This window comes from Triticum aestivum, chromosome 3D (genome assembly GCF_018294505.1).
Source record: "Triticum aestivum cultivar Chinese Spring chromosome 3D, IWGSC CS RefSeq v2.1, whole genome shotgun sequence".
Classification (NCBI taxonomy): domain Eukaryota; kingdom Viridiplantae; phylum Streptophyta; class Magnoliopsida; order Poales; family Poaceae; genus Triticum; species Triticum aestivum.
In genome coordinates, this window is record NC_057802.1 from 121,834,161 (window position 1) to 121,906,249 (window position 72,089).

A 72,089-nucleotide genomic window follows, 5' to 3' on the forward strand; every position below is an offset into this window, starting at 1 on the left:
TAGATACTAAGGATAAGTTCGACCGCTGTCATGTGATCCATTCCCGGATCACTATTGTACCCCTTGACTAACTCATGGCAAGGCACACTTCAGGTGCGGTACACAGCATAGCATACTGTAGAGCCTACGTCTAAAGCATAGGGGACGACCTTTGTCCTTTCTCTCTCTTCTGCCGTGGTCAGGTCTTGAGTCTTACTCAATACTCACACCTTGTTACACAGCTAAGAACTCCTTCTTTGCTGATCTATTTTGAACTCCTTCAAAATCTTGTCACGGTATGTATTCATTTGAAAGTACTATTAAGCGTTTTTGATCTATCCTTATAGATCTTGATGCTCAATGTTCAAGTAGCTTAATCCAGGTTTTCCATTGAAAAACACTTTTCAAATAACCCTGGATGCTTTCCAGAAATTCTACATCATTTCTGATCAACAATATGTTAATAACATATACTCATCAAAAATTCTATAGTGCTCCCACTCACTTCTTTGGAAATACAAGTTTCTCATAAACTTTGTATAAACCCAAAATCTTTGATCATCTCATCAAAGCGTACATTCCAACTCCGAGATGCTTACTCCAGTCCTTAGAAGGATTGCTGGAGCTTTGCATACTTGTTAGCATCTTTCAGGATTGACAAAACCTTCTGGTTGTATCACATACAACCTTTCCTCAAGAAAATCGTCGAGGAAACAATGGTTTCTGACATCCTATCTGCAAGATTTCATAAATAATGCAGTAACTGCTAATATAATTCCAACAGACTCTTAGCATCGCTACGAGTGAGAAAATCTCATCGTAGTCAACTCCTTGAACTTGTCGGAAAACATCTTAACGACAAGTCAAGCTTTCTTAATGGTGACACTTACCATCATTGTCCGTCTTCCTTTTAAAATCCATCTGCACCCAACAGCCATACGACCATCAAGTAGTTCTTCCAAAGTCTATACTTTGTTTTTATACATGGATCCTCTCTCGGATTTTATGGCCTCGAGCCATTCGTCGGAATCCGGGCCCACCATCGCTTCTCCATAGCTCGTAGGTTCATTATTGTCTTGCAACATGACTTCCAAGACAGGATTACGTACCACTCTGAAGTAGTACGCATCCTTGCCGTCCTACGAGGTTTGGTAGTGACTTGATTTGAAGTTTCATGATCACTATCATAAGCTTCCACTTCAATTGGTGTAGGTGCCACAGGAACAACTTCCTGTGCCCTCCTACACACTAGTTGAAGTCATGGTTCAATAACCTCATCAAGTCTCCACCATCCTCCCACTCAATTCTTTCGAGAGAAACTTTTCCTCGAGAAAGGACCTGTTTCTAGAAACAATCACTTTGCTTCCGGATCTGAAATAGGAGGTATACCCAACTGTTTTGGGTATTCTATGAAGATGCATTTATCCGCTTTGGGTTCGAGCTTATCAGCCTGAAACTTTTCCACATAAGCGTCGCAGCCCCAAACTTTTAAGAAACGACAGCTTAGGTTTCTCTAAACCATAGTTCATACGGAGTCGTCTCAACGGAATTTCGTGGTGCCCTATTTAAAGTGAATGCGGTTGTCTCTAATGCCTAACCCATAAACGATAGTGGTAATTCGATAAGAGACATCATGGTATGCACCATATCCAATAGGGTGCAGTTATGATGTTCGGACACACCATCACACTATGGTGTTCCAGGCGGTATTAGTCGTGAAACAATTTCCACAATTTCTTAATTGTGTGCCAAACTCGTAACTCGGATATTCATCTCTATGATCATATCACAGACATTTTGTCCTCTTGTCACGACGATCTTCAACTTCACTCTGAAATTACTTGAACCTTTCAATAATTCAGACTTGTGTTTCATCAAGTAAATATACTCAGCATCTACTCAAATCATCCGTGAAGCAAGAACATAACGATATCCACTGCATGCCTCAGCACTCATTGGACTGCACACATCAAAATGTATTACTTCCAAAAAGTTGCTTACTTGTTCCATCTTACTGAAAACGAGGCCTTTCAGTCATCTTGCCCATGTGGTATGATTTGCATGTCTCAAGTGATTCAAAATCAAGTGAGTCCAAACGATCCATCTGTATGGACTTTCTTCATGCATATATACTAATAGGCATGGTTCACATGTCTCAATCTTTTCAAAAACGAGTGAGTCCAAAGATCCATCAACATGGAGCTTCTTCATGCGTTTTATACCAATATGACTCAAGTGGCAGCGCCACAAGTATGTAGTACTATCATTACTATCTTATATCTTTTGGCATCAACATGTGTATCACTACGATCGAGATTCAATAAACCATTCATTTTAGGTGCAAGACCATTGAAGGTATTACTCAAATAAACAGAGTAACCATTATTCTCCTTAAATGAATAACCGTATTGCGATAAACATAATTCAATCATGTCTATGCTCAACGCAAACACCAAATAACAATTATTTAGGTTTAACACCAATCTCGATGGTAGAGGGAGCATGCGATGCTTGATCACATCAACCTTGGAAACACTTCCAATACATATCGTCATGTCACCTTTAGCTAGTCTCCGTTTATTCCGTAGCCTTTTATTTCGAGTTACCAACACTTAGCAACCGAACCGGTATTTAATACCCTGGTGCTACTAGGAGTACTAGTAAAGTACACATTAATATAATGTATATCCAATATACTTCTGTCGACCTTGCCTGCCTTCTCATCTACCAAGTATCTAGGGTAGTTCCGCTTCAGTGACCGTTCCCCTCATTACAGAAGCACTTAGTCTCGGGTTTGGGTTCAACCTTGGGTTTCTTCACTAGAGCAGCAACTGATTTGCCGTTTCATGAAGTATCCCTTCTTTCCCTTGCCCTTCTTGAAACTAGTGGTTTTACTAACCATCAACAATTGATGCTCCTACTTGATTTCTACTTTCGCGGTGTCAAACATCGCGAGTTGCTCAAGGATCATCATGTCTATCCCTGATATGTTATAGTTCATCACGAAGCTCTAGTAGCTTGGTGGCAGTGACTATGGAGAACCATCACTATCTCATCTGGAAGATTAACTCCCACTCGATTCAAGCGATTGTAGTACTCAGTCAATCTGAGCACATGCTCAACGGTTGAGCTTTTCTCCCTTAGTTTGCAGGCTTAAGAAACTTGTCAGAGGTCTCATACCTCTTGACGTGGGCACTAGCCTAAAATCCCAATTTCAGTCTTGGAACATCTCATATGTTCCGCGACGTTTCAAAAATGTCTTTGGCGCCTCAATTCTAAACCGTTAGCATTACGCACTGAACTATCACGTAGTCATCAAAGCGTGTATGTCAGATGTTTCGCAACATCTACAGACGACGCTCGAGGTTCAGCACACCGAGCGGTGCATTAAGGACATAAGCCTTCTGTGCAGCAATGAGGACAATCCTCAGTATACGGACCCAGTCCGCATAATTGCTACTGTCAACTTTCAACTAAATTTTCTCTAGGAACATATCTTAAACAGTAGAACTAAAGCGTAAGCTATGACATAATTTGCAAAGACCTTTTGACTATGTTCATGACAATTAAGTTCATCTGATTATTTAATGAACTCCCACTTAGATAGACATCCCTCTAGTCATCTAAGTGATACATGATCCGAGTCAACTAGGCCGTGTCCGATCATCACGTGAGACGGACTAGTCATAAACGGTGAACATCTCCATGTTGATCGTATCTACTATACGACTCATGTTTGACCTTTCGGTCTCTTGTGTTCCGAGGCCATGTCTGTACATGCTAGGCTCGTCAAGTCAACCTAAGTGTTTCGCATGTGTAAATCTGGCTTACACCCGTTGTATGCGAACGTTAGAATCTATCACACCCGATCATCACGTGGTGCTTCGAAACAACGAACCTTCGCAACGGTGCACAGTTAGGGGGAACACATCTCTTGAAATTTTAGTGAGGGATCATCTTATTTATGCTACCGTCGTTCTAAGCAAATAAGATGTAAACATGACAAACATCACATGCAAATCATAAAGTGACATGATATGGCCAATATCATCTTGCGCCTTTTGATCTCCATCTTCGAGGCGCGGCATGATCACCTTCGTCACCGGCATGACACCATGATCTCCATCATCGTGTCTTCATGAAGTTGTCTCGCCAACTATTACTTCTACTACTATGGCTAACAGTTAGCAATAAAGTAAAGTAATTACATGGCGTTTTTCATTGACACGCAGGTCATACAATAAATTAAGACAACTCCTATGGCTCCTGCCGGTTGTCATACTCATCGACATGCAAGTCGTGATTCCTATTACAAGAACATGATCAATCTCATACATCACATATATATAATTCATCACATCCTTTTGGCCATATCACATCACATAGCATACCCTGCAAAAACAAGTTAGACGTCCTCTAATTGTTGTTGCATGTTTTACGTGGCTGCTATGGGTTTCTAGCAAGAACGTTTCTTACCTACGCAAAAGCCACAACGGTGATATGCCAATTGCTATTTACCCTTCATAAGGACCCTCTTCATCGAATCCGATCCGACTAAAGTGGGAGAGACAGACACCCGGTAGCCACCTTATGCATCAAGTGCATGTCAGTCGGTGGAACCTGTCTCACGTAAGAGTACGTGCAAGGTCGGTCCGGGCCGCTTCATCCCACAATGCCGCCTAATCAAGATAAGACTAGTAACGGTAAGCAAATTGAACAAATCATCGCCCACAACTACTTTGTGTTCTACTCGTGCATAGAATCTACGCATAGACCTAGCTCATGATGCCACTGTTGGGGAACGTAGCAATAATTCAAAATTTTCTACGCATCACCAAGATCAATCTATGGAGTTTACTAGCAACGAGAGGGGAGGAGTGCATCTACATACCCTTGTAGATCGCGAGCGGAAGCGTTCAAGAGAACAGGGTTGATGGAGCCGTACTCATCGTGATCCAAATCACCGATAATCCAAGCGCCGAACGGACGGCACCGCCGCGTTCAACACACGTACGGAGCAGTGACGTCTCCCACGCCTTGATCCAGCAAGGAGGAGGGAGAGGTTGAGGAAGAAGGCTCCAACAGCAGCACAACGGCGTGGTCGTGGTGGAGTGACAGTTCTCCGGCAGGGCTTCGCCAAGCTCACGCGGAAGAGGAGAGGTGTTGGGGAGGGGAGGGGCTGCGCCTTGGATGTTGTATTGCAGCCCTCCCCTCACCCCTCTATTTATAGGGAGAAGGAGGAAGGGGACCGGCCCCTCTAGATGGGATCTAGAGGGGGGCGGCGTCCAAGGGGGAGGTGGCTTGCCCCCCAAGCAAGGGGGGGCCCCCTTTAGGGTTCCCCCAAACCCTAGGCGCATGGGCCCTAGGGGTTTGGCGCCCCAGCCCACTTAGGGGCTGGTTTCCCTTCCACCTACAGCCCATAAGGCCCTCCGGGGCAGGTGGACCCTCCCGGTGGACCCCCGGAACCCCTTCGGTGGTCCCGGTACAATACCGGCATACCCCCGAACACTTCCGGTGACCGTATGGTGACTTCCCATATATAAATCTTTACCTCCGGACCATTCCGGAACTCCTCGTGACGTCCGGGATCTCATCCGGGACTCCGAACAAACATTCGGTAATCACATACAAACCTTCCTTATAACCCTAGCGTCATCGAACCTTAAGTGTGTAGACCCTACGGGTTCGGGAATCATGCAGACATGACCGAGACACCTCTCTAGCCAATAACCAACAGCGGGATCTGGATACCCATGTTGGCTCCCACATGTTCCACGATGATCTCATCGGATGAACCACGATGTCGGGGATTCAATCAATCCCGTATACAATTCCCTTTATCAATCGGTACGTTACTTGCCCGAGATTCGATCGTCGGTATCCCAATACCTCGTTCAATCTCGTTGCCGGCAAGTCACTTTACTCGTTCCGTAATGCATGATCCCGTGACTAACTACTTAGTCACATTGAGCTCATTATGATGATGCATTACCGAGTGGGCCCAGAGATACCTCTCCGTCATACGGAGTGACAAATCCCAGTCTCGATTTGTGCCAACCCAACAGACACTTTCGGAGATACCTGTAGTGCACCTTTATAGCCACCCAGTTACGTTGTGACGTTTGGTACACCCAAAGCATTCCTACGGTATCCGGGAGTTGCACAATCTCATGGTCTAAGGAAATGATACTTGACATTAGAAAAGCTCTTAGCAAATGAACTACACGATCTTGTGCTATGCGTAGGATTGGGTCTTGTCCATCACATCATTCTCCTAATGATGTGATCCCGTTATCAATGACATCCAATGTCCATGGTCAGGAAACCATAACCATCTATTGATAAACGAGCTAGTCAACTAGAGGCTTACTAGGGACATGTTGTGGTCTATGTATTCACACATGTATTACGGTTTCCAGTTAATACAATTATAGCATGAACAATAGACAATTATCATGAACAAGGAAATACAATAATAACCATTTTATTATTGCCTCTAGGGCATATTTCCAACAGGTTGTAGATGCCATTAACACTTGTAACATGTACATATGTCCGGTCAGGTGTTCCTACTACAACATGATTAGAACGCGCGGTAGGTGTTCCGGGTACGAGTTGCGGCCATGTTGTGCTTGATTGTGTTCCCGGGGGTTTGAGACCCCAAATTTTCTGTTTGTGGTTGTAGATGCTATTTTCACTTGTACCAGGGTTACATATGCCCAGTCATGTGTTTCTGGTACAACATGATTAGAACACGACAGTAGGTGTCCCGGGCACCAGTTGCGGCCGTGATGTGTCCTAGTGCGTCAGCGAGCGTTTTGAGCCCCAAATTTGCTTTCTATGGCTGTAGATGCTATTAGCACTTGTATCAGATACATATGCACGTCCAGATGTTCCTATTACAACATGATTACAACGTGCTAGTAGGTGTTCCGGGAACGAGTTGCGGTCGTGCTGTGCCCGGGCTCATCCACGGGCGTTTGAGGGCCCGAATTTGCTGTGTGTGGTTGTTGATGCTATTAACACTTGTATCAAGTACATATGCTCGGTCAGGTGTTCCTTGCACAAGATGATTAGAACGCGCGCAGTAGGTGTTCTAGGTATGAGTTGCGGACGCACTGTGCCTGTACGCGTCCGCTGGCATTTGAGGGTCCTAATTTCCTGTCTGTGGCTGTAGATGCCATTAGCACTTGTATCAGGTACATATGCCTTGTGGGGTGTTTCCTGGTATAACACGGTTAGAATATGCTAGTAGTTGTTCCGGGTACGAGTTGCGGCCGTGATGTGCCCGGGAGCGTTCAACGGGCGTTTGAGGGCCGGAATTTGCTGTATGCGGATGTTGATGTTATTGGCAGTTGTACCAAGTACATATGTGCGGTCAGGTGTTCCTGATACAACATGATTAGAACGTGCTAGCAGGTGTTCCGGGTACAAGTTACGGCCGTGCGGTGCATGTGCGAGCGTTTGAGGGCCCAAATTTGTTGTCTATGGCTGTTGATGCTGTTAGCACTTGTACCGGGCACATATGCCCGGTCAGGTGTCCTTGTACAACATGATTAGAGCACGCGAAGTATGTGTTCCGGTACCAAGTTGCGGCCGTGCTGTGCCTAGACGCGTTCGCGGGCGTTAGAGGGCCCGAAATTAATGTATGTGGCTGTTGATGCTATTAGCACTTGTATCAGGTACATATGTCCGGTCTGGTGTTCCTGGTACAACATGATTAGAACGCACAAAGTAGGTGTTCTGGGACCAAGTTGCGGCCGTGCTGTGCCCGGGGACGTCCGTGGGCGTTAGAGGGTCCAAATTTGATGTGTGTGGCGGTAGATGCTATTAGCACTTGTACCAGGTACATATATATGTCCAGTCATGTGTTCCTGATACAACATGATTAGAACACGCCAGTAGGTGTTCCGGGTACAAGTAGCGGTCGTGGTGTGTCCGGGCGCGTTCGCGGGCGTTGGAGTGCACAAATTTGTTGTCCGTGGCTTAGATGCTATACGCACTTGTACCAGGTACATATGCGTGGTGAGGTGTTTCTGGTAAATAATGATTAGAACGCGCCAGTAGGTGTTACTGGTACGAATTGCGGCCGTGCTATCCCCGGGTGCGTCCGCGGGTGTTTGAGACCCCATAATTTCCTATCTGTGGTGTAGATGCTATGAGCACTTGTATATTTGTACCAGGTACATATGGCCGGGCATGTGTTCTTAGTACAAGTGCTAATAGAGCGCGTCAGTAGGTGTTCCGGGTACAATTTGCCGCCATGATGTGCCCGCACGTCCACGGGCATTTGAGGGCCCGAATTTGGTGTCTGTGGTTGTAGATGTTGTCAGCACTTGTACCAGGTACATATGCCCGAGGTAGGTGTCCCTGATACAACATGATTACAATGCGCCAGTAGGTGTTCCACGTACGAGTTGAGGCCGTGCTGTGCCCGGGCGCGCCCGCAGGTGTTTGAGGGTCTGAATTTGCTGTTTGTGGCTATAAATGCTATTAGCACTTGGACCAGATACAAATGTCTGGTCTGGCTTTCCTGGTATGACATAATTAGAGCGCGCAACCATATTTGGACTTGATACATTTAACCGTCACAATCATACTTGGAGTTGGTATATTCACTGGACACAAACATAATTGGACCTGCTACATTCAACTAACATAACCATACTTCGACCCGATATATTCAGATAACGCTACCTTACCTGGACCTAGTCCATTCATCCAACACAAAGATATTTGGACCTGGTACATTCACCCAACACAACCATACTTGGACCTGGTACATTTAGCGGACACAACTATACTTGTATCTGGTACATTAAGCGGACACAACAAACTTGGACCTGGTACATTAAGCGGACACAATCATACTTATACCTGATACATTAAGCGGACACAACATACTTGGGCTTGATACATTCAGCCGACATAATCGTACAACACCCAAAAAAAGATTCCTACAAAGCAAAATAGATAATTTCCCGCACCTAACAAAATCAAGCAAAATGAAAATGGTTTCTTCATGTGGGCATTGCACGACTTAATGCAGGAGTTTCTTATATGTGTCTGCGTTGAACACAGACAACTCTCATTGTGTTGTCCCATAGATGAATAACACAAGCTTGTTTGCTTCCTTGAAACCATGACAAGATGCAAAATCGCCCCAGCCGCAATCAAACATTGTTGCCCTTCATCGTTTGTTTTTATTGTGCTTCTTTTTTTTAATCTTGCAGTGATCCTGCAACCAATTCCACGTCCAAAACTGTTCTTTGTACAATACTAGAAATTTAGGAAAGGAGTTGTTCTTGGTACAATATAAAAAGAGAAGTTGTTCTTGATATTGTACTAAAAAGGAAGTTGCTCTTGGTACAAGATCATATTGGGTCGTGATGATGGTGATGCTGTTCTTGGTACAGTATTGAAAAGGATGTTCTTGGTGCTTTTCGTTGCTATTTGTAAGATTACAAAAAAATCCAAAAATGTATCTGTAATAAGATTATCATGGACATTGGAAGTTTCAAGTGTCCTTGGGTGATTGGGCAGTAGTTATAGTACTGCTGAATCGGAACGAAGGTGAGGAAACCATGACTTATCTACCCTTAGAGCAACTCCAACCGACCGATCCAAACGGACGTGGATTTTATTTGTTTTTTGTCCGTTTGGATCACCCGTCCGTGTTCACTTTTTTAATTGGGCGACCGGTGCGCCCAACGGGGTTCGGACGCATTTTTTGACATATCCGCCCCAGCGTTCCATCAAACAACTGGTGGGAGTCCTTCCATGAACTGTCCCATGCTCCACACGTCGCCCCCACCCCACCCCCTTCCACCCTCCCCTGCGTGGGCGCCGGCCGGCAAGCATGCGGCTAGCAGCTAGCTAGCACGAAGCTGGCTAGCATAGCACGAGCGGCGAGCGGCCAGGCGCGCAACTCCAATGGGCGCACGCGGTGCGGTAGCACGAGTGCGGCTTGGCAGATGACAAGAAGAGCTGGGCGGCGCGGGTGCGGCGGTGTAGCAGAGCGCAGCTCGGCAGGGGCGGGACGCGGCATGGCGCGGAGCGGGGCGACGCGAGACCATGTCGTGCGCTGTGAGGCGAGGGCGAGGCCAGGAGCGCGTGAGAGCTACGACGATGCGCGCAAGAGCGCCGCAAGCCCGCTCGCGCTGGTAGAGGACGGGCATGACCGGGCGTGCGAGCGCCGCGAGCGGCGAGGTGGCCAGGCACCGGAGAGCTACGGCGGTGCACGAGGTTCAACGGTGCGGCGACAGCGACCTGCGGCAGCGGCGAGGTTCGGCAGTGCGGAGGCAGCGACCAACGAATAAAATACACAACATAGATCGGCAGGTGACAGGCGGGCCAGGCCCGGACACACACGCACGAGGGGACACAAAAAGCGTCCGCTCACGCACGAGGGGACACAAAAAGCGTCAGCTTTATATCCACATCGGATTCAAATGTGTCCTAAATTTAAGAAGAAAATGGGTTTAAGCGGAAAAAAATGAAAATGGGTCCATGCGTTAGAGCTAATTTTTTTTAAATAATACAATTTTTTTAAATTACAGAAATAATACGCAGAAAAAAGAATTTGCAAGAATAATACACCGTCGGCCCACTGCAGGCCGACTGAGCCCAGTCGGCCCACAGCAGGCCGATCGGCTATCAGGAGGCCGACTGCAGGCCGGGCAGCCACGCGGCGGCCGTTGGTTGGTCGTGCCACGTCGCGAGGGGGGAGGCAGCGGCCTGTCGGCGTGGTGCGCCCCTGTCGGCGTCCCGCCCGCCGATCGGCCGCCTGGTGGCCGACAGGGTGCGGCCGACCTGACGCGCGCTGGCCAGCCCGCCCTTATCCTCTCCTTCTCTCTTTCCTGCATTATTTCTTCTCCCTGCCCGCCCATATCCTCTCCTTCCTCCATTATTCTTCTCCCGTGGCTCATTCTGCTGTGTTCTTCCTCCTCTCTCTACAGAAAAATGGCACACATTTGTACACCTAAATGAGCTACATTTTCGCGATTTTGGCACCGTGAATGGGTTCAACTCATTTAGGGCAGCGAAAAGAGGTGTCGATCTACTGACGGGGTAGCTCGTGGTGGTCGTGGTGAGCATTTTGGTGGAGGTGGTGGTGGTGAAGTTGGGGCAGTGTTCGTCGTTGGGGCAGTTGGGGTGGTGAGGTGGTGGTGGTGGTGGAGGTGGTGGAGGTGCTGGAGGTGGTGGAGGTGGTGGTGGTGGAGGTCGTTCGTCGTTCGTCGTTCGTCGTTCGTCGTTCTTCGTTCGTGGTTCTTCGTTCTTCGTTCTTCGTTCGCACGCACGCTTCAAGGGTATATTTCAGCCCTCATTTTATTTTTCGTAGGTGCTCCGGGATTATACGTAAATATTGTTATTTGCCGCGGTAGTATACGTAAATATTTGTGTGCGATTATTGTTTTTTGGCCCGGTAGTATACGGAAATATTGTTATTTGCCCCGGTAGTATACGTAAATATTATTCGTTCGCACGCACGCTTCGTTCGATGTGAAAATAAATTTGTGTGCGATTATTCGTAATATAGTTGTAGGTGTGTGAATTGTATTAGTTGTTAGTGGGATAATAAGTTGTTGCTTAATACTTGACACGTACACAGGTGCGGGATAAGAAGTTGGAAACATGAATAAAAAGTTAGAAAGAAGAGACAAGTGTTTTTTTGAAGAGTTGGGGTCGGCATGTGCATAGCAAAACGAATAATATTACATGTTAAAAAACGATGTTAAAAAATAGAGTTGGAAACATAATAAAAATTTAAAAAACGATGTTAAAAAATAAAGTTTGAAGAGTTGGGGTCGGCATGTGCATAGCAAAACGAATAATATTACATGTTAAAAAATGATGTTAAAAAACGAATAAGAAGTTTTTTTTGAAGAGTTGGAAACATAATAAAAATTTAATAAGCAAGCAAAAAATAGATAAAGTAGAACTACATGTTAAAAAACGTTTCAGTCCGTACCCGATGCGAATATGAAGCGGATTACCCGCTAACCTTTATTATGTGTATTTTCTAAAGTTTAACCCATAACAAGCAATGCCACACTTTTTTTTTAAAGGCCCACGCTGTAGTTTAACAAAAAAACTTCTTAGCAAGGAAGAATTTTACATGATCGTAGAAATAAGACGCATGCCTTTTTCTAAATTATTTTAACATAGATTAAAATAAAAAATACATCAACATGGCCATATAATTCAAATAAACTGAATTATCATATTTGTCGGTTATATTATTATTATTATTTGAGGCCTATTTATTATTAGTAAACATGGGCCTATTTATTATATTATTTACTATGGTCCTGGTAATATATATATAGACATGTCTAATACTTGTATTTATATGTTGAAAAAAATAGGTGAGTCGAGATGTCCGATGTAGTGAAGTTGAGATTTTACTATGGTCCTGGTACTGTCCAAACAAATGAGTTGGGAGCAGATCTGAGTGAATTTACTCACATAGAGGTTGCAATCAGCGCACCACAAACATGGTCTGTTAGTCAGTTGAAAGAATGGATTGCGGCAAGTTTAGGTCTTGATACTGAAACACACACCGTCGGTGTTCATGCATTGTGGACACGGTCAAGTTCAAAAATTTACTTTTATTTGAGGCCAATAGAGGGAGACTCCGATTGGGTGCGGTGGTTACAAGGTTGTGAACGAAGGGGATGCAATCCTGTTGCTTTAGTGCTTCCCGTCGTGAAGGAGGTCACTGCACATGAAGGGGAGGGTGGCTACGAAGGACAGAGCAGTCATGTAGAAGGAGGAAATGCTTATGGTTACGACCAAGGACAGAGCAGTCAGGTAGAAGGAGGAAATGCTTATGGTTATGAACCAGGGCAGAGTAGTCAGGTAGAAGGAGCAAATGCCGATGGTGATTACAATGGCGAGGTGGACGCTGACGAGGTAGATGGGCACATGCAGAACCAGATGGAAGAAGAAGACACCGATGTTGAAAGGGGTCATGCCGATGATTCTGACGAGTCAGATGAAGAAGAAAATGCAGAGGAGGTCCCGAATCCTGCATGGTGGAATCATGACTTATCATCTGCAATGACCGTGAATGATGGACATGATTCAGCCTGGCAATATCACCAGAACAATATTGCGACGGGTGCTATGTATCCGAACAAGCAAGCCCTGAAGGATGCAATAATTAATTGGGCAATGTCCACGCAAAGGGTTTTCAAAGCTGAGGTGTCCAGTCAGAAATTCCTCACAATGGTATGCAAGAATGCAGATTGTCCCGCAAGGGTGCACGGCTTTCTCCCTAAGTATGGCACAAGTTGGGTGATAAGTGACTTAGTTAATCACACTTGTCTTATTCCCTGCATCCCTCAAGATCATGCCAACCTTTCATCCACGCTTATTGCTCGACTGTTTTACGATGAGATAGTGCAAGGCAAAGCTATGGAAGTGAAGGCAGTGCAGACAAAAGTGTTCGCCAGGTTGAAGTACAGAATTTCTTATGGCAAGGCTTGGAGGGCTAAGCATGCAGCGCTTGAGAGGAGATTTGGTTCTTATTTTGATGCATATGACTCTGTTGTCCACCTCCTCCACACCCTGCAGCAGCGGAATCCAGGCACCTATATCGATATCCAAGACATGTTCATGCCAGAGTTCCCAACTGTGAGGGTTTTGCATCGTCTCTTCTTCTCTTTCGGTGTATGCATCGAAGCTTTCAGGCATTGCCGACCGGTGATATGTGTTGACGGTACTTTTCTCACAGGCAAGTACAAGGGTCAGATACTGACAGCCATAGGTCAAGACGGCCAAAATCAAGTCGTCCCACTGGCATTTGCTTTTGTGGAGAGTGAGAACATTGAAAGTTGGACATGGTTCTTCAGGCAGTTGAAAATATCAGTTGTCAAGGAGAAGCCGAATGTGTGCATCCTTCATGACAGGCATGCAGGTATACTCAGTGCGATAAGGACACTGACAAACCCAGGCCCTGAGGAACAAGTTCCATGGCAGGACTTGCAGAGCCGTTGGTGCATGCGCCATCTCGGGGCTAATTTCTTCTCGCAGTTTAGAAATAAGAACCTGATGAATCTGTTCAAAAAACTCTGCAAGCAGAACCAGTTATGGAAGTACAATTTGATACGCGACAGACTTAATGTGTGCACGCAGAGACACGTGAGGGACAGGAAAGCTGCAAGAGATGCAGCGGTGAGGGCACATGTTGAAGCAGTAGCTGCACAGTTGGCAACAGGAACAGCGGCCGTGGAGGAGGAGGCTGTTGGGCTATGTGACCTGCCAGGCTTTGACCCACCTGGTACTAGGAGAAGGCTCGGGAGGTCGATTAAAACCTTCGAGCAGTGGATAGAGCATGAGCCTCTGGAGAGGTGGTCTTTGCTACATGACACACATGGAGCAAGGTACGGTGTCATGACAACGAACCTCGCGGAAACATACAACTTTGTCCTCAGAGGAAACCGGGCATTGCCACTTACAGCCATCGTTGAGGGTATTTTCTATGGCACCGTCAAGTATTTCAGAGACAGACGTCAAATAGCAGAGCAGCATATCTTGAACAACCCAAATACACGGTACTGTGAAAGAGTCACGAAGTACATGGACAACAAGATGCAAAAAGCTAGGTCACACACTGTAGTCGCCATCGGTAATCAAGAAAGAAGGTTTGAGGTCCGCTTAGCCAACAACAAATTCGGATGTGCAAATGAGTTGAGGACGCATGAGGTGAAAATTGGCAATGAAGCCTGGCCAACGTGTGAGTGCACATGCAATAAACCGAAATTGCTTCACCTACCTTGCTCACATGTACTTGCTGCTTGCGGGCAGCTTGGAATGGACGCAATATCGTTTGTGTCTCCATATTTTCTGAAAGAGGCTGTCCTCAATACCTGGACAGGTGAGCTGATGGGTTTTCGATCAATGGGTAATTTCAACAGCGTCAACCCCGCCGATAGGCGTTACATTCCAAACCCAGAGCATATGCGTACAAGTAGAGGCAGACGGCAGTGTCAGCGCATCCGAAATGATATGGATGAATCTGAAGCAGGAGGTCCGACTAGGCAATGCATTCTATGCAATGAATTTGGCCATAGGGACACTAATTGTCCCACTTTCGTCACTGGGCGTGGACGAGGCAACCGGGGAAGAAGAGGAGGTAGAGGTAGTAGAGGAGTAAGGGCGAGAGGAAGAAGCTAAGCTAGCACTAGTTTGTTCTGAATTTATATTAAGTGTGCTGTGGCACTATGTTCTGAAATTTGTATTAAGTGTGGCACTATGTTCTGAATTTTTATTAAGTGTGACACTATGTTCTGAATTTTTATTAAGAGTGCCACTATGTTATGAATTTTTATTAAGTGTGCCACTATGTTATGAATTTTTATTAAGTGTGCCACTATGTTCTGAATTTTTATTAAGTGTGGCACTATGTTATGAATTTTTATTAAGTGTGGCACTATGTTATGAATTTTTATTAAGTGTGCCACTATGTTATGAATTTTTATTAAGTCTGGCACTATGTTATGAATTTTTATTAAGTGTGGCACTATGTTCTGAATTTTTATTAAGTCTGGCACTATGTTATGAATTTTTATTAAGTGTGGCACTATGTTATGAATTTTTATTAAGTGTGCCACTATGTTATGAATTTTTATTAAGTCTGACACTATGTTATGAATTTTTATTAAGTGTGGCACTTTGTTCTGAATTTTGTAAGTGCAGGAATGTCGGGATTGTGGTTGCTGAATGGGGACATTGATAAGGGTCATCGTGGTGCGATATGGTATCAGCGCAAGCTTGAGCCTCTCGTCACTCGCACTCCTAAGGAAAACTGGAAGATACACTCAGGATGGCTTCAGCGGTACGTGCTTTATTAATTTGCACACTGCCATGCATATTAATGGTTGAAATGGGAGACAGTAACTGAAAAGTTCTCTGATGAAGGTTGAAATGGGCCGGCCTTTTACCTTTCGCGCGTCTGGTTGAGTCTATCCCGGGTGAGAAACGCGTCGCCATCGATGGGTCTTTGCTGAGCTGCTTAGTGGACCGTTGGAGGCCAGAGACCCACACGTTTCACTTCAGATGGGGAGAGATGGCTCCTACTCTGGAGGATGTGTCACTTTTGCTCGGACTACCGTTGGCAGGTCATGCCGTAGGACCGTTGGACGCACCGGCTGGTTGGGAGCGAGCTCTTACAGAACGTTTTCACGGTGTTTTTCCGGATGCTCCCGATCCGGTATGGGAGCATCACGGACCTAAGTATGAGTGGTTGCTAAATTTCCGGGTAATTTCCCCTACCTATTCTCTTCAAGTTATCGCGCATAAAGTTGTACAGAAAATAATTGCGGCTTACTAAAACTTTCTCTTCGCTTAATGCAGATCCAGAACTTCCGGGCGCCCTTGACTGCGGAACAGATCACTCGGAGCCTCGAGGCCTACTTACTGTGGCTTTTCGGCAAGGTGATGTTCACGGAGAACCATGTCACCACTATTAGCGCCCTCTACATCCCTATGGCACTCGAGATAGCGAGCGCTCAGACGGCGGATCAGATCAGACAGAGGAGTTGGGGTTCGGCGGTGTTAGCGGCTACATACCGAGGTATGTGCAACGGTTGCCAGCTTACATCGAGAAAGCCAGCCCTTCTTGGATGCCCTCTATTCCTACAGCTGTGGTCGTGGGAGAGGTTCTCTATAGGGCGACCAGATGTACGGGTTCATGAGCCTATAGACGCCATGTTTGATGTTGAGGGCATCGACATGCCTACTTTCGGTCTGTGTTGGACTCGTCGCAAGGTATGCACCGTGTTGTAGTTTAATGCAACTTTTTCTGCACAAGAGATCGATCGATGCGAGCGGCTACTAACTTTTATTCTCTGCAGAGACGCTTTGCTAGTGATCAGACCAGGAAGGCGTACACAGCATTGAACGAGCAGTTCGATGCGTACACCGGGGTCATCTGGCAGCCCTACACGGAAGCAGCCATACAAGCGAGATACCCTGCTGGTATGTCTGTGCTATGCACAAGGGACCGAGATTACTGGATGACAAAATCGAAGATCATCTTCGATGTCTTCGTCGAGGAGATGGCACAACAGAGGGTTATGAGGCAATTTGGTCTTCTGCAGTTGGAGCTACCTCCCCCTATAGAGAACCCGGTGCCAGCACACATCCACAGGTATTAACCAGTTTTTCAATGTTGCATTTTCTTTCATAGTACTCCATTCGAAGCTTTAGGTAATTGTTGAACACACACCACAATTTTAGGACGACAAGGAAGGGCATGAACAGGACAACTGCTGACTGGCTAGTTAGACTAGAGCCGTATGTTATAGAATGGGAGACAGCAAACACAAATCTATGGCACGAGAATCACAATTTCGATCTCGATCAATTCAATCTCTATTTGCGGCGCTACATGACCGGAACACGGTTACGCATTGTTGAGTACTCCCACCCAGAGGAGTTACCGGATCCTACTCCGTCGGATATGTACCCGAGCTATGATACTTCGGGCTCTAGGCAGTACGCGGTAAGATATTTTTTCTTTACGTAATGTTGTCACATACTTTGACGTGCAAGAGACAGACATTATTAATCGTCATGGAAATTTGCAGGCTACCTTGACACGCGAACTGTACGACGACGTGACCACCTTTGGACGATCACTATCGTCTGGACCTCTTCTTCAACATCGTCCAGTGGTACAGCCCTTCTTGGAAAGAATTCAGAATAAGATACGGACTGTGTACGAGGCTATCACGTGCACCCGGAGAACCGATGTTGTTCAGCACGAGCAGGAGCAGCCGCGTCACTCCATGCAACGACATCAACCACGTCCACGCCTAGCACAGCAGCCGACAACCAGGCCACCCCGTCCTGACCAACCTGGCAGTTCTACGTGGCACCCGCAGCACTATGGTCCCACGTCGAGCTTCGTGTTTTCTCCACAGCCACAGCAACACGGTCCCTCGTCGAGCTTCGTGTTTTCTCCACAGCCACAGCAGCAGGGTCCCTCGTCCAGTTTCGTGTTTCAGCCAGAGCAGACGTCACACCCAGCAGGTATGTGTCTTCATATTTATTGTTTTCAATATTAATTGACGCGACCTCATTCTTCATGATGAACCGTTCCATCGCGTAGGGGCCTATGGATATCAGGCGTCTATGTCGGCATCACATGATACGTGGGGGAGTGATCAACATCCCGAGGACAACATACAGGCTCAGATGTCGCAGCACACCCAGTGGATGAACATGTTTTCGACTCCTCCACCAGGCCCCACACAGGATACACAGCATGACCAGGGAGAGTCTGAGATTCCTCCTCGTCACGTTAGGGCACCCGACAGGTTGGGATGGTCCCCGATTCCAGATCCGCCTCCCCGCCAGGCCAGACGTCGTCACTGACGCTTCTATGTATCTGTATCAGTAGAGACATTACCATCTATTTCTGTGTAAGACTTATGTCTATTCTATGTATGAGACAAATGACTATGTACTTATGTACGAGACATATGCCTACTCTATTTTAGTACTCTGTTATCGGAACTACAAGATCATATGTAGATAGAACATAATATTCATACAACGAGACATTGCAAGCAAATAGATAGAACTACATCTAAATTAAATGGTACGTAACTGAACTCACAACATACAGCATAAAAACTACATGAAGTCATCATCGTCATATGTTCGCGCCAACTTTTTCCCGCCATCCCATTCCGCCCCGTTTCCCGCCACCCGTTTCCCTCCACCCGTTTCCCCCACCCGTTTCCCGCCAACCCTTTCCCGCCATATCGCAGCCGTTCTTTCCCGCCATTTTCTCCTCTCTACCTATAAAACCCCCTTCAGACGGAGCTGCATAAGCATTGCAGTGTGCTGGTGGTAAATTGGAGCACTGTGGTGGAGGTGAAGCTGTTGTTCGTCGTTCTTCGTTCGAGCCGGAGCACCGGCAGTTTGGTGGCCGCCGTTCGTCCTTCATCCTTCGCACGCACGCTTCAAGGGTATATTTAAGCCCACATTTTATTTTTCGTACGTGCTCCGGTAGTTTTTGTTAATATATTTAGATGTCAACTAATTAATCTGTCAATATTTGTAGTTGCTACGGCAAATATTCGTAATATAATTGTAGGAGGGTGAATTGTATTAGTTGCTCCGTTAATATTCTGTAATATATAGCTTCGTAATATATAGACATGTCTAATATTTGTTAGTGGGGATATTAAGGGGTAGGGTACGTACTCAATGCGATTTGTGTGTTGCAGATGGCTGAGAGTACTCAGTGGGTGCTTAGCCCTATTGTTCATGTCCAAGGCTTGTCTCCAAGTGTTGTGCAAGTTAGTGAAGTGGACCTCACTTTTGATTGGTTGAAGACTAAATTCATGTTGAAGCAAGGGTTGAAGGAAGACGATTTTGTGTACTACGTCAGCAGGAAGCATTCAGATGGCCCTGGGGAAAGAAAATTGATTGACATAACTGATGATGGCAAGATTCAAGAAATGCTGAGCGAATGGGAATGGAAAAGGGTTGTTCAGTTGCATTGCTACAGGAAACCGAGTTATATGTGATGCATTTGTCATTCGAGATCCGCCTCCCCGGCAGGCCAGACGTCGTCATTGCCGCTCCTATGTATCAGTAGAGACATTACCATCTATTTCTGTGTGAGAACTTATGTCTATTCTATGTATGAGACAAATGACTATGTACTTATGTACGAGACATATGCCTACTCTACAAGATCATATTTAGATAGAACATAATATTCATACAACGAGACATTACAAACAACTAGATAGAACTACATCCAAATTAAATGGCACGTAACTGAACTCACAACATACAGCATAAAAACTACATGAAGTCATCATCGTCATCCTCGATCGATGCAGAACTCTTGCCCTTCGACGATGAAGAACGCTTGCCCTTCGACGATGCAGAAACCTTGCCCTTCGATGATGAAGAACTCTTGCCCTTCGACGATGCAGAAACCTTGCCCTTCGATGATGAAGAACTCTTGCCCTTCGACGATGCAGAACCCGAAAGCGGCGGCATGAAGATATCATCTTCGTCCTCGCTCTCCTCAGTCCATAAACATGGATTATTTGCTGCAATCCTTCTGAAAGTTTCACTCTTCGGCACCACTACCTTCTTCCACCTGTCATGCAACCTAAGAAGTTCTTTACGTACCTCCTCATAGGTCCTTTCAGGCCACCCAGAACTACGTAATTGGTGAGCCAACTCATTCATTATGGTGTCACTACCGGTGAGTTCGTCCCATGGAACTATCCTATTATCCATCCTGAAATCGGTAGCTAGCCTCAGAAGAGTCCTGCTCATCCCAGGGTGAAAACTACGATCGAAAGGATAATGGGACATCTCAACTACACTACACTGCAATGCTTATCCAGCTCCGTCTGAAGGGGGTTTTATAGATAGAGACGAGAAAATGGCGGGAAAGAACGACTGCGGTATGGCGGGAAAGGTTGGCGGGAAATGGGAGGAGGGAAACGGGTGGCGGGAAATTGTTTGGCGGGAAATGGGTGGCGGGAAATGGGTGGCGGGAAATGGGTGGCGGGAAATGGATGGCGGGAAAAGCGCAGTTTGGAAATGTCGATAACTTTCAAAACAAATGTTCATCACAATGGAAAAAGGTTCCCGCCTTTCAAAAAATGCATGCAATTTTTTTGGAAAATATGATAAGAAATGGTTCGTGCCACTAAATGAATGTACGTCACCTTTGCTGGAAATATTCTCGTGTTTCCAAAAAATATCCATGACATTCTACAAAATGGTACTCCCTTCATCCCATAATATAAGATGATATTACAATCAATATACTCACATATCACGTGGGTTAACAAATGTTTAGATGGATCATGACATTTTAAGAAAATATTCGCGTGTTTCTAAAAAAAGTTTGTGAAAATTTCAGAAAAGCATTTTAAAAAAATGTTGTGTGGTTTAAAAAAATGGTATTTCCATTAAAAATGTATTTGAAGAAATGTTACCATGTATTCATAACGTGTTAAAATATATACTTTTAAAAAATATTCGCGTGTATTATTAAAAATAGGCATGCACCAGTCGGCCCACAGCAGGCCAACTGAGCATAGTCGGCCCACTACAGGCCTATCGGTGTACTGCAGGCCGACTGGGCCCTGTCGGCAACTGCAGGCCGACTGGGCTTGAATCTGCTGGCCGACAGCCCAATCGGCCAGCAGCAAACTGATGGGCCTCCAATCGGCCTGCTGCGGGCCGACTGGGCTCTGTCGACCTGCAGTAGGCCGATGGTGTATTATTTTTAAAAAATCTTTTTTTGCTTATTATTTCTGTAATTTAAAAAAAAGTATTATTTAAAAAAAATTAACTGCGTTAGATAGTCGTTTTTTGTCCGAAATGGGTAGCGGGTTGGAGTTGCTTTAGGCAAGATGAAGGAGTGGCACGATACATCGCACGCATGCTATGAGCTGTGTGCCTCTGCCTAGTCTTTTCAACCGACTGCGTCCTGACGGAGGCGCCTGCCTACCCTGTGCCCTACCTGTCCCCTAGGTACACCTAGTATTACTGCATGCACGCATGGACCATGCTACTTCAGCGTTGGTCTGGTCAAACTAAGTACACCGCATGCACGCATGGACCATGCTACTTCGGCGTCCCTCTCCTTCCGTCCCTCTTTCTCCTAGTAGCATACAACTTCACCTCTTTTGGTCGTTCCGTTTCTATTATGCTTCTTTTTTGGGCGCGGCTTTTTTCTCCTAGGTGCATATGCACCCATTGTCGAAAACACATATTTTGAAAAGTTGAAAAATTTGGAATAAAAATCCCGCGTGTATATCCGGACATTTTATGTCCGTTCACAAGGTTTTGGTGAAAAACGACATTTTTTGTGGCTTGTGTAAAAAAATAAAGAAATGCCTCGTGAATAGTTAGAATGAAGCATCAGAAATTGTCTTTTTTACACAAGCCACAAAAAACGTCTTTTTTCACCGAAACCTTGTGAACGGACATAAAATGTCCGGATATACACGCGGGATTTTTGTTCCGAATTTTTTAACTTTTTGAAATGTGTATTTCGACAATGGGTGCATATGCACGTAGGAGCAAAAGGGAATATCCCTTCTTTTCTCTAAATCTTGCAGTGAACCGATGTCACACCAATTTCTAAGCCAAGCTGCATCTATCCAGTACGCTGATCTAAACGGTGGTCAAGTGCTCAGGTCCGTGGAGTTCAACATATACTATCTGATAATGGCCTTGGTGGCGATCAGATGGATCCATGTATTTGGCGTTCAAGATGGTGTTGGATACTCGATTTCGGCACCGTGCTGGTTCAACGACAGTAGATTGATTCTTTGTGGTTTTTCATGTGCGGGTTCTAGCCCATTGGAGCAAGCCGACCAAGATGACGACACACCGTACACGCACAGGGATGGTAGATTAATCCTTTGAGGTTTTCCATGTGGTAGCAGTTCTGTCAACGTCTTTCAGGTTTTGACATCTCACCAAAGCTTCAGCCTTCACACTACATTGACGTGAACATACGTCTTCTTCCATTGCTTCATAGTATGTCAAATTACAGTAGTGGTTTTATTTTCCAGACAATAATTGCAGTATATGCTAAAATTATTCATCTCAGACCTCACCCAAGCAAAAGTTATCAAATCTTTCAAAGACATGAAGTAGCTTCAGAGTACCGCTGTGTAAAGAATCTAGCTACTCACACGTGGCGAAATGTGACATCTTTCATACTAGGACTTTACTTTTCCTTAATTAAACTAATTCATACTCTGTTACTAGGATGTCACTGAAGAAAAAATTTAATTCCTATTCTTCTTCCCAGATTCTTCACTTTGAGCGCCAACTAGTATATACTTTTTTTTCGAGAATACGCCAATAGCGTATCATAACTTTATAGAAGGGAGAAAACAATTTACAAGATTCGTACGATCGATGCAAATATCAATCACCAGAGCACCAACACACACCTACAAGAACAATCAAACGTGACCTCTCACAAAACGGTCTAAACCACCAACACCCACACATGCACTATGCCAATCGTATATGTCGTGTAGGATGGCTCGAGCTAGTTCTCTGAAGATAAGCACGCACCCGACACTTTCGCTCCTGTGGTAGGCATGTCGTTTGACTGTTGCCAAGAAGCGTACGAGCAATATAATTTGTTTGCTTGGGAAAATTGTTTGATATTCGACATGGAAAATCGAGATGGGGGAAGGACGGTACCAGCTAATGCACGAAATCGTGTGTCAATGCCAGGTTAGTTCTAGAGCCCACTGAATTAAGTTACCGTATATGTGTGTTTATTGTTGTGTCATTTACTACTTGTGCCAGCCCATTTGCATTGTCATGTCAATTGCAAATTTATGTCCGTTTAGCTGATGCACGAAATGCTTATGAGTGATGACATTTGGTCTGTCAACATCTAAAAACAAATCTGATTGCAGGGTAAGCCAGACAAGGAAAATTCACATACTGAATGCAAAACAGAATGCAAGGCCATGACGCGACTGCTTCGTACAGAGGATCATGGGTGGTATGCTAGCACATTCAGTAACGAGCATAATCAACATTTCTCAGCTAGTCGTCAGGAGACGAGTGAGTGTCATTCACATACTGAAATCAACCCGGTTCTTATGAATTTCATCAAGAATCTCAGATTTTTTATCTCGATTTTTAGCGATTGTGAACATATGTACTTTGAACATCCATGATTTTTTCAGAAAGTTTAAACATGTTTAAATTTGAATATTGTAAGTTGGTATCATGGTAGCATGTAAAGACTGGTATCACCTGGTATTTTCCTTAATCACTGGAATCACATCAACAACTTGTTCTCTTTTTTTGAAAAAGAAACCATTGTCTTTCTCTTAACCATGATTTCCTATAGAAATCATATGCAAATGAAACAGTTGACCAAAAGTTTAAGAAAACTCTAACTTGTACAGGATCTATCTAACTCAGTTCTAAAAGTTTAGCAGCCAACAAAATATATTTAGCAGTAAAAAATTGGAGTAGTACAGCTCTAACTTGTACACAAATGATGCTGTGCGTACTATACACAATCTATCTAATTCAGTTCTAACAGTTTTGAAGCAAAAAGTCAAGATGGGGATCCGGCAAATGATCTGTCAATTCCTTTTCCTTTTTTGCGGGTATCTGTTAATTCCTTAATGTGTCAATCCTGTGTAACTACTACAGGAATCACCGTCCAAATCATGCAATATTCTGAGCGTCGCTGTGTTGGCCTGTTAGGGATCATCGGAGATTGAGATGGATTTTGCGGAGAGGCGGAGAGGAAGAAGAAACAGGCAATGGCAAGACAAGAGAAGAAGTGAAGGACTAGTTCATCTGCTCGTGTGAAGAGTGGCACTGTGGCCTTTTTTCTGTTGGGAGGAGATGATGCGTTAGAGAATAGGATATGGACATAAAAGTCAAAAAGTTTCTGCTTCTCCATGCTTCCTTGGGAATCGAAGGATCTTCTGTACTTAGATACATGATATATCTGTCTTGTATAGGCTTATTTTGTGCATGATATATATCAATGGACCGGGCCATGCATACACATATAAGATCACTCCACAGAATATCTAGTAGTAGTGTGAGAAAAGTTCTGAGCATAGGGGAGCCATGGCCCATCTTGCCCGCTGCCAGCTCCATAACTGCACCGCCCTTGTCCTGTCCTTTCAACGATGGCCCGCCTGGCCTCCTAGCGGGTTTCTTTTGGGAGGAGCTATGCCAGGTTGCACGTTGCCCATTCTCACACTAGTCAACTCCTCCGCCGGCGGCGTTGTCTGCTAGAAAGAACCACACCGGCCGCTACTCTCTCCGGTGACCAAGAAAGCTCACAATGGTGACAAATGAAAAGAAGGGATGCAGGCTGTGCGCAAGGGGATATCATGTCATGCCACTGTGCGCATGCATCGTTCTCCCTCTGCTGTCACTTCAACGAACACCACCCGTGGACAGCAATATCTTTTCCAGCCCGATTTCTGCCATGCCTCTCTCCTCATGGCAAATTTGACAATTTTGACCTCGAAACGAAATCAATTCACAGAATGAACTGCCCGTGAAACTATTTCACTCCCCTGACCTTTTTGTGCAGCGCCCGCCACGCCGGCGCCACACCCAACGGTGCAGCGCCTAGCTCTGGGGCGTTGCACTCCAGTCCACCGTGGCAGCCCTGGGCCCCGGACCCAGCAGTGCAGCGCCTACAAGGTAGGCGCCACACATGTAATGTGCAGCGCCTAGCCCTTAGGCGTTGCACTGTGACTTAGATGCCAGCCGCCCGCTCCCCCTCCCCCCACCCCACCCATTCGTTCCAGGAGTTACAGAACAGCGCCTAGCAGCTTCCTCCTCTCCCCCTCTCAATCCCCTCTCCCAAATCCTTCAGATCCGACGATTTGGTCCGTGCATTTCTTCACCAATCCATCCTAGAAGGTACTCTCCTCCGATCCCCTTCTTTCTATCCATACAAAATATGGTATTTCAAAGATTTGGGGAATCCTTGTTTGATTTGATTAGATATGAATCTTGCATGTATTAGAAATTTGCATGTATTACAACCCTTGTTTGTTTGATTTGTGGAACCCTAGTGTATTTTATTTTATTGAAAAGATATGTTTGGATATATAGATTGACATGTTATTTCTATGGAAAAGTTATTTGTATGAAGTAGGCCTAGTTTAGTTTTGGATACATATGCTTTGAATTATACTCGTATTGAGAAAAATGCTTTGGATACATATGCTTTGAATCTTGCATGTAGTAGGCCTACTTTAGTTTTTTTGAATTGAAAAGATAATCGTGTTGACAAGAATGCTTTGTTGAAATTGTTAGGATGGTTTGGCTTCTCGATGATCATTGGGACAAACAACACCGGTCGTACGCTATGTCGGTGGAGCAGCGGGTAATACTGAAAGTGGCCGGTGTTATGAATTTCGTATTTTTTTCAAACACAAATGCCCCATATGTAATGTTATTATTTGTTTGTTTGTAGGAGCTTGCACCTCTGAAGCTTCGGTCTCACGGGATCAGCCTTGGATGGATGTGCTATGATGAGCGGTACACACCGTATGTAAGGGAGGCAGGACTTCTCCCTTTCATTCAGTTGGTCCGCCGGTCGACGCCACCCAACAATGCTGCAGCACTCACCGCGCTTATTGATCATTGGAGGCCGGAGACACACACTTTCCATCTTCGGACCGGGGAGATGACCGTGACGCTGCAGGATATTGCTATGATCACCGGTCTTCCTATCGATGGCAATCCTTTATGTATGAACACCGATTCTGATGGGTGGCACGCGCAGATGCATGCCCTTATCGGTATGGTTCCTCCGGAGCCTCGGGAACCAGAAGCAGAAGATAAGAAGAAGGAAAGAGTCGCAGCGGGCGCTACTTTCACGTGGATATCATCGAACTTCAGTCATTGCCCTGAGGATGCTAATGAGGACATGGTGAAGACATATGCTCGTGTCTACATGTGGTACGTGATATCCAGGACAATGTTTGCTGATGGCACAGGCAAGAATGCTCCATGGATGTGGCTGAAGGCGTTGACCGTCTTCGATAGCAAATGGAGTTGGGGTTCGGCGACACTGGCTTACTTGTATCGACAGGTATGAAGTTGTTTCCTTTTCACTTCATTGATACATTATCAATGCGCTCTTGCGGCAAATTTGACCATGTTCTCTTTTATGTGCAGTTGGACGAAGCCTGTTGTAGGCACACTGGAGGTATTGGTGGTTGTCTGCTCGCACTTTCCATATGGAGCTGGGAGCGTTTGCCGGTTGGACGACCGAAGACCGTGAAGTACGAGGATTGGGACGATAAAGACGACCCACTACGGCTCCCCACTTGGGCTTACAAGTGGGATGTGTTAAATGAGACGACGGATGATCCCTCGGTAATGTACAAGTTGTACAAGAGCGAGCTGGACGCGATCACGCCTGAGCAGGTGAACCGACATTGCATAAGTGATTATCATGCTTGTATCGTAACTCGATATCAATTTTGCATTCAATCCCATTTTGCAGGTGGAATGGGAGCCGTATGGAAAAGGAGAGAGTTTTGGTAACCCTATGGAGTTCAGGCTGAATCCGATGTGCACTAGGGATAGGGATCTCTGGCATATGCGGTGCCCACTGATATGCAACTGGGCGGTTGAGCTTCACCTGCCACATCGGGTGTTCCGCCAGTTTGGTTTGTTCCAGCCACACCCGCCGGAGTGGGAGGACACGGACAAGTTGCTACACGCGTAAGATATAATTAACCTTGAGCACTTAGTAGCTTCTCGACGGTTTTGATGATGCTAATATTCTGTTTCTAACTTGCAGGTTGGATAGGAAAAAGCAGCGGAAGATCAAGGATTGGGCCAAGCATCACAGCAAGTATGTCGTGCAGTTCACTCTTAGTGTGGAGCAAGCAAGGGCTGGAAAACGAGCCCAGCTTCGTGAGCACTGCCCGATCGTGTTCAACAACTATCTCACATGGTTTCTTGCAAGTACCCGCGTGGAGGTATGCCAGCCGGCGTATGCTGAGGAGATTCTGGAAGAACCCACCGTTTTTGATGAGGTAGCCCAGCACCAGTACAACGCATTAGTCAGGAAAGGCAACTCAGTGATCCCTTCAGCTCCAATGATGAACTTTGTGGTTAGCCCTTTTTGCTTTTCCATTCGCACTATTCACATCTTCGCTTGCCTAACACTTTGATACCGTTTCTGTTCATAGCGTGCCCAGATCAAGAAAGCAGCTGATGAGACCGAGACTATTCTGGAAACAACCCCGGCTGGCAAAAGCGGTGGGGAAGGTGCACTTCGAGCATTCATTAAGGTTCACATCTCCTTCAAACTAGCACTTAACATTTGTTGCTACCTTCTATGTCTCATTCAATTGTACATGTTGCAGCGCCAGGGCCAAAAGTTAAGGCTGCTATCAAACCTTTTCGGTTGTCGTGACCCCGAGTATGTATCACCAGAACGGTCTAGGTCGGCGACACCATCAGATCCCGCTTCGGGGCAGGGCCATGGTGAACCTTTCGAGGATGAGGACGTGGGTGTGGTCACCCAAGAGGTATGTCACGACGATATATATCCATTTGTTGATGCATTGCTAACTATATCCTCACACACGGTCTTTCCATATCTTCTGTTGATGCATAGGTTGCTGATGATATGACCGTGGGGAGGTACCAGGCTCGGTCTGCATACGAGTTGAAGCCTATGACGGGAATCAACAAGTACACACCTGAAGACTTCACCCAAAGAGGCCAAAGAGGCAAAAGGACGGTCGGCACCTCGCGGATGGCGGCTTTGGATGACTATTTGGATGACGTGGACGAACCGGAGCCGGAGCCGGAGCCGGAGCGGGTTCCTCTTCCTAGGAAGGTGAAGAAGATAAGCGTCAAGAGGGGGGAGGAGCCAACAAGCGTGGAAAGCACTAGTCATCGTCATTTTTTTATAATGTTGAACTTAGAGTGGAATTTGTTATGTCGTTGAACTTGGAGTGGTCGTACCTATTAGTAATGTGGAATTTGTTATGTCGTTGAACTTGGAGTGGTGGTAGCTCTATGTTAAACTTGAACTTATTGTGATGGTCCTTTCTAAGAAATGATGTCTGTGGTGAACCCTTTTTGAACCTTAATGTTTGTTATACAAATTGTTGAACTGTGGCTGAAAATGACCCAGTAGAGGGGGGGAGGAGGCACAGAAGGTAGGCCTCCAGTTTGAGGCAAAAAATTTGCTAAGTGTTTGTGCAGCGCCTGGCTCTGGGGCGCCACACTATACTGTGCAATGCCTAGCTGCCAGGCGCTGCACAGTAGAGTGTGGCGCTTCTAGGCTAGGCGCTGCACAGGCCTGTAACTTGCCATACCTTCTGTTGCTGTCTGGATAGCTACAGACCTGTGCAGCGCCTAGCCTGGAGGCGCCACACTCTACTGTGCAACGCCTAGCCGGCAGGCGCTGCACTGTAGAGTGTGGCGCCTCCAGGCTAGGCGCTGCACAGTTCTGTAGCTATCCAGAGAGCCACAGAAGGTAGGCCTCCATTGTCTCTTGCAAATGATATTTGTCGAGATCACCCACATTGTTGTCATGGAGATCAACTTCATTGTCATCGTCCACATACTCATCATTGTCCTCTTGCAAAGATTCATCTTGGTTGTTTGTATACGGGCTCAATGTTGGCCTCACTTCTTGGGTCAAAAGAGGTTCAACAATTTCATCTCGCTTCAAGGGTGGGGGGCTACTAGCAACCAAAGGGGAGGGGTTCCGGTTCAAGTCCAAATGCAAACTTGAATCAACCTTCTTCGTTGCAAATAACTCAAGAGTCTTGTCTAGTGATTCGGCCACCGTCTCCTTGTATGCAACCCAACGTTGCTCCGAGTTGACACGCATTGTCTTCCAACGGATGTGCATTCCAAAACCAACATTATGCCTTCCCTCCAACTCAATGATATCACTAGGGTCCATCCAATTCAAATCTTTCCTAACTTGTTGCAAGAGCTCCGCATAGCTAGGACTAGTATCAAACACCATGTCAAGCTCATTCGGGTCCGGTTCTTTATTGCCTTTCAAAAAGGCGTCTTTGTCCCCATGATGAACAAACACACATGTTCTTCCCATCCCTATAAGCATTCAAAGAACACAAGGTAACATTGCTTCCATGAGTACTAATCCAAGGATTAACACGGAATACAAACCCTAATATATATATGAAACAACAACCCTAACCCTAACCATAACCCTGACCCTAACCATAACCAAACCCTAACCATAACCCTAGCCCTAAACCTAACCCTAGCACCAACATAAGAACACCCATAAGAATAACCCTAGCATACTAACAAAGCCCAATCATAGAAATTGGCAAACAAAAATCTCACATCTCCATGCAAATCTCTAGATCCAAACAAAACTAGGGTTTCCCCAAACTAGCAACAAATGAGCAATGGGAGAACTTTACTTGGATCAAAACAAGGGGATCAGAGAATATTACCTTGAGGGAGGGTTTGACTTCGAAATCCACGGACAAATTCTTCAAATTTGCAAGATTTGGAAGAAGATTTGAGAGGGGGGAGAGTGGGAGAGGGGGCAAAGCTCGGGGAGAGAGTGAGAGAGTGTGTGGTGTGGGGGGGGTGGGGGAGGGGGCCCAGCCAAGTGGCTGGATAAGTCACAGTGCAGCGCCTAGCCGCTAGGCGCTGCACATTACATGTGTAGCGCCTAGCACGTAGGCGCTGCACATTACATGTGGGGCGCCTAGCCCGGAGGCGCTGCACTGCTAGGTGCGGGCCCAGGGGCTGCCACGGTGGACAGGAGTGCAACGCCGCCGAGCTAGGCGCTGCACAGTAGGATGTGGCGCCGGCGTGGTGGGCGCTACACAAAAAGGTCAGGGGAGTGAAATAGTTTCGCACACAGTTCATTCTGTGAAATGATTTTGTCCCGAGGTCAAAATTGTCAAATTTGCCTCTCCTCACGTCGCTGACAGGCCTATACCTGCAGAGCCTATTCCTGCCATGCCTCTCTCCTCCCGTCGCTATTTGTCTCCCTGATAAAGCCTGCTAATCACACTAGTACTGTACAAGCGTCTGCACCTGAAAGCTACACGACACGAATCTTTAACTCATTTGACGGACGGGATAACTGGGTGCCAGGGCACCCGGGTGTCGTCACACCTTTTCGTTTTCTCATTCTGTTTATTAAGAACTTTTCATTTACTCCTTTCTTTTTCTTGTCATTTTTCTCCTTTCATTCTTCAGTTTTCATTTTTTCCTTTAGTCCCTTTATTCTTTGTTCTGACATTTATTTTAGTATCTTTCTTTAGCCAATTGCTTCTTTTTTTATTCAATTTGTTCATTATTCATTTATTTCCTTCAGCATTTTGTTTTCTTCAGTCGATGTTTGTTTTTCACTTTAGTAACTTCCTTTGGCGTTTTGCTTGCTTTATTCTTTGTCTTTTAACTATTTAGTCATCTTCTTGAGTTTTCAGTCAATCTTTCCTTTTGCTTTCTCTCAATTTTATCAATTATTCATTTTCCATTGACTCTTCCCTTTAGCTTTTTTCTCAATTTCACCTGTTTTCGTCCGCACTTTTAGGGTTAGGTGTCATTTTGTTCAGTTTCATGTTTAGTTTCGGTGTTAGGTGTCATTTTGTTCAGTTCAGGTTATCTTTTCATTAGTATCCAGATTTTAAGCCCCTTTGTTTTTCTTAGTAAATGTTCAGTCAATCATAACATTAGTAAAATCTGTTTCTTAGTCATTATTTTTTGCTTTAAATAAGTTATTTCATTCTTTAGTTATGAACTACTCTCATTCTTCAGTCCAAGTTTTAGAATGACTCTTTATTTCTATAATAACTTTCTCTTCCCTTTTCTTCAAAATTAAACTAGCATTCCTGGGGTTTTTTAGCTTAAGAGTTTGTTAATAAAAAAACAAGAATATGCCGATGGCTGATGGCAGATAGCAGATAGCATTTTTTGGGGGGTTAGAGAGTTATATGTGCAGTCAGTAGTTTTCAGTGCTAGGTGTCATTTTCTTCAGATTTTTTGAGTTACCACATAGGTAGGTTAATTATCTAGTTTTGCAAGTTTTCAGAAAATTTTCATTTCCATTTTAGTTTTGCATTTTTAAGGTGTTCATTTTCCAGATCAAACGCGCTAGAAATAGATTGAATTGGGGTGTCACTGGCATCCTCCAGACAATATTCAGTTTATGAGTTTTCTGATTGTGTTTTCAGTCTATATTCATTTATCATTTCAGTACAAGACCGCTGACAGCGGTGTCACTTCCAGTGGCTGCAGCAGGCTAGCAGCCAAGAAGGAGCTGGCTGTTGCCGGCGGGGCTCAATCGGTGTTACTTTTTAGTGGCTGTAGCAGCAAAAACCAAAGCCCTGCATATTCTGATGGCTAAACTGGTAAGCATCTCACCAGAGAAATACTTTATCCACGTACCTCGTCACCATGGTGTGTATGTGTGTGTTTAAAAATGTGAGGCTAAGGTTAACCATCCACCTAGTTTTTGGTAGTACGAGTACAACTCTTTAGTCTTTAGTGCACACTAAGTTTCTTTGTGAGTAACCAATTAGCCAACAGAAACAGACATGCAAGGAGGGGAACGAGAGCATGAATGCATGCATGCAGCTAACAGTAATTGTTATACTCTAATTATCATTTTAGTTATTTACTCCAGTTTTCATTGTCATTTGACAATTGCATTACCAGTATGTGGTAGATCAGTATCCAAAATTTCTTATGGCTCGTTGGAAGTTTCTGAAGACAATGGTCAACAAATTATTCCAAGTTCGTGCATGAGATGCATCCTGGAGTTCTTCGGTACTTCATTCTTCCTGAGTATTCGTTGAACATAGAGAGAAGATCAGTTTCTCGCAAAAAAAGAGAGAGAAGATCAGTTTTCTTCTTCAGTTTGTCTATGTCCATTCATTCAGCCATCAACTCTTCAGTTTCCATTTTTTTAGAAAAGGAGCATTACCCCCGGCCTCTAGGCGATGAATGTAACCATTTTATTAATTATTTACAAAGACCTTACAAAATAGTACATCAAGTCATCTAAAGCCACAAGCTTAGCAACAACTGTCGCTACTCCTATCCACTTGATGAAGAGGTGCCGAGCCTAATAGCAGACAAACATCGCACGAAAGCCTAACATCTAAATCCGGAGGCCCCGACCAAGCCACATACTGAGTTTGGGGTATAAACCGATCTGACGCACTCTCATGTGTCATCGCCGCCGTCTTCCACCAATCCATCTTCAGAGTAGAAACTAACACACCGACCTTGCCAGGCCTCTCTACCATCGATGCCACCATGACACCAGATAGCGTCCTTCTCCTGCGCGAGTCCATCTCCGCGCATCGGACGCCGAGTCTCCACTGCACCACTCCGCTGAGATCCGCCACCGTCAATGTGTAAGATGAAGAACCACTCCACGAAAGAAGCCGTCCACTGGTCCCTCGAACGCGTGTACACCTCCAAGAATGATGCCCCACGGGGGAAACGACACCAGAGCGCCGCCGTCATCCGATCTACTGATCTAGGGTTTCCCCCGGAGGTAGCAGAGAGTGCATTTGAACTTCTCCAGGGCGATGCCTTCAAGAAGGGAACGACGCAGACAACACCGCCACCGCCGGCCTTGGCAGCTAACCGAGACCAGGTTTTCACCCATATCTGTTCGAAGAGCCTCCATCAAGCATCTCGTGTTATTAGAAATCGTTCGTGCATTTTAATTTATTTTGTGAAGTTTTAAGAAAAGTTGTCACGTGTTAAACTAATATTCATATAATTTTAAAATTGTTCACCCTTTTATGCAAGAAAACGTTTCTGTTATTCTAAAAAGTGTTCACATGCTTAAAAAATCGTAATTAAAAAATATACATCCTCTTTTAAGAAGTCCATGTGATTTAAAAAAATCGTAATTAAAAATATCCATTCTCTTGTAAGAAGTCCATGTGATTTAAAAAGATTATATTTTTTTTAAAGAATATCGATGCATTTTGAAAACTAATATACTTTTTTAAAGTGCATGGGCATAGGAGGGATAATGTGTGACTAGGTGTAGGTTGCAACGGGAAGGGCGGACGTCACGTCCAGCTCACCGATTTGTTTTAAAACTATTAGAAATTCACTTTGTGATGGTGTGGTTCAGTGGCAAGTGTGAGTGGGTTTAGGCGGTGGCTGAGATCGTCACCATGGGATTGGCCGCGTACGGACACAATGTGATTAGATGGACACCACGATCATAGTTGATGAAGGCGGGAATGAGGATAAGCAATAACATGGATGAGGCGGTATGTCAAAATAGATATCATGGACATAAGTCATGTTTATTATGCTAGAAGCATGTGTTTTATTCTCCCGTTGCAACGCACGGGCATGTTTGCTAGTTATATACATGGAAAGAAGTGATCGACGAGAGGAAACAGAACAAAAACATAGTCTATAATATTCAGGTACTCATACTTCATGTTCTAACAATGGTTACTGGATCACTTGTACAGATCGTCTTCATCCCCATCAGCTGCTGCGGAGGTGTCGACGGCAGCTTCTGCCGCCTGTGGCTGCGCCGGAAAGCGAAACTCAGTGCCGAACCCCCTAGACTGTTGCAGCGTCTGCGCAAAGGCCTGGTACTTCCTGATGGCGGCGTCGCTCACACTCCGCCTCGCGTACTTCATCGACTCCTCAAAGTGAGCCACCTTTATCTCAGCCACCTCGTCTTCCAGCCCGCCGTCCACCTCCATGGTGTCTTTCCCCATCCTCTGCCTCTCCATGTCCTTCTCAATGTCCTCCCTGATAGCGTACTTGCACGCCCTCTGGCAGATCTCTGTGATGTCGGCGCCGCTGAAGCCGGAGGTGAACCTTGCGAGCGCTCCGAGGTCGACGTCCTTGGCCACTGGAGACTTCCTGAGGCAGGCCTTGAAGATCTGGTGCCGCGAGGCCTCGTCCGGCAAGGGGATGTAGATGAGCTGGTCCAGGCAGCCGGGACGGAGCAAGGCAGAGTCAATAATGTTAGGCCTATTGGTGGCACCGATGATGTAGACCGTCTTCTTGGCGTTCATGCCGTCCATCCCGGTGAGCAGCTGGTTCAGGACCCTGTCCGCCGCGCCGCCGGCATCGCCCACTCTGCCACCCCTTTGGGTAGCGATGGAGTCGAGCTCATCGAAAAACAGCACGCACGGCGCAGACTGACGTGCCTTGTCGAAGATCTCGCGCACGTTGGCCTCGCTCTCGCCGAACCACATAGTGAGCAGCTCTGGCCCCTTGATGCTGATGAAATTGGCCTGGCACTCGTTAACGATAGCCTTCGCCAGCAAGGTCTTGCCGCAACCTGGTGGCCCGTAGAACAGGACGCCCTTGGACGGCGACATGCCGAACTTCTCGAATTTCTCTGGGTGCTCGACCGGGTACTTGACGGTTTCTTGCAGCTCCCTCTTGACGCCGCCGAGGCCGCCGATATCGGTCCAGCTGACGTTCGGTACCTCCACGACGGTCTCACGTAGCGCAGACGGGTTCGTGCCGACGAGAGCCGTCTTAAGGTGGTCATTGGTGACGGCCATGGAGTTCAAGATCTCGGCGTCGATGGTGTCGTCCTCTAAGTCGATGACGTCCATCTTCTCCCTGATGCACTGCAGCGCCGCCTCAGTGCAGAGCGCGGCCAAGTCGGCGCCGACGTAGCCGTGCGTATCCTTGGGAACCACCTCAAGGTTGACGTCCTCGTCCAGCTTCATGTTTTTGGTGTGGATGCGGAGCACTTTGAGACGCCCAACCTCGTCTGGCACGCCGATGTTGATCTCGCGATCGAACCTCCCGAAGCGCCTCAAGGCAGGGTCGATGCTGTTGAGACGGTTCGTGGCGCCCATTACGATGACGTGCGCGCGGGCCTTCATGCCGTCCATTCGAGTCAGCAGCTGGGAGACGATGCGCCTCTCGACCTCGCCGTGAGTCTTCTCCCTGTTCGGAGCAATGGAGTCGATCTCGTCAATGAAGATGATGGAGGGCGCGTTCTTCTCGGCCTCCTCGAAGGCCTTCCTCAGGTTGCTCTCGCTCTCTCCGGCCATCTTGGACATTATCTCTGGGCCGTTGATGAGGAAGAAGAAGGCCCCGGTCTCGTTGGCGACCGCGCGGGCGATCAGCGTCTTGCCGGACCCGGGAGGGCCATACAGGAGGATGCCCTTAGGCGGCTTCACGCCAATGCTCTTGAAGATCTGCGGATGCCTGAGTAGCAGCTCGACAAGCTCCCTAATCAGAGTCAGCGGTTTTCCCATGCCACCCACATCATCATAGCCGATGTCGTCAAGCCTCTCCTCGTCCTCCCGCTTTACTGGATCGCCCTCGTAGAAGATCTCAATGTCGGGCGCCACGATGCAGTACTCCACCGCGGGGTCGATCTCCATGACCTTGAACTCGACGCTCCGCATGCCGCGACGCACCAGGAAGAGGTCGCCCTTGTGGAGCGGGCGGTAGGCGTCCACGAAGTAGGGCTTGAGGTAGACGTCTAAGAGGTTCCCCGCGATGCCCTCGACGGTGTTATCCAAGGGAAGGATGTGCACGCGTCTGCCGAACTTGGCATCGTGGCACAGGTGCACGGACACGACGTCGGCGATGCGCACGCGCAGGTTGGAGCGGGCCACCTTGTTGATCCTTAGCTTGTGCTCCTCGCAGGTGTCGTCGGGCAGTGCCACGCAGACCGTGTTGTGGCGGCGCTTGCCCTTGAGCAGCACGATGTCGCCTTTGAATATGGAGAGCTTCTCCATGGTGTCAGGGTGGAGGGTGCACACGGAGTTATCGTCGTTGGTGGCGGCCTCCTCCACCACCAGCCGGTTCGCCGCCTTCTTCGACGTCGCCGCGCTCGCCATCGCCTTCAACTCTCTTTGCTCGACTTGCTGCGTCTCTCGTGGATTACTACTCTCGTTGGATTGGATGTCGAGCGCTAGTTTGTGTTCGTGTTGCGGTGAAGAGGATACCTGGGTCAGCCCCCCTTTTGAAGGATCGGCCTGAAGAATTCGACTCCGGTTGGAAGGCCCGTAGGCTCGCGCACCTCACACGTTCCGAGTCGAGATTTACTCAAAAAAAAAAAACGTTCCGAGTGGAGATCGTTCACGTCATATTCGTCCACGTGTAGCTGCAAATTAACGCTGAGATGGATGTGCACGTGAGCGGCAGGGGCTTGCTGGAGTCCATGCATGAACAGCGGTGAGCGCTGAGAGGAGGGAGGCGTGCTGCGCTGGAACGGCGGCAGGTAGAAGAAAGGGTGGAACGGGGAGGTGCTCGCCATCAGCCTTCACCCGTTGGGGAGAATATCAGGTGCTCCGGTAGCACCTGATGATAATATGCTCCCAGTGCATCTCGGCCGTTGCATCATCAATCGAATGGACAACATTTGGTCAATGCGAATTTTGTAGAAAACCCCAAAACATTTTTGAAATGACACTTGAATCCACATCCCGTGAATGTTGCCTGTTGGATCACGATCCAATGGCCGAGATGCTACCGGAGCACCTAAGATCAGGTGCTACCGGAGCACCTGATATTCGGTAGCACCTGATGATAAGGTGCTCCCAGTGCATCTCGGCCGTTGGATCATCAATCGAATGGACAACATTCCCTCCTTTTTATTTCATTCACCTTCGTTAGTCTTGGGGCTGTTCTCCCTTTCTTTGTTTAGTCCTTCTCATTTTCCTCATTTTGTTTATTAAGAACTTTTCATTTACTCCTTTCTTTTTCTTGTCATTTTTCTCCTTTCATTCTTCAGTTTTCATTTTTTCCTTTAGTCCCTTTATTCTTTGTTCTGACATTTATTTCAGTATCTTTCTTCAGCCAATTGCTTCTTCATTTTTTTATTCAGTTTTTTCATTATTCATTTAGTTCCTTCCGCATTTTGTTTTCTTCAGTCGATGTTTGTTTTTCACTTTAGTAACTTCCTTTGGCGTTTTGCTTGCTTCATTCTCTGTCTTAACTATTTAGTCATCTTCTTGAGTTTTCAGTCAATCTTTCCTTTCGCTTTCTCTCAATTTTATCAATTATTCATTTTTCATTGACTCTTCCCTTTAGAGTTTTCTCAATTTCACCTGTTTTCGTCCGCACTTTTAGGGTTAGGTGTCATTTTGTTCAGTTTCATGTTTAGTTTCGGTGTTAGGTGTCATTTTGTTCAGTTCAGGTTATCTTTTCATTAGTATCCAGATTTTAAGCCCCTTTGTTTTTCTTAGTAAATGTTCAGTCAATCATTACATTAGTAAAATCTGTTTCTTAGTCATTATTTTTTGCTTTAAATAAGTTATTTCATTCTTTAGTTATGAACTACTCTCATTCTTCAGTCCAAGTTTTAGAATGACTCTTTATTTCTATAACTTTCTCTTCCCTTTTCTTCAAAATTAAACTAGCATTCCTGGGATTTTTTAGCTTAAGAGTTTGTTAATAAAAAAACAAGAATATGCCGATGGCTGATGGCAGATAGCAGAGTTATATGTGCAGTCAGTAGTTTTCAGTGCTAGGTGTCATTTTCTTCAGATTTTTTGAGTTACCACATAGGTAGGTTAATTATCTAGTTTTGCAAGTTTTCAGAAAATTTTCATTTCCATTTTAGTTTTGCATTTTTAAGGTGTTCATTTTCCAGATCAAACGCGCTAGAAATAGATTGAATTGGGGTGTCACTGGCATCCTCCAGACAATATTCAGTTTATGAGTTTTCTGATTGTGTTTTCAGTCTATATTCATTTATCATTTCAGTACAAGACCGCTGACAGCGGTGTCACTTCCAGTGGCTGCAGCAGGCTAGCAGCCAAGAAGGAGCTGGCTGTTGCCGGCGGGGCTCAATCGGTGTTACTTTTTAGTGGCTGTAGCAGCAAAAACCAAAGCCCTGCATATTCTGATGGCTAAACTGGTAAGCATCTCACCAGAGAAATACTTTATCCACGTACCTCGTCACCATGGTGTGTATGTGTGTGTTTAAAAATGTGAGGCTAAGGTTAACCATCCACCTAGTTTTTGGTAGTACGAGTACAACTCTTTAGTCTTTAGTGCACACTAAGTTTCTTTGTGAGTAACCAATTAGCCAACAGAAACAGACATGCAAGGAGGGGAACGAGAGCATGAATGCATGCATGCAGCTAACAGTAATTGTTATACTCTAATTATCATTTTAGTTATTTACTCCAGTTTTCATTGTCATTTGACAATTGCATTACCAGTATGTGGTAGATCAGTATCCAAAATTTCTTATGGCTCGTTGGAAGTTTCTGAAGACAATGGTCAACAAATTATTTCAAGTTCGTGCATGAGATGCATCCTGGAGTTCTTCGGTACTTCATTCTTCCTGAGTATTCGTTGAACATAGAGAGAAGATCAGTTTCGCGCAAAAAAAAAAGAGAGAGAAGATCAGTTTTCTTCTTCAGTTTGTCTATGTCCATTCATTCAGCCATCAACTCTTTAGTTTCCATTTTTTTTAGAAAAGGAGCATTACCCCCGGCCTCTAGGCGATGCATGTAGCCATTTTATTAATTATTTACAAAGACCTTATAAAATAGTACATCAAGTCATCTAAAGCAACAAACTTAGCAACAACTGGCGCTACTCTTATCCACTTGATGAAGAGGTGCCGATAGCCCGAGCCTAATACCAGACAAACATCGCACGAAAGCCTGACATCTAAATCCGGAGGCCCCGACCAAGCCACATACTGGGTTTGGGGTATAAACCGATCTGACGCACTCTCATGTGTCATCGCCGCCGTCTTCCACCAATCCATCTTCAGAGTAGAAACTAACGCACCGACCTTGCCAGGCCTCTCTACCATCGCTGCCACCATGACACCAGATAGCGTCCTTCTCCTGCGCGAGTCCATCTTCACGCATCGGACGCCGAGTGTCCACTGCGCCACTGCGCTGAGATCCGCCACCGTCAATGTGTAAGATGAAGCACCGCTCCACCAAAGAAGCCGTCCACTAGTCCCTCGAACGCATGTAGACCTCCAAGAATGACGCCCCTAAGGGGGAAACGACACCAGAGCGCCGCCGTCATCCGATCTACTGATCTAGGGTTTCCTCCGGAGGTAGCAGAGAGTGCCTTTGAACTTCTCCAGGGCGATGCCTTCAAGAAGGGAACGACACAGACAACACCGCCACCGCGGGCCTTGGCAGCTAGCCGAGACCAGGTTTTCACCCATATCTGTTCGAAGAGCCTCCATCAAGCATCTCGTGCATGGACCGCCGCCATCTCTGCTGGGGATTGGACGAAAGGGATCCAGTCCGCCGCTGCCTGACCGGCCATGGCACCACCACAGTGCCTACAGCCGGCGCCGCCAGGCCCACCACGCTTGCCTGTAGGTGCACACCGAAACCACCGGTCCGCCCAAGCCCATCTGGGCAAGGCGAGACCCAGGATCCCGGCCACCACCACAAGATCCCGCCGCTCCTTGATGCTGGATCACTGCCGTACCATGCGCCGCCGCCAGGAGATCTCGCCACCACCGCGCAAGGGAGAAGGCCCCGCCGCCGCCATCACAGGCCAGGCTTCGCCGGCACGACCTCAGGCGGCAGCAGGAGGGAGGAGATGAGGGGGGCGGCCTAGGGCCGGCGGCGCGATCGCGCCCCGTGTCACCTAGGGAGTCAGTTTCCATTTATGTGCTTTTTGTTGTCAGTCTTAGATTGAGGTGGTGACTGGTGAGGGGTATAGGAGTTTGTCAGTCTTGTCTGCCATGTATTTTCATTCAGTTTTTACCAGAAAAGGTTTTTTCATTCATTTCAAATTGCCACTGATTTCCAGTTTGTCCCTCCGGGTTCAGTTATTCTACAGAAGACATATAGTTCAGTTATTCGACACTTTTGTGTTTCCATATGCCTAGTGTAGCTCTTGGATAGTTCAAATGGGAGTCAGCTTTCCTTTCTTCTTCATTTCCTCTATGACCTGGCTAAGCTATCAGTCAGTCAGCTAGAGTCTAGCTCTTAGTCATGCTCAGTCTTTCATTCCTCTCTTCTTAGGGGTTGGCGTAGCAGTTCTGATCACCATCAGGAACAACACTCTGAATGAAGTGAATATGATGATTGTCTTCGACACCATCTAAGTAGCAGATTGTTGTTGTCTGTGTGGGACAGTAATAGGTTTTTGCAAGGGCCAGTTAGGGGACAGGCTGAGTGCAAACATTTGCTTAAAGGTCCAAAACGGGAAGGTAGAATTCGACCTGAAACGGGATGTAAAACAGACTTTTTTCAGACTGAGCATTGACTGAAATTACAACAATACATGCATCACAAACTGACTAGACATAAAAAACGACCTAAACCAAATGGAAAAACACTTAACTGATAACTAGACACCCCCAGGCCACTCTTTTCCTTGACTCGTCTGTTCTAGACTGCCTCTACTCAATTACTAAGTAAATCAAGCGTATCAGTCAGAGGATCCTCCAAATCTTGTGCAGGAGCAGAGGGACGGTTCAGTTGACAGCTTAGGCTAATTTCACTTCACTGCCCGAAAATAACACGAAATCACGCACGCTTTCTTTTGTGACAATAATGAGATTCTAATTCACGAACTGCATTTATATGATGCAAGTTCTTAGTTCTTAAGAACGAAAATTATATAGTAGATGAAAGGAATCAACAATACAAAGTGATCAACGAAGAGGAAATATATAACAGAAAGAGTCTATAATAATATTCTAGTACTTCAATTTCTAACAATGGTTACTGGATCACTTGTACAGATCGTCTTCATCCTCATCAGCTGCCGCGGAGGTGTCGACGGCAGCTTCTGCCGCCTGTGGCTGTGCTGGGAAGCGGAACTCGGTGCCGAACCCCCTAGACTGTTGCAGCGTCTGCGCGAACGCCTGGTACTTCCTGATGTCAGCATCGCTCACGCTCCGCCTCGCGTACCTCATCGACTCCTCGAAGTGAGACGCCTTAATCTGAGCCACCTCGTCTTCCTGACCGCCGTCCACCTCCATGGTGTCTTTCCCCATCCTCTGCCTCTCCATGTCTTTTTCAATGTCTTCTCTGATGGCGTACTTGCACGCCCTCTGACAGATCTCCGTGATATCGGCGCCGCTGAAGCCGGCGGTGAACCTAGCGAGTGCACCGAGGTCGACGTCCTTGGCCACGGGAGACTTCCGAAGGCAGGCCTTGAAGATTTGGTGCCGCGAGGCCTCGTCCGGCAAGGGGATGTAGATAAGCTGGTCCAGGCGGCCGGGACGGAGCAACGCCGAGTCAATTATGTCCGGCCTATTGGTGGCGCCGATGATGAAGACAGTCTTCTTGGCGTTCATGCCGTCCATCTCAGTGAGCAGCTGGTTCAGGACCCTGTCCGCCGCGCCACCGGCGTCGCCCACTCTGCCGCCCCTTTGGGTAGCAATGGAGTCGAGCTCGTCGAAGAAGAGCACGCACGGCGCAGACTGACGCGCCTTGTCGAAGATCTCGCGCACGTTGGCCTCGCTCTCGCCGAACCACATGGTGAGCAGCTCTGGCCCCTTGATGCTGATGAAGTTGGCCTGGCACTCGTTGGCGATCGCCTTCGCCAACAAGGTCTTGCCACATCCCGGTGGCCCGTATAAGAGGACGCCCTTGGACGGTGACATGCCGAACTTCTCGAATTTCTCCGGGTGCTCCACCGGGTACTGAACGGTCTCTTGCAGCTTCCTCTTGACGCCGTCGAGGCCGCCGATATCATTCCATGTGACGTTGGGCACCTCGACAATGGTCTCACGTAGCGCAGACGGGTTGGTGCCGACGAGAGCCGTCTTAAGGTGGTCATTGGTGATGGCCATGGAGTTCAAGATCTCGGCATCAATGGTATCGTCCTCTAAGTCGATCACGTCCGTCTTCTCCCTGATGCACTGCAGCGCCGCCTCGGTGCAGAGCGCGGCCAAGTCGGCGCCGACGTAGCCGTGCGTATCCTTGGCAACCACCTCAAGGTTGACGTCCTCGTCCAGCTTCATGTTTTTGGTATGGATGCGGAGCACTTCGAGACGCCCGACCTCGTCCGGCACGCCAATGTCGATCTCACGATCGAACCTCCCGAAGCGCCTCAAGGCGGGGTCGATGCTGTTGGGACGGTTTGTGGCGCCCATGACAATGACGTGCGCGCGAGCTTTCATGCCGTCCATCAGAGTCAGCAACTGGGAGACGATGCGCCTCTCGACCTCGCCGTGAGTCTTCTCTCTGTTGGGAGCGATGGAGTCTATCTCGTCGATGAAGATGATGGAGGGCGCGTTCTTCTCGGCCTCCTCGAAGGCCTTCCTCAGGTTCCTCTCGCTCTCTCCGGCCATCTTTGACATTATCTCGGGGCCGTTGATGAGGAAGAAGAAGGCGCCTGTCTCGTTGGCCACCGCCTGGGCGATCAGCGTCTTGCCCGACCCGGGAGGGCCGTAGAGGAGGATGCCCTTGGGAGGCTTGACGCCAATGGACTTGAAAAGCTGCGGATGCCTGAGTGGCAACTCGACGAGCTCCCTGATCAAAGTCAATGGTTTCCCCATGCCACCCACGTCGTCGTAGCCGACATCGTCCAGCCTCTCCTCGTCCTCCCGCTTGACGGGCTCGCCCTCGCAGAATATCTCCGTGTCGGGCGCCACGACGCAGTAGTCCGCCGCGGGGTCGATCTCCATGACCTTGAACTCGACGCTCCGCATGCCACCACGCACCAGGAAGAGGTCGCCCTTGTGGACCGGGCGGAAGGCGTCCACGAAGTAGGGCTTGAGGTAGGCGTCGAAGAGGTTGCCCGTTATGCCCTCGACAGTGTCGTCCAGAGGGAGGATGTGCACGCGCTTGCAGAACTTGGCGTCGTGGCACAGGTGCACCGACACGACGTCGGCGATGCGCACGCGCAGGTTGGAGCGGGCCACCTTGTTGATCCTCAGCTTGTGCCCCTCGCAGGTGTCGTCGGCCAGTGCCATGCAGATGGTGTTGTGGCGGCGCTTGCCCTTGAGCAGCACGATGTCGCCCTGGAATATGGAGAGCTTCTCCATGGTGGCAGGGTGGAGGTTGCACACGGAGTTGTCGTCGTTGGTGGTGGCCTCCTCCACCACCAGCCGGTTCGCCGCCTTCTTCGACGTCGCCGCGCTCGCCATCGCGTTCAACTCTCGTTGATCGACTTGCTGCGTCGTCTCTCGTGTATTACTTTCGATGGATGCTGTCGAGCGCTGATTTGCGTTGGTGTTGTGGTGAGGTGGAGACGTGGGGTTCGCACCCTTTATTGCAGGGAGGCACGGCCGACTCGGGTCGGAAGGCCGTGATCGTTCGCGTCATATTCGTACTCTTTGTACGTTGCCCGTGCCGTACTAGGACGCTAACTCTTTTCCTACTATCTTCCTACTACCTTGGCACGATCGGATCGAAAGAACCCTTCGAACTCGGAATAGTTGTACCTGGCTGCGCCAACAATGGCGTGTCCGTGCTGGAGGAGACTGCTGTCGTTCGTGCGATGCGAGACGGACAGCACCGAGCCGCCCCGTCGCCGGCTGTGGGATGCCAACGATGAGGCGGTCTCCGACGGCGAGGCACTCTGGGCAGTCAACGTGCACGTGGCGTCCCTCCAGCGCGCCCTCGAGGCGGCGGTGCTGCAGCGTAGCGTGGCCGTGGCACTGATGCACGAGGCGCAGCGGCACGCGGAGGAGGCCGAGGCTGCCGTCGAGGCCGCTGCGAGGGCCGGCGAGCTTGCCGCGGTGGAAGTGCGGGAGAAGACGGAGCAGAGCGTGGCGACGGACGCGCGCATCAGGGAGCTCGAGAGGGAGATGCTAGTGCTACGTGATGACGGACAATGGGCGCTGGAGACCGCGCTGGAGGCCGCCGCCGCGGAGACGCGGGAGAAGGAGGGGGAGCCATGCATGGGAGGGGCGTGCACGTCAGGAAGCTCGAGGCGGAGATGCTACCTGATGAGCAATGGGTGGCAGACGTGATCGATTCGTCCAGCATGCTATTGTGGCATCGACATGTTTCAATTTTTCTTTGACATTGCCATGGCGCACTAACATTCTTCCGAATATTTTTTTATCTTGAAATTTGTTTTTATCTAGGGGGTGTCTATTTTGCATTTGACAGAGATTGAGCTTCATTCAAATTTTAGAGCCAATAGAAAGTTTACGAGTAATCGACAAAAAACTACCACATTTCATGTATCCGTCCCACAAAACTACCACATTTTGAAAACTGATCAAAAACTCCAGATTAGTACTAATTCTGTGACAAAAAACTACCACTTTCACAAAATGGCCAGTTTAGACGATTTAAACACGTTTATGACAGGAGGGGCCCGTTTGTCAGGGCTGATGTGGCGGAAATCGTCAACTCCGTTTATTTTGACTGTCATGTTGACCGTGATGACGGGCCAGGCCCACATGTCATTCTTCTTCTTCCTCCTCTTTCCCTGTCTGACATTTTAACAAACACTTCATGTGCTCCCCTACACCACCATCTGGAGCAGCATCCCGTGCGTCGCCGCTCATCCGCCGTCACATCTTCTACCTCTTGAGCACTGCGTTGGTTTTCCCTTGAAGAGAAAAGGATGATGCAGTAAAGTAGCGCAAGTATTTTCCTCAGTTTTTGAGAACGAATGTATCAATCCAGTAGGAGACCACGCGCGAGTCCCACGCACCTACACAAACAAATAAGAACCTTGCAACCAACACGATAAAGGGGTTGTCAATCCTTTCACGGTCACTTACGAGAGTGAGATCTGATAGATATGATAAGATAATATTTTTGGTATTTTTATGATAAAGAGTAAAAGTAAATATTGCAAAAATAAACGGCGCCAGAAATAACAAAGTTGGAAGATTAATATGATGGAAAATAGGCCCGGGGGCCATAGGTTTCACTAGTGGCTTCTCTGAAGATAGCATAAGTATTACGGTGGGTAAACGAATTAGTGACGAGCAATTGATAGAATTGAGTATAGTTATGAGAATATCTAGGTATGATCATGTATATAGGCATCACGTTCGTGACAAGTAGACCGAAACGATTCTGCATCTACTACTATTACTCCACACATCGACCGCTATCCAGCATGCATCTAGAGTATTAAGTTCATAAGAATAGAGTAATGCTTTAAGTAAGATGACATGATGTAGAGGGATAAATTCATGCAATATGATATAAACCCCATCTTTTTATCCTCGATGGCAACAATACAATACGTGCCTTGTTGCCCCTGCTATCACTGGGAAAGGACACCGCAAGATTGAACCCAAAGCTAAGCACTTCTCCCATTGCAAGAAAGATCAATCTAGTAGGCCAAATCAAACTGATAATTCGAAGAGACTTGCAAAGATAACCAATCATACATAAAAGAATTCAGAGGAGATTCAAATATTGTTCATAGATAAACTTGATCATAAACCCATAATTCATCGGATCTCGACAAACACACCGCAAAAGAAGATTACATCGAATAGATCTCCAAGAAGATCGAGAAGAACTTTGTATTGAGATCCAAAGAGAGAGAAGAAGCCATCTAGCTAATAACTATGGACCCGAAGGTCTGAGGTAAACTACTCGCACATCTTCGGAGAGGCTATGGTGTTGATGTAGAAGCCCTCCGTGATCAATGCCCCCTCCGGCGGAGCGCCGGAAAAGGCCCCAAGATGGGATCTCACGGGTACAGAAGGTTGCGGCGGTGGAAATAGGGTTTTGGCTCCGTATATGATGTTTCCAGGGTATATGGGTATATATAGGAGGAAGAAGTACGTCGGTGGGGCAACGAGGGGCCCACGAGGGTGGAGGGCGCGCCCAGGGGGGTAGGCGCGCCCCCTGCCTCGTGCCTTCCTTGTTGATTACTTTACGTAGACTCCAAGTCCTTTGGATCACGTTTGTTCCGAAAATTACGTTCCCGAAGGTTTCATTCCGTTTGGACTCGGTTTGATATCCTTTTCCTTCGAAACACTGAAATAGGCAAAAAACAGCAATTTGGGCTGGGCCTCCCGTTAATAGATTAGTCCCAAAAATAATATAAAAGTGTATAATAAAGCCCAATAAACATCTAAAACAGAATATAATATAGCATGGAACAATAAAAAATTATAGATACGTTGGAGACGTATCAAGCATCCCCAAACTTAATTCCTGCTCGTCCTCGAGTAGGTAAATGATAAAAACAGAATTTTTGATGTGGAATGCTACTTGGCATAATTTTCAATGTAACCCTCTTAATTGTGGTATGAATATTCAGATCCGGAAGATTCAAGATAAAAGTTTAATATTGACATAAAAGTAATAATACTTCAAGCATACTAACTAAGCAATTGTGTCTTCTCAAAATAACATGGCCAAAGAAAGTTCATCCCTACAAAATCATATAGTTTGGTCATGCTCCATTTTCGTCACACAAGAATGCTCTCATCATGCACAACCGTGATGACAAGCCAAGCAATTGTTTCATACTTTAGTAATCTCAAACTTTTTCAACTTTCACGCAATACATGAGCGTGAGCCATGGATATAGCACTATGGGTGGAATAGAATATAATGATGGGGGCTATGTGGAGAAGACAAAAAAAAGAGAAAGTCTCACATCAACGCGGCTAATCAACGGGCTATGGAGATGCCCATCAATTGATGTTAATGTGAGGAGTAGGGATTGCCATGCAACGGATGCACTAGAGCTATAAATGTATGAAAGCTCAACAAAAGAAACTAAGTGGGTGTGCATCCAACTTTCTTGCTCACGAAGACCTAGGGCATTTGAGGAAGCCCATTATTGGAATATACAAGCCAAGTTCTATAACGAAAAATTCCCACTAGTATATGAAAGTGACAAAACAAGAGACTATATATCATAAAGATCATGGTGCTACTTTGAAGCACAAGTATGGAAAAAAGGATAGTAGCATTGCCCCTTTTTATTTTCTTTTCTTTTTTTGGGCCTTTCTTTTTTTGGCCTTTTTTTGGGACAATGCTCTATGAATGATGATCATCACACTTCTATTTATTTACAACTCAATGATTACAACTCGATACTAGAACAAAGTATGACTCTATATGAATGCCTCCGGCGGTGTACCGGGATGGGCAATGAATCAAGAGTAACATGTATGAAATAATATGCATGGTGGCTTTGCCACAAATACGATGTCAACTATATGATCATGCAAGGCAATATGACAATGATGAACGTGTCATGATAAACAGAACGATGGAAAGTTGCATGGCAATATATCTCGGAATGGCTATGGAAATGCCATAACAGGTAGGTATGGTGACTGTTTTGAGGAAGATATAAGGAGGTTTATGTGTGATAGAGCGTATCGTATCACGGGGTTTGGATGCACCGGCGAAGTTTGCACCAACTCTCAAGGTTAGAAAGGGCAATGCACGGTACCGAAGAGGCTAGCAATGGTGGAAGGTTGAGAGTGCGTATAATCCATGGACTCAACATTAGTCATAAAGAACTCACATACTTATTGCAAAAATCTACAAGTCATCAAAAACCAAGCACTACGCGCATGCTCCTAGGGGGATAGATTGGTAGGAAAAGACCATCGCTCGTCCCAGACCGCCACTCATACAGAGGACAATCAAAGAACACCTCATGTTTCAAATTTGTTACACAACGTTTACCATATGTGCATGCTACGGGATTTGCAAACTTCAACACAAGTATTTCTCAAATTCACAACTACTCAACTAGCACAACTTTAATATCACTACCTCCATATCTCAAAACAATTATCAAGCATGAAACTTCTCTTAGTATTCAACACACTCATAAGAAAGTTTTATTAATTTTGAATACTTAGCATATTAGGACTAATTTCTCAATTAAAGCAAATTACCATGCTGTTTTGTAGGACTCTCAAAATAATATAAGTGAAGCATGACAGAACAATAGTTCTATAAAACAAATTGACCACCGTGCTCTAAAAGAAGTAGGTGAAGCACTAGAGCAAAAACTATATAGCTCAAAAGATATAAGTGAAGCACATAGAGTATTCTAATAAATTCTGAATCATGTGTGTCTCTCTCAAAAGTGTATTCAGCAAGGATGATTGTGGTAAACTAAAAAAACAAAGACTCAAATCATACAAGACGCTCCAAGCAAAACACATATCATGTGGTGAATAAAAATATAGCTCCAAGTAAAGTTACCGATGGACGAAGACGAAAAAGGGGATGCCTTCCGGGGCATCCCCAAACTTTGGCTTTTTGGTGTCCTTAGATTATCTTGGGGTGCCATGGGCATCCCCAAGTTTAGGCTCTTGCCACTCCTTGTTCCATAATCCATCAAATCTTTACCCAAAACTTGAAAACTTCACAACACAAAACTTAACAGAAAATCTCATGAGCTCCGTTAGCGAAAGAAAACAAAACACCGCTTCAAGGTACTGTATTGAACTCATTCTTTATTTATATTGGTGTTAAAACTACTGTATTCCAACTTCTCTATGGTTTATAAACTATTTTACTAGCCATAGATTCATCAAAATAAGCAAACAACACACGAAAAACAGAATCTGTTAAAAACAGAACACTCTGTAGTAATCTGTCACTAACGCAAACTTCTGGAACTAAGAAAAATATACCAAAATAGGAAGACCTAAACAATTTGTTTATTGATCTTCTGCAATTGGAATCAATATTTTATCACGTTCTGGTGATTTTTAACAATTGTTTTCGTGAACAGAAAGTTTTCAGCAAGATCAAATAACTATCATCCAAGAAGATCCTATAGGTTTAACTTGGCACAAACACTAATTAAAACATAAAAACAAATCTAACCAGAGGCTAGATCAAAGATTTATTCCTAAACAGAAGCAAAAAGCAAAAAACTAAAATAAAATTGGGTTGCCTCCCAACAAGCGCTATCGTTTAACGCCCCTAGCTAGGCATAAAAGCAAGGATAGAACTAAGTATTGTCATAATAATAGGATAGATCACGAAAACTCATTTCATATTCTCTACGTTCAGCAGCAAGTTTTCTTTTAGGCCAGAAAAAGTAATCAAAAGGGCTAAATTTAATGGGACAGAAGTCCCCAAGATCAATTTTGAGAGGTATAGGTTCCTCCTTCGGTCCTTCATATTGCACAACTAATTCATCATTATAAGCATTCTTTTGGCAGAACTTCGTGAGCCTATACTCGAGAGAATATCCTAGCTCATTATTTCGAATAGCAAAATCATTATTAAGTTCGGAAATTCTATCAACTAGAACATTGGTAGGAACCTTTTTTCTAAGGTTTTCATTAAAAGCAACATAGCCTAAGATTGAAAACGCATTATTTCCTCTTGATCAAAGAGGATTGCCTCCATGGGAGGACGGCCAGCGTCCACCCTATAGTGCGCAAAGATTTCTTTGGCCTCTTTTATTATAAATCTGAATTCATGCGCCAAAAAGATAGTAGCGGCGCGCTTTACAGAAGAATGCTCAATATTAGAAAATTCAAGGAAAATCCTTTGTATGCAAGGATGCATGTGCATAAATTGCCTTTCAAGTTCAACTATAAGCATGGCGATAGCGTCCGCAAGACTACTAGTTCTATGGAGAATAGAACTACTCATAGAAGGCAAAGCACCAGCACAAGTAAAGAAATCTTGAATAACCCCTTTTCCAGTAATATTACCACTACCAATTTGGAACTTTTTTGTATGTAAGATAGGGGGTTCTTCAGCAGGAGCATCAGAATTTTCCATGTTATTACTATTGTCCATATCGACAATAATTTCCCCAATTTCAGACATAACGACAGAAAATGCGAGGAGCAAGTGAAAGAGGGAGGCGAACGGAAAAGAGAGGGCGAATAAAACGGCAAGGGTGAAGTGGGGGAGAGGAAAACGAGAGGCAAATGGCAAATAATGTAATGCGAGGGATAAGAGTTTGTGATGGGTACTTGGTATGTCTTGACTTGTGCGTAGAATCCCCGGCAACGGCGCCAGAAATCCTTCTTGCTACCTCTTGAGCACTGCGTTGGTTTTTCCTTGAAGAGGAAATGGTGATGCAGTAAAGTAGCGTAAGTATTTTCCTCAGTTTTTGAGAACCAAGGTATCAATCCAGTAGGAGACCATGCGCGAGTCCCACGCACCTACACAAACAAATAAGAACCTCGCAACCAACGCGATAAAGGGGTTGTCAATCCCTTCACGGTCACTTATGAGAGTGAGATCTGATAGATATGATAAGATAATATTTTTGGTATTTTTATGATAAAGAGTAAAAGTAAATATTGCAAAAATAAACGGCGCCAGAAATAACTAAGTGTTAGAAGATTAATATGATGGAAAATAGACCCGGGGGCCATAGGTTTCACTAGTGGCTTCTCTCAAGATACCATAAGTATTACGGTGGGTAAACGAATTACTGTCGAGCAATTGATAGAATTGAGCATATTTAGGAGAATATCTAGGTATGATCGTGTATATAGGCATCACGTCCGTGACAAGTAGACCGAAACGATTCTGCATCTACTACTATTACTCCACACATCGACTGCTATCCAGCATGCATCTAGAGTATTAAGTTCATAAGAACAGAGTAATGCTATAAGTAAGATGACATGATGTAGAGGGATAAATTCATGCAATATGATATAAACCCCATCTTTTTATCCTCGATGGCAACGATACAATACGTGCCTTGCTGCCCCTGCTGTCACTGGGAAAGGACACCGCAAGATTGAACCCAAAGCTAAGCACTTCTCCCATTGCAAGAAAGATCAATCTAGTAGGCCAAATCAAACTGATAATTCGAAGAGACTTGCAAAGATAACCAATCATACATAAAAGAATTCAGAGGAGATTCAAATATTGTTCATAGATAAACTTGATCATAAACCCATAATTCATCGGATCTCGACAAACACACCGCAAAAGAAGATTACATCGAATAGATCTCCAAGAAGATCGAGAAGAACTTTGTATTGAGATCCAAAGAGAGAGAAGAAGCCATCTAGCTAATAACTATGGACCCGAAGGTCTGAGGTAAACTACTCACACATCTTCGGAGAGGCTATGGTGTTGATGTAGAAGCCCTCCGTGATCAATGACCCCTCCGGCGGAGCGCCGGAAAAGGCCCCAAGATGGGATCTCACGGGTACAGAAGGTTGCGGCGGTGGAAATAGGGTTTTGGCTCCGTATATGATGTTTCCAGGGTATATGGGTATATATAGGAGGAAGAAGTACGTCGGTGGGGCAACGAGGGGCCCACGAGGGTGGAGGGCGCGCCCCTGCCTCGTGCCTTCCTCGTTGATTACTTTACGTAGACTCCAAGTCCTCTGGATCACGTTTGTTCCGAAAATCACGTTCCCGAGGGTTTCATTCCGTTTGGACTCCGTTTGATATCCTTTTCCTTCGAAACACTGAAATAGGCAAAAAACAACAATTTGGGCTGGGCCTCCGGTTAATAGGTTAGTCCCAAAAATAATATAAAAGTGTATAATAAATCCCAATAAACATCTAAAACAGAATATAATATAGCATGGAACAATAAAAAATTATAGATACGTTGGAGATGTATCAACATCCACCCAGCCCGTCACCGGAGTGGTCCGTCCATGCCAAAGACCTCCTCCTCAGCGCGAAAGAAGCCGGCTCCGGCGCCCTCAGGCCAGTGCTCGCCCGCGCCGCACATGGGCACCTCCTCTCCTATGCTCCACGCTCTCCTCCTCGTTCTCTTCTCGACGGCCGGCGTCCATGACGCATCCAGGTCCGGCATCGCGCCCTATTTGATAGCCCTCGGACGGGTGGCCGCAGCCGAAGCACGCGCCGGTGGGGGCAAGGCGAGGCGCAGGGGTGCGGCACGGGCACGGGCAGAAGAAGGCGAGCGCGGGGCGGCAGTCGTGCTCCGGCCATGGTGAGCATCAACGACGGCGGGAGCGCGACAGTGGGCGGAGCTAGCGGCGAGGCGGGCGGCTGTGGTGCTCCGGCCATGGTGAGCATCAACGACGGCGGGAGCGCGGCAGTGGGCGGAGCTAGCGGGGCGTGGCTGGGCGCTGTCGGCAGCGGCGCCGGGGCAGCAGCAGTGCATCAGTAGGCAGGGGCGCTGTCACTTAACAGGGAGCAGGGAGCAGGAGGAGGAGGAAGAAGGTCGCCGGTGCCACGGGCTGCCGCTGCTCACCGGCGTCGACGTGTCGGCACGGTGGTGCTGCCCGATGCACATAAGGTGCTTGTTGAAATGTCAAACAGAGAAGGAGGGGGGAAGAAGAAGGTTGATGATGACGTGTGGGTCCCATTTGTCATAACGGTTAACTTCACGGTCAAAATAAACAGAGTAGACTTTGCTGCCAATCCCACATGTCATAAACAGGTTTAAAATCATAAAAACGGTCATCAACTCAACTTGGTAGTTTTTTGTCATGAAATTAGCACTAACCTGGAGTTTTTGATCAGTTTTTAAAATGTGGTAGTTCTGTGGGACGGATACGTGAAATGTTGTAGTTTTTTGTCAATTACTCGAAAGTTTAAAGATGTATGCATGTTTCACGCACCAATGTATGATTCACACAGTAGTATGACCTCCTCTGAAAAGCGCCACAAATTAAACCTAAATGCTAGAAAGTGTAGCTGCACTTTTCAGTCGAACCGTGCGCACGCACGCCACTGTGTTAGAAGTGGCTCGATCTCCCGACACACATGGAGAGAGCGAGAGAGAGAGAGAGAGAGAGAGAGAGAGAGAGAGCACATTAGTGGTGGGCCCGGTAGTAAATTTAGGCAAACCCGTCCCCCACTCCGCCCTCCTGGTTTGAAACAATTTTTTTAAACCCTCGTTGCTCTCCCACACAAGTGTGTGCGATTCCCCTCCCCTCTATTCACGACGGCTTGCGCGGTGATTCGGGCGTGGGTTCGTCGTAGATTCGCCGACCCGGCAGGCCGTTCGCGGGTGCGCATCTGCTACCTCTTGAGCATGCGTTGGTTTTCCCTTGAAGAGAAAAGGGTGATGCAGCAAAGTAGCGTAAGTATTTCCCTCAGTTTTTTAGAACCAGGGTATCAATCCAGTAGGAGGCTACATGCAAGTCGCCTAGTACCTACACAAACAATCAAGAACCTTGCAACCAACGCGATAAAGGGTTGTCAATCCCTTCACGGCTACTTGCAAAAGTGAGATCTGATAAAGATAATAAGATAAATATTTTTGGTATTTTTGTTGTATAGATTGAAAAGTAAATATTGCAAAATAAATAGTAAACTTAGAATTATAGATCGGAAACGTATATGATGTAAAGTAGACCTCGGGGCCATAGGTTTCACTAGTGGCTTCTCTCAAGATAGCATTGATAACCCACAAGTATAGGGGATCACAACAGTTTTCGATAAGTAAGAGTGTCGAACCCAACGAGGAGCTAAAGGTAGAACAAATATTCCCTCAAGTTCTATCGACCACCGATACAACTCTACGCACGCTTGACGTTCGCTTTACCTAGAACAAGTATGAAACTAGAAGTACGTTGTAGGTGTTTTTGGATAGGTTTGCAAGAAAATAAAGAGCACATAATAAAAACTAGGGGCTGTTGTAAGTAAAGAAGCAATAAAGTAAATATAGCGAGTGTGGAAAAGTGGTGGTAGGAGTTGCGAAATTGTCCCTAAGCAATTGACTACTTTACTAGACCGATAGCAAGTTTTATGTGGGAGAGGCCACTGCTAGCATGTCATCCCTGACTTGGAATTCTATGCACTTATGATTGGAACTATTAGCAAGCGTCCGCAACTACTAACGTTCATTAAGGTAAAACCCAACCATAGCATTAAGATATATTGGTCCCCCTTCAATCCCATATGCATCAATTTCTGTGCTAGGCTGAAGCTTCTGTCACCCTTGCCCTCCAATACATAGTCCTATCAACATACAACTAACCCTAAGGTGTGATCCACGCGCGCGCTCATATGATGGGCACCAAAGGACAGCAACATAACCACAAGCAAATTAAATCAATCATAGCAATTCATCAACCACCGATAGGACAAAGACAATCTACTCAGACATCATAGGATGGTAACACATCATTGGATAATAATATGAAGCATAAAGCACCATGTTCAAGTAGAGGGTACAACGGGTTGCGGGAGAGTGGACCGGTGTAGATAGAGGGGGGAAGGTGATGGAGATGTTGGTGAAGATGGCGGAGGTGTTGGTGAAGATCGCGGTGATGATGATGGTGGCCACGGCAGTGTTCCAGCGCCACCAGAAGAGAAGGGGAGAGGGCCCCCCTTCTTCTTCTTCTTCTTCCTTGACCTCCTCCCTAGATGGGAGAAGGGTTTCCCCTCTGGTCCTTGGCCTCCATGGCATGGGAGGGCCGAGAGCCCCTCCAAGATTGGATCTGTCTCTCTGTCTCTCACTGTTTCTGCGTTCTCCCTGCTGCCCTTTCACCATTTCGTATATATATGGAGATCCGTAACTCCGATTGGACTGAAACCTTCGCTGTGATTTTTTTACCAAAAATTAGCTTTCTTGCAGCCGAAGAAGGGCATCAACCGCCTTACGGGTGGCCCATGAGGGTCAGGGGCGCGCCCCCTGCCTCGTGGCCACCTCGGGCACCGTTTCGCGTTGATCTTTCTCCCAGATTTTCCAAATATTCCAAAAATAAGCTCCTTTCGTTTTTATCCCGTTTGGATTCCGTTTGATATGGATATTCTGCAAAACCAAAAACATGCAACAAACAGGAACTGGCACTGGGCACTGGATTAATATGTTAGTCCCAAAAATAGTATAAAAAGTTGCCAAAAAGTATATGAAAGTTGCATAATATTGGCATGGAACAATCAAAAATTATAGATACGACAGAGACGTATCGACATCCCCAAGCTTAATTCCTGCTCGTCCTCGAGTAGGTAAATGATAAAAAAGATAATTTTTGATGTGGAATGCTACCTAGCATAATCTTGATCATGTATCTAATCATGGCATGAATATTAAGACACGAGTGATTCAAGGCAATAGTCTATCATTTGACATAAAGACAGTAATACTTCAAGCATACCAACCAAGCAATTATGTCTTATCGAAATAACATAGCCAAAGAAAGCTCATCCCTACAAAATCATATAGTCTGGCTATGCTCCATCTTCACCACACAAAGCATTCAAATCATGCACAACCCCGATGAAAAGTCGAGCAATTGGTTCATACTTTTTAACGCGCTTCAGCTTTTTGAACCCTCACGCAATACATGAGCGCAAGCCATGGATATAGCACTATAGGTGGAATAGCAAATGATGATGGAGGTTGTGTGAAGAAGACAAAAAAGGAGAAAGTCTCACATCAATGCGGCTAATCAACGGGCTATGGAGATGCCCATCAATTGATGTCAATGTGAGGAGTAGGGATTGCCATGCAATGGATGCACTAGAGCTATAAGTGTATGAAAGCTCAAACTCAAACTAAGTGGGTGTGCATCCAACTTGCTTGCTCATGAAGACCTCGGGCATTTGAGGAAGCCCCTCATCGGATTATACAAGCCAAGTTCTATAATGAAAATTCCCACTAGTATATGAAAGTGATAACTCAAGAGACTCTCTATATGAAGAACATGGTGCTACTCTGAAGCACAAGTGTGGTAAAAGGATAGTAACATTGCCCCTTCTCTCTTTTTCTCTCATTTTTTTGTTTTGTTTTGTTTTGTTTTTCTTTTTTTTGGGTGGGCTTCTTTGGCCTCTTTACTTTTTTTGGGCTTCTTTGGCCTCTTTTATTTATTTTTAAAGTCCGAAGTCTCATCCCGACTTGTGGGGGAATCATAGTCTCCATCATCCTTTTCTCACTGGGGCAATGCTCTAATAATGATGATCATCACACTTTTATTTACTTACAACTCAATATTACAACTCGATACTAGAACAAAGATATGACTGTATATGAATGCCTCCGGCGGTGTACCGGGATGTGCAACGATCTAGCGTAGCAATGACATAAAAAAACGGACAAGCCATGAAAACATCATGCTAGCTATCTTACGATCATGCAAAGCAATATGACAATAAATGCTCAAGTCATGTATATGATGATGATGGAAGTTGCATGGCAATATATCTCAGAATGGCTATGGAAATGCCATGATAGGTAGGTATGGTGGCTGTTTTGAGGAAGATATAATGAGGTTTATGTGTGATAGAGAGTATCGTATCACGGGGTTTGGGTGCACCGGCGAAGTTTGCACCAACTCTCGAGGTGAGAAAGGGCAATGCACGGTACCGAAGAGGCTAGCAATGATGGAAGGTTGAGAGTGCGTATAATCCATGGACTCACATTAGTCATAAAGAACTCATATACTTATTGCAAAAGTTTATTAGCCCTCGAAGCAAAGTACTACTATGCATGCCCCTAGGGGGATATATTGGTAGGAAAAGACCATCGCTCGTCCCCAACCGCCACTCATAAGGAAAGCAATGAAAGAACACCTCATGCTCCGACTTCGTTACATAACGGTTCACCATACGTGCATGCTACGGGACTTGCAAACCTCAACACAAGTATTCCTCAATTTCACAATTACTCAGCTAGCACGACTCTAATATCACCATCTTTATATCGCAAAACTATTGCAAGGAATCAAACATATCATATTCAGTGATCTACAAGTTTTATGTAGGATTTTATGACTAACCATGTGAATGACCAGTTCCTGTCATCTCTCTAAATAGATATAAGTGAAGCAAGAGAGTTTAATTCTTTCTACAAAAGATATGCCCACGCTCTAACAAATATAAGTGAAGCAAAAGGGCATTCTACAAATGGCGGTTTTCTATGTGAAGAGAAACAGGCAATCCAAACTTCAAATGATATAAGTGAAGCACATGAAGCATTCTATAAAGCCATACTCAAAGAATATAAGTGAAATGCAAAGAGTATTCTATAAATAAACCAAGGACTATCTCATACCAGCATGGTGCATAAAATAAAAGTGAAAACTAAATGCAAAATACGCTCCAAGATTGTACATATCTCATGAACGAAACGAATCCGAAAACATACCGATATTTGTTGAAGAAAGATGGGATGCCTTCCGGGGCATCCCCAAGCTTAGACGCTTGAGTCTCCTTGAATATTTACTTGGGGTGCCTCGGGCATCCCCAAGCTTGAGCTCTTGCCTCTCTTCCTTCTTCTCACATCGAAACCTTCTCTATCATCGAACACTTCATCCACACAAAACTTCAACAGAAAACTCGGTAAGATCCGTTAGTATAATAAAGCAAATCACTACTCTAAGTACTGTTGCAAACCAATTCATATTTTGTCTTTTCATTGTGTCTACTGTAATATAGCTTTTCCATGGCTTAATCCACTGATATAAATTGATAGTTTCATCAAAACAAGCAAACTATGCATCAAAAACAGAATCTGTCTAAAACAGAACAGTCTGTAACAATCTGAACATTAACCATACTTATGGTACTTGAACAATTCTGCCAAAATTAGGAAAAATAAAAAATTTGTATAGAAAGACAGTGAAAAAATAATCAGAACCATTTAACGTTCCAGTAAAAAATTAAAATTCTCGCACTACAGCCAAAGTTTCTGTCCTGCACCGCACAAACCAACAAGCATTGTAAACATCCTAAAGGCAAACCTTGGCACATTATTTTTATAATACAATGGAATTGTACAAGGGGATAATTATTTTTGTTGAAAAGTTTCTGCAATCAAGATTCACAAAGTTTCCATGAGCATGAACAAAGTTCAAGGAGCTCTCCCACTTCAACAATGCTTGTCATTCTCACTTTCACTTTCCTTTTTGAAAAAGTTTTGGGTTCCCCTCTTTATTTTTGTTGTTTTTAAACTATATGAAAGCACTCAACAGAAATAAATGACTCTCTAAAACTTCCGGGTTGTCTCCCTGGCAGCGCTTTCTTTAAAGCCATTAAGCTAGGCATATAGTGCTCAAGTAATGGATCCACCCGGATCCCAAGGTATATCAAAGCCAATTTTAATTAACAATGATTTGTAATTTATTAATGAGCACAAGGCAACATATATCATGCAACAAAGAAGTCTAACTCTCTTCCTATGCATCGGCATGTCGTAAAAGAACAATTCATGCACACATAGTAAAGGCCAATGCATAGTATAAACAGTTTCTTGCAATTTTATCGTGTTGGAAATATAGAGAGGTGGAGATATAGTTCCTCTCTCATAATAATTGCAAGTAGGAGCAGCAAGCACATGCATATTATATCTATCAAAATCATCATGTGTGGTGGTAAAACGCAACCCATCAATATAATCCTTAATAAGCACAAACTTCTCCGATATAGTGTAGTTGGAAGAATTCAAAAAGATAATAGGACTATCATGTGTGGGTGCAATAGCAACAATTTCATGTTTAACATAAGGAACTATAGCAAGTTCATCTCCATAAGCATAATTCATATTGGCATCTTGTCCCTCAACTAAAGATATCCGGTGTCGCGCATAACAAGCATGCTCATCTAAAGATTTGCCCTCAACTAAACTAGTTGGGGTTTCAACACGAACACAAAGGGATCGAAGATGATCCAAGTAAAAAGCTTCAGGAGTGTGATAGATTTTGAGTGGTTCTTCAACCATTGGTTCAGTAGGTACAACTAATTTTTTTCGTATTTTGTGTTTCCTACCCATAACTAAAGATAGAAAACAACTAAGAACAGCAAATAAAAATTACTTAGTGATAAAGCAAACAAGCACACACGAGAATATTCACCCCATGCTATTGCTCCCCGGCAACGGCGCCAGAAAAAGGTCTTAATAACCCACAAGTATAGGGGATCGCAACAGTTTTCGATAAGTAAGAGTGTCGAACCCAACGAGGAGCTAAAGGTAGAACAAATATTCCCTCAAGTTCTATCGACCACCGATACAACTCTACGCACGCTTGACGTTCGCTTTACCTAGAACAGGTATGAAAGTAGAAGTACTTTGTAGGTGTTTTTGGATAGGTTTGCAAGAAAATAAAGAGCACGCAATAAAAACTAGGGGCTGTTGTAAGTAAAGAAGCAATAAAGTAAATATAGCGAGTGTGGAAAAGTGGTGGTAGGAGTTGCGAAATTGTCCCTAAGCAATTGAATACTTTACTAGACTGATAGCAAGTTTTATGTGGGAGAGGCCACTGCTAGCATGTCATCCCTGACTTGGAATTCTATGCACTTATGATTGGAACTATTAGCAAGCATCCGCAACTACTAACGTTCATTAAGGTAAAACCCAACCATAGCATTAAGATATATTGGTCCCCCTTCAATCCCGTATGCATCAATTTCTATGCTAGGCTGAAGCTTCTGTCACCCTTGCCCTCCAATACATAGTCCTATCAACATACAACTAACCCTAAGGTGTGATCCACGCGCGCGCTCATATGATGGGCACCAAAGGACAGCAACATAACCACAAGCAAATTAAATCAATCATAGCAATTCATTAACCACCGATGGGACAAAGAAAATCTACTAATACATCATAGGATGGTAACACATCATTGGATAATAATATGAAGCATAAAGCACCATGTTCAAGTAGATGGTACAACAGGTTGCGGGAGAGTGGACCGGTGTAGATAGAGGGGGGATGGTGATGGAGATGTTGGTGAAGATGGCGGAGGTGTTGGTGAAGATCGCGGTGATGATGATGGTGGCCACGGCAGTGTTCCGGCGCCACCGGAAGAGAAGGGGAGAGGGGCCCCTTCTTCTTCTTCTTCCTTGACCTCCTCCCTAGATGGGAGAAGGGTTTCCCCTCTGGTCCTTGGCCTCCATGGCATGGGAGGGCTGAGAGCCCCTCCGAGATTGGATCTGTCTGTCTGTCTCTCACTGTTTCTGCGTTCTCCCTGCTGCCCTTTCACCGTTTTGTATATATATGGAGATCCGTAACTCCGACTGGACTGAAACCTTCGCCGTGATTTTTTTACCAAAAATTAGCTTCCTTGCGGCCGAAGAAGGGAATCACCCGCCTTACAGGTGGCCCACGAGGGTCAGGGGCGCGCCCCCTGCCTCGTGGCCACCTCGGGCACCGTTTCGCGTTGATCTTTCTCCCAGATTTTCCAAATATTCCAAAAATAAGCTCCGTCCGTTTTTATCCGTTTGGATTCCGTTTGACACTACTGGAATTAGCTTATTTGTCGTCTGCCAGTTCTTTGCCGTCTGCTAGCTGACGGCAAAGAAGGTCTTTGCCGTCCGCTTACAAAAAATGGACGGCAAAGAACTGGCTGGTGGCAAAGAAGGATTTTGCCATAAGCTAGTTCTTTGCCGTCAGCTGGCTGACGGCAAAGATAGAGGTGGCCCCACTTAAGAGCTGATTAGATAAAACACATCGGCTCCCCACTTTGAGAGAAAAATAGCGGACGGCAAAGCACGGCGGATGGCAAAGACCTAACTTCACTAACCTAACTAACGGCCGAGCTCCCCACCCCCTTCCTCTCTGTTTCTCTCCCTCTCTCCTCCCGACGACCAAATCGACCCCCCACCCCCCCCCCCCCCGCCGCCGCTCGGTGCCGCCCCCCACCCGCCGCCGCCCCCACCACCCGCCGCCGCCCCCGCCTCCGCCCCTGCCACCCGCCGCAGCCTGCCCCGTCGCCCCACCACCCCGCCGCCGCCCTGTCGCCCCACGATCCCGCCGCCCCGGCACCCCACCACGTCGCCGCCCGACCGTCCCACTGCCCCGGCGCCTCGCCGCCCCCACCACCCGCCCACCACCCCGGCGCCACTGTCGCCCCCGGCGCCATCGCGGCCTCATCGGCCCCGCCTCCCTGCCGGCTCCCCCTGAGCTCCACCGCCCCGGAGCCCTGCCACCCCCGTCGCCACCGCCACCCTGCCGCCCGCCGCCCCTGTCGCCACCGCCACCCCCCGAGCTCTGGTGAGTTATTTTTTTCGGTTTTTTCTTTCTTTTTTGCTGTTTAATTGTTTGTGTTACATTTAGGTCTAGATATGTGTTAGTGTTAGTGTTAGATTTAGTGCTAGATATGTGTTAGTGTTAGATTTAGTGCATGCGTTTTAGATAATTAGTTATATTATTAAAAGAAGTAGAAAAAAGATGAAAAAAGAAGAAGAAGAAGAAAAGAAGAATATGTAGAAGGGGAAGAAGAAGAGAAGGAAAGAAGAACAAGAAGAAGAAAGGATAGAAGAAGAAGGATAGAAGGAAACACCCCGACCCCCTGACCCCGACACCCCGACCCCGACACGACACCCCGACACCCCGACCCCCTGACCCTGACACCCTGACCCTGACCACCACACCCCGACACCCCGACCCCCTGACCCCCTGACCCCGATACCCCGACCCCGACACGACACCCCGACCCCCGACACCTCCAGAAAAGGTGCTCTTTGGCCTTCCAGAGGCCGACGGGGTCATATATTTGTGAATTATGAGTTAGGTCATATATTTTTCGATTTTGTTATGAAACACATCATATATAATTGTGTTGATCGGGTAGATTTAAATGTGCAGTTGTTTCATCGATGCGAGGTTTGGTGTTCGACGACCTCCCCGTGCATTTGACGAGCTCTGCCCCTTCGTTCGTGGGTGAGCACAAATGACATATCCTCCTCCCCCCTTAATTATTTGCTCTGTTCCGGTGTTCGTGCCGATGAAACTTGATAGCTAGCTATATATCTGTCTTGAATCATCAGTATGCGTAACCAATATGTGTCTCCCGTTCGAAAGCGTTATAGTTATAAATATGCATGCATTTGCATATTTATAACCGTGATTCTTTCGAATTATCCAACGCTATCCATGGACAGCCCGAGTATGTGTAGATTGGGTTCGTTTTCCCATATGCTTTGCTCCGGATCCGACGCATAAATTTCGTCAGTGCCTCCCCTGTTGTTCTCCGGGTACACATCCTCTCTGTTTATTGCAAAGACGTGTATCAGGAGAACAGCGGGGAGGTGCTGCCGAAATTTTGCGTCGGATCCAGAGCATAGCATGGGAAAATGAACCCAATCTACACATACTCGGGTGGGATTAGGACCTATCATTACCTATTAGAGTGTAGGTTGCATGGACGTAATAAAATTGACAAAGTAGATCAACTAATGAATATATACATGGTGAATTATATATATATATATACATATATATATTTGTTGTGTGTCCAGTAGCTCTGAAAGTCAAGATGAGTGATCGTGCGTGGATGTACACCGGTCACACTGGATCAGAACAAATGGAGCACTGAATGGTTCACAAAAACCAAGGGGTTTGTGCAAGCCGCATTTGCAAATGGCCAGAGGAAAACCTGGTGCCCCTGTTTACGGTGCGGCAATTGGGAAAAGAGGACAGAGGCTGAAATGGGGAAACACCTGCAGAAGAGTGGTTTTACGCCCGATTATACGGTGTGGACATATCATGGTGAGTCTGCCCAACGTGACCGAGCTGAGGTGGATCGTCGTCGCACCGACGAGCATGGTACTGGGATGGAAAACATGGTGCAAGGCTTTGATGATGCTCGGGATTCGGACGAGGAGATGGAGGAATCTGCAAAGGCCTTCAATGAAATGTCGGAGTCTTCAAAACGTCCGCTCCACGAGCACACTGAGCTTTGTCAGTTGGATGCCATCTCACAAGTAATGACTCTGAAGGCTCAGTTCAACTTGGGCAGAGAATGCTACGACGCAATGATGACAGTATTTGGACGCTTTCTACCCAAAGGCCATGTAATGCCTGCAAACCTGTACCAGTCGGACAAAATCCTCCGTGCACTGAAGATGCCCTATGAGAAGATACATGCCTGTGAGAAAGGATGTGTCTTATTTAGGCTTGACTATGCGGACTTGAACTATTGTCCCATTAGCAAGTCTTCCAGGTATGTTGTGGTAGACAACGGTATGGGTGAGAAGACATAGACCAAAATCCCCGTTAGTGTTCTTCGGTATATGCCAATCGTACCAAGACTTCAACGTCTTTTCATGGTCGAAGAGACGGCCAGATAGATGACATGGCACAAAACGGGCAAAAGAACCGAACTAGATGCAGATGGGAATCTGATGATCGTACACACATCGGATGGTGTTGCGTGGAAAAAGTTTGATGAATTACATGCTGACAAAGCGGCAGATCCGAGGCATCCTCGAGTCGGCATCAGCACGGATGGGTTCAGTGTGTTTGGTCTGACAGCAGCCCAATATAGTTGTTGGCCCGTATTTGTCTTTCCACTCAATCTCCCCCCCCGGACAGATTATGCAAAGAAAGAACATTTTCCTGACGTTGATAATTCCAGGGCCCAACTATCCGGGGAAAATATGAATGTGTACATGCAGCCGCTTAGGGACGAATTGCAAGAAGCCTGGGATAATGGGTTCAAGACATACGACGCCTATAGCAAACGGAACTTCATAATGCGTGTCTGGTACATGTACTCGACGCATGACTTGCCGGCGTATGCGCTATTCGTTGGCTGGTGTGTGCATGGAAGGTTCCCGTGCCCCACATGCAAGGGAGCTCTTGAGTTTCATTGGCTTCAGGCCGGTCGCAAGTTTTCTTGCTTCGACATGCATAGACAGTTCCTGGATCCTCGCCATAAGTTCAGGAAAGACAAGAAGAACTTCATCAGAGGTAGAGTTGTCAAAAACTCTGCACCACCTGCGTTGACAGGCCAACAGACCCTGGATCAGTTAAACGCTCTCGAGCCAGATCCAGAGTGTGCAGGGTACTTCAAGGGGTATAATTCTAAGCACGCCTGGACTCACAAGACATGCTTATGGGATCTGCCTTACTTCAAAGACCTCCTTTGCCCACACAACATCGACGTGATGCACACTGAGAAGAATATTGCCGAGGCACTTTTTGGTACATTGTTCGGCATAGATGGGAAGTCAAAGGATAATACTAAGGCTAGAATCGATCTGGAGGCGCTATGTGATAGGCCGTTACAAAACATGAAAGAACCGAATGGAAAGCATAACTGGACGAAGCCAAAGGCATGGTTCAATCTTGGAAGGCCAGCTATGAGGGAAATTATCTTGTGGGTGAAAATGCAGTTGATGTTCCCCGATGGGTATGCAGCGAATCTAAAGAGGGGAGCGAGTCTTGATAAATTGAAGATATTTGGCCTTGTCATGCTGTAGGGGTTGGGACCACCATCATAGTGTCCGCCGGCCCAACTCCGTCCTTGGAGTTCTTTGTCGGCAAAACTTCCTCGGGTTTGTCACCCTGGTGAGGGTCAGCTTCCAGAGCTTGGATTGAGCTGGGAGCACTACTTGGCTGCCTCGGCCCCGCCGGGTGAGATTATCGACGGTGTCTTGTGCAAGACGAGGGCAGACGTGGTGATCAGAAAGTTCTGGGTAATTTCTCCTTTACACAATTAAATATCTTCAGCTAGCTAGTTATTAATTGTACTAATCAATATTGTCTCATTTGATTGCAGACATTCTACAGGTGTGAGGAGGGATACAAGGAGGACGCGGAAAATGTTATCGATAACGTCTGCAAGCGCCTACTACAGAACTTACGGCACGAGGCTCGGGTGCAGGCTGTTCGAGACTACTACGTCTTGCGTGGTATCAAGAAGACCAAGCCGGCGTGCCGCGAGAAGTTCCTGAGTAAGGAGCAGTACATGAAGGTAATTCTTAAGGCCTTGTACTTACTTCCTTCATTTAGTAATTCATAGCCGTAGCGCTCAAGTTTCTATTTGCTAACTTAGGCGCCTCCGAGATGGTGTGCGGATCGGATGGATTGTTGGGAGGTGTTGGTCAATGAGTGGTGCTCAAAAGAATGGCTAGCCCTCCACAACGAGGCCAAGGACAAACGTGCCCAAATGGAAGGTGTGCCACACCATCAAGGCAGCTCCAACTTATATCAGTTCGGGCGGAACTGGGTATGTGGTTTGCTTCATGATTCATGCAATTCATTCATCATGCTAGCTTGAGCCCTTTAATTACTAATTTACTTTGTTTCTCTCTTTCAGGCACGCTACAATAAGGCGGATAAGGTGCCAGAGGTGTACGACCTGTATGCCATGGCCCACACTGCCTCTTTCAAGAAAGTCAAGGCATTCTCTCCGTCTGACCTCGATGATGCAAACAACTTCACCAACATCTCCTCCCACGACAAGCTCGTGAAATATAGAGATGAGGGGAAGGCGAGGAAAGGGGAGGACTTTAACCCGAGCCAGGGTCCCATTGATCCAGAGCTGGTGATGATATCTGGTGGCGGGAGGTCCCATGGCTCCATAGCCATTGGAGATGGACTTATCCGTTGTCCTAGCACTCTCCCGGAGATCAAGGCGCGCCAGTCGAGCTCCGCTCCTGAGATAAGGCCTCGTGAACGGCCAGTCCAACTCGCCATCAAGGTTAGTTATACGTACTCAGCTATCTTTCTCCATTACATTGTGTGTGCTTCCATCAATGATTACAAATGGTAACGAGGAGTGGTGTTGCAGGCTGCTATACAGAGTGAGAGAGATAGAACGGAGAAACTTCTGGCGGAGGCGGCGGAGAGGCAGCGGGAGTTGGAGGAGAGGACGACAAAGATGTTGGAGGAGGAGAGGGCACGGAATGACATGCAGGCAAGGGCCATGTACGAGCTCCTTGTGGTAAGTTTCTTCTGCAGATTAGCCAAAACATTCATGTAGTGTTTGTCTCATTACTAACTAGTATGACTGAGTCGTCAAAACCAAATGTGCAGTCTGTGTGCGAGAAGACCGGTCAGACCGCTCCGCCGATGCCAGTGATTGCTCCTGGGACCACGGTGAGTTTAATTTGAATGGACATTACTTGCTAGTCTTAACATTTGAGTGTCATCATGCTAACGAGACATTGGAAATGATCTTTGGTGCAGCGTAACTCCAGACAAGCATCGCACGATCCTTCTCCAGCTACCGGCACGAGCCAGCCCGCTCCTACACCTCCATGATCATGGTAAGTTTCTCTAGTGTTTTGCTTAACAAATGCATAAAGACCTAGACTTAGCCTTATTTCCTCCAATATGCTTACCACAATGACCTAGAGTTACCTTCTTTTCTTCCAAAATGACTTAATAATCTTACTGACCTCCAAAACCATCCATTTTACCTAAGTTAGCTCTAAAACGATCTATACTTAGCTTTGTTTCCTCCAAAATGACCTAAGTTAGCTCTAATATGCTTAGTTAACTAGGTTTGCTCAATAATGACATGTACTTAGCTTACTTATGTCAAAAATGGCATAATTAGCTTAGTTAGCTCATAAACAATCCATTTTACCTAAGTTAGCTCTAAAATGACCCATTTTACCTTAGTTAGCTCATAAATGATCCATTTTACGCAAGTTAGCTCTAAAATGACCCATTTTACCTAGACTAGCTCCAAAATGATCCATTTTACCTATGTTAGCTCTAAAATGACCCATTTTACCTAGGTTAGCTCTCCAAAATGACCCATCTTACCTAGGTTAGCTCCAAAATGATGCATTTTACCCAAGTTAGCTCTAAAATGACCCATTTTACCTAGATTAGCTCATAAACGATCCATTTCACCTAGGTTAGCTCACAAACGATCCATTTTACCTAGTTTAGCTCCAAAATGACCCATCACACCTATGTTAGCTCTAAAATGATGCATTTTACCTAAGTTAGCTCATAAACGATCTATTTCACCTAGGTTAGCTCATAAACGATCCATTTCACCTAACTGAGCTCAAAAACGATCCATTTCACCTAGGTTAGCTCCAAAATGACCCATCTTACCTAGGTTAGCTCTAAAATGATGCATTGTACCTAAGTTAGCTCATAAACGATCTATTTCACCTAGGTTAGCTCATAAACGGTCCATTTCAACGAAGTTAGCTCATAACTGATCCATTTCACCTAAGTTAGCTCATAAATGGCATATACTTCTTCTTCTAGTCACCTTTTTCTAACTTTCTTATTTGCCATTTTGCAGATTTCATTCACTTCACGGAAGCTAGCTTGCTATGATGGAGTGCTTGTTTTTTCTTTCATTCTCCTCTAGTATTCTTCTAGCTTGCTATGATGGAACTTGCTATCTTGATGAAACTTTGCATTGTAATATGTATGGATGGAACAATGTGTATGTGCAACTTGCTATGTATGAATGGATGGAACTATATATGTATGCACGATGAAACTTATGTGCTGGATATATCATATGTTTGTTGTTAAATAGCCCTGTGAAATATATATATATATATATGTCATATATTTGCTGTGAAAATGGCTGGATTTAAAAAAACAGAAAAAAGAGGCACCTTTGCCGTCAGCCGCTGATGGAAAAGGCTCCTTTGCCGTCTGCCGCGGACGGCAAAGAAGCCACGCGGCGGCCTCCTGTGCTCCCTGGGAGCTGACCCATTTGGTCAGTTTGCCTACAGCGGCGGACGACAAAGGCTTTGCCTATAGTGGCAGACGGCAAAGAATGCCCACATTTGCCTACAGCAGCATACGGCAAAGGCTTGTCCCGCAGTGACGTCCAGCTGACGTCATTCGGCGGACGACAAAGGCCGGATGCTCTTTGCCGTCAGCGGCGGACGGCAAAGGCTGCCGTTAGCCGCCTAACGGACTAACAACACATTTATTGCCGTCAGCTTTCTTTGCCGTCAGCCGCTGATAGCAAAGGCCCCTTTGCCGTCCGCTTCAAAAAGCAGACGACAAAGAAGCTCTTTACCTATCCCTACTTTGCCAGAGCCTTTTGCCGTCCGTGGCAGACGGCAAAGGCCTGTGCCGTCCGCCATCCTTGCCTTTGCCGTCTGCCGTGGCAGACGGCAAAGTAGCTGATTCCTGTAGTGTGATATGGATATTCTGCGAAACCAAAAACATGCAACAAACAGGAACTGGCACTGGGCACTGGATCAATATGATAGTCCCAAAAATAGTATAAAAAGTTGCCAAAAAGTATATGAAAGTTGCATAATGTTGGCATGGAACAATCAAAAATTATAGATACGACGGAGACGTATCAAGCATATATTACGGTGGGTGAACAAATTACTGCCGAGCAATTGATAGCAAAGCGCATAGTTATGAAGATATCTAAGCATGATCATGAACATAGGCATCACATCCGTGACAAGTAGACCGAAACAATTCTACATCTACTACTATTACTCCACACATCGACCGCTATCCAGCATGCATCTAGAGTATTAAGTTCATAAGAACGGAGTAACGCATTAGGCAAGATGACATGATGTAGAGGGATAAACTCAAGCAATATGATATAAAACCCATCTTTTTATCCTCGATGGCAACAATACAATACGTGTCGGTTCCCTTTCTGTCACTGGAATCGAGCACCGCAAGATTGAACCCAAAGCTAAGCACTTCTCCCATTGCAAGAAAGATCAATCTAGTAGGCCAAACTAAACCGATAATTCGAAGAGACTTGCAAAGATATTAAATCATGCATATAAGAATTCAGAGAAGAATCAAATATTGTTCATAGATAATCTTGATCATAAACCCACAATTCATCGGATCTCGGCAAACACACTGCAAAAAGAATTATATCGAATAGATCACCAAGAAGATCGAGGAGAACTTTGTATTGAGATCCAAAGAGAGAGAAGAAGCCATCTAGCTAAATCTATGGACCCGAAGGTCTGTGGTAAACTACTCACACATCATCGGAGAGGCTATGGTGTTGATGTAGAAGCCCTCCGTGATCGAATCCCCCTCCGGCAGATCGCCGGAAAAGGCCCCAAGATGGGATGTCATGGGTACAGAAGGTTGCGGCAGTGGAAAAGTGGTTTCGTGGCTCCCCTGGATGTTTTCAGGGTATAAGAGTATATATATAGGCGAAAGAAGTAGGTCGGTGGAGCTATGAGGGGCCCACGAGGGTGGGGGGCGCGCCTACCCCCCTGGGAGCGCCCTCCTGCCTCGTGGCCGCCTCGTTGCTTCCTTGACTTCCAATCCAAGTCTCCTGGATTGCATTTGTTCCAAAAAAAAGATCCTCGCGAAGGTTTTGTTCCGTTTGGATTCCGTTTGATATTCTTTTCTGCGAAACACTGAAATAGGCAAAAAAAAGCAATTTGCACTGGGCCTTCGGTTAATAGGTTAGTCCCAAAAATAATATAAAAAGATATATATTAAAGCCCATTAAACATCCAAAACAGATAATATAATAGCATGGAACAATCAAAAAATATAGATACGTTGGAGACGTATCAGCATCGTCGCGGTGGCATGCAGAGGCAATCCCCATCCCTCCCCCCCCCCCCCGCTGTTTTTCTCGCGTATGACCGGCCCCGGAGGTTTGATTTTCTAGGGTTTAGGTGATGTCGCGGGGGTGGGTTTGGGGTGGTTTTCCCGACGCGGAGCAAAGGATGTCCACGGCTGAAGCGGAGCAAGGGGATGTCCATGGCGCACACTCGTTCATTGGGGTGGGGTTGGTTGACATCAACCGGGAGACAATGGAGGGAAGGGGTATTGGGGGGTGTTACAGTTTAGCACAACGTCCGAATTTGAAACGGAGGCCTCTTGGTCAGAATACTAGGAGAAAAAAGGCATGAGACGGAATTTAAGGGTCCCTCCCCTGTCAGCAATCGAGCCAAAAGCGAACCAAGGACGCCAATCTCCAAATTGATACCGCAGAAATTCCTAGTTTTGTTACCTATTGTTATGCATCCGTGTAACCACTGATTTGGTAATCCGAGAGCCCATTTATCTCTTAAAAATAGGCTTTTGCCCCGCTTTAGGAGTAACAATATGTAGGCACCTCTTGATTTCCAATCCTAGATTCGGAAGCTCTTATTGGACGCTTATTTTGTCTAACAGTGAACATGAAAAATCATGACCTCTAACTATGAATATGTGATCCTAGCCACTCGAACTAGTGAGTGATAGTGATAGATATGCAGCGCCAATGTTTAAAAACTCCCTGCAACGGTGAATTCCAGCCATTAAAAAAATGCAAACATTTCTTGCAGACATGAACATTTTTTAAGAGATGGTTTTCTAAAAATCCAAACATTTTTTGAAGACACAAATAATTTTTGAAAACACTAATGTTTTTTGAATTTTCCAAACATTTTTTGAATTTTGATAATATTTTATCAAATTCAAACTATTTTGAACATTTTCCAAATTGGTGAAAAATTGGAAACCCCAATTTATTTAAAACAACCTGAACATTTTTCAAGAAAACAAAAATATTTAAAATTTCCAAGCAATTTTAAAAAACACGAACATTTTATGAATTTATGAAAAAAAAATTAAAACATGGTTTTTTTTAAACTTGGGAACAATTATTTAAGAACATGATTTTTAAAATTTACAAACATTTTTTTAAAAACACAAACAATAATTGGGAAAACAAACAACTTTTCAAATTCTGAACATTTTTTGAAAAGTTTGAAATTATGAAAAAGAGAAAGAAAAAATGAAACAGAAATACAAAAAAGAATAGAAAAATGAATAATAAAAAGGATTTTTTTAGTCTAAACACACTTTATTTATTATTAAATAATGTATCTGGGAATACAAGAAAGATCTAGAGGGTTCAGTAGCCAAAGATGACGGCCAAGCTCCAAACCAAAAGCATGTCTAGCAAGGCTATGTGCCTTGAAATTGGTCTCACACCTTCAAAGATGAAGGAGCATTCACGTGTAATAGCTATAATCTCCCTGGTGACGCTGGCATAGGTTCCTCTAGTTCACTGTTTGATGTTATTGACTACAACTTGATAACCTGAAGCAATCTTCACATGTGATAGTGATAGGTGTAGAGCAAGTGACATAGGCTCTCGACAAGCCAGTGCTTCAAGAGACGCTGGATCTGTAATCCCGGAGATCCTAATTGTCGAGACGCCTAGATAGACACCGGATGAATCCCTGCATACTACGCTAAATCATTCTTCATTTGCTTCACGTGATACAGCATGGTCAACTCTTATCTTGTCAACACTTTGCACAAGCGGGATCCATCTTACTCTTTGATGCCTTGCCACATGGGGAGCCGCGGCCTGTGTATTCTTGGGCTTACAATCATCTAGCTCCTTTATATATTTCATTATGAAGCTATGCGTAGCATGTGGACCTTAAAAAATCTGTTCATGGAGTGCTTGCCGTCGAGCATACCATATAGCCCATAGAGTGACAAGAACTTGGACAAAGTTGTCATGTGGGAGCTCTTCCATTAGTGAGAAAATCCATCTTTTGGTGTCTGGTTCCCTAACTTCATTTAGTACTTCCACCAAGTTAAGGGTCTTGTAACGCCCATACACACCAAACCACATTGCAATGTAGCAGTGAATGCTGCCAAGAGTTATCCTTGCCACAAAGACCACAGCTAGAGATCGTTGACATGTTTTTGTGATGTAATAAGTCGGCTGTTGGGAGGGACTCATGTGCAAGCCTCCAGAGAAATATGTTGACCTTTGAAGGGACATCAACCTTCCACATCTTAGTCCACATTTTATGTCCCCCCTCAGAGTTCGACATGTCTAGGCGTCCTTCGGGCCAAGCTTCACGCCTAAGCTTAGTTGCCATAACCATTCGCACTACTAGGGAAAACCCTAGTAATAGCGCGGGTTTAATGCCCACTAGTAGCGCGGGCTGCCGCGCTACTAATAAGGCGCTACAGCTATTACTTAGCAATAGCGCGTGCAACACGCGCTACTGCTAAGACACATAGCGGTAGCGCTTGTTCTCTCCCACGCTGCTGCTAATCTAGCTAGTTGCAGCGTGTTTACTATCCATCGCTACTAGTATTTTTTTATATTTTATATTTTTAGTGTATTTATACGCCGTTATACAAATTTTGGTACAATACCAATTATGAGGTTTATATCATTATGTCCATAACAGTGTGTC

The 72,089-nt window shown here is 45.7% G+C and overlaps 2 protein-coding genes across 2 annotated transcripts; both read right to left on the bottom strand.

Annotated features, from left to right (window-relative positions):
* Nucleotides 1-33,838: 33,838 nt before the first annotated feature.
* On the bottom strand, nt 33,839-36,420 carry LOC123074332 (cell division control protein 48 homolog D-like). Its single transcript, XM_044497203.1, has one exon. It carries the CDS (start codon nt 36,336-36,338, stop codon nt 33,972-33,974), a length of 2,367 nt encoding a protein of 788 aa, XP_044353138.1. The 5' UTR covers nt 36,339-36,420; the 3' UTR covers nt 33,839-33,971.
* A 4,572-nt stretch (nt 36,421-40,992) lies between these two features.
* On the bottom strand, nt 40,993-43,655 carry LOC123074333 (cell division control protein 48 homolog D-like). The gene has a single exon (XM_044497204.1). It carries the CDS (start codon nt 43,535-43,537, stop codon nt 41,171-41,173), a length of 2,367 nt encoding a protein of 788 aa, XP_044353139.1. The 5' UTR covers nt 43,538-43,655; the 3' UTR covers nt 40,993-41,170.
* Between the last annotated feature and the right edge of the window lie 28,434 nt (nt 43,656-72,089).

Excerpts from the sequence above, each read along its gene's own strand:
- LOC123074332 (XM_044497203.1), bottom strand. The coding sequence starts at position 36,338 with ATGGCGAGCGCGGCGACGTCGAAGAAGGCGGCGAACCGGCTGGTGGTG.
- LOC123074333 (XM_044497204.1), bottom strand. The coding sequence starts at position 43,537 with ATGGCGAGCGCGGCGACGTCGAAGAAGGCGGCGAACCGGCTGGTGGTG.